Source organism: Pleurodeles waltl, chromosome 1_2 (assembly GCF_031143425.1).
Source record: "Pleurodeles waltl isolate 20211129_DDA chromosome 1_2, aPleWal1.hap1.20221129, whole genome shotgun sequence".
Classification (NCBI taxonomy): domain Eukaryota; kingdom Metazoa; phylum Chordata; class Amphibia; order Caudata; family Salamandridae; genus Pleurodeles; species Pleurodeles waltl.
In genome coordinates this window covers 721,736,713-721,808,801 of record NC_090437.1, presented here as the reverse complement: position 1 = coordinate 721,808,801, position 72,089 = coordinate 721,736,713, and positions in this window count along the sequence as shown.

Below are 72,089 nucleotides of genomic sequence, written 5' to 3'. Positions count from 1 at the left end.
TCCTTGCCCACTATCCCTCCCTCACCAGAAGATTCCTCTTTTGAGGAAGAGAAATCCTCTCCCTGTGCAGAACCTACACCAGAGCAGCTGGCAGCAGACACTGCTGAGCTTTTGGGTGCAGGGGGGCCTGCTAGGGAAGAGCTGAGTGTGGCACAGCAGACCTGTCCCACACTAGAAGGTTTGAGACAGCAAGGTCTAAGACAGCAGAATTGGGATGTCAGTGATAGCCATAAGGTGTATTGGGAAGACAACCTCCTGTATACTGAATCAAGGGACCCTAAACCTGGAGCTGCCAGGAGATTGGTCATCCCTTTGCAATATAGGGAGTTTCTTTTAACCTTGGCACATGACATTCCTTTGGCTGGGCATTTGGGCCAGAGTAAAACTTGGGACAGGCTTGTTCCCTTGTTTCACTGGCCTCATATGTCAGAGGACACTAAAGAGTTTTGTCGCTCTTGTGTGACCTGCTGAGCCAGTGGCAAGACTGGTGGCACACCAAAGGCCCCCTTAATTCCACTTCCTGTGGTTGGGGTGCCCTTTAAAAGGGTAGGGGTTGACATAGTTGGCCCCTTGACCCTCCAACAGCTTCAGGCAATAGGTTTATCCTTGTGGTAGTGGACCATGCCACTAGGTATCCTGAAGCAATTCCCTTAAGGACCACTACAGCTCCTGCAGTGGCAAAGGCCCTCCAGGAAATATTTTCCAGAGTGGGCTTTCCTAAGGAAGTGGTGTCAGACAGAGGTAGTAACTTTATGTCTGCATACCTCAAACAATGTGGAAGGAGTGTGGTGTAACATACAAGTTCACTATTCCTTATCATCCACAAACAAATGGTCTGGTTGAGAGGTTTAATAAAACTCTCAAAGGTATGATAATGGGACTCCATGAAAACCTCAGAAGGAGATGGGATGTCCTGTTACCTTGCCTCCTTTTTGCTTACAGGGAGGTACCCCAAAAAGGAGTGGGCTTTAGCCCCTTTGAACTCCTCTTATGTCAGTTATGTCAGGAACTGCATAAAACAAGAGGTAGAGAAAATGTTTGACTTAGGAGTGATTGAGCCTTCAGAAAGCCCATGGGCTAGCATAGTGGTGCTTGTCCCAAAACCTCACAGAAAGGATGGTAAAAGAGAAATGAGGTTTTGTGTTGACTATAGAGTGCTCAACCAAGTAACCAAGACAGATGCTCACCCTATACCCAGGGCAGATGAGCTGATAGATACACTGGCTTCTGCCAAGTATCTAAGCATTTTTGATTTAACTGCAGGGTATTGGCAGATTAAATTATCAGAAGATGCAAAACCTAAAACTGCATTCTCAACCATTGGAGGGCACTATCAATTCACTGTAATGCCCTTTGGTCTGAAGAATGCACCTGCCACTTTTCAAAGGTTGGTCAGCACAATCCTGCAAGGGTTGGAAGCTTTTAGCACACCATATCTAGATGATATAGCTGTCCTTAGCTCCACCTGGGATGATCACCTGGTCCACCTGTGGAAGGTTTTGGAGGCCCTGCAAAAAGCAGGCCTCACTATCAAGGCTTCGAAGTGCCAGATAGGGCAGGGGAAAGTGGTTTATCTGGGCCACCTTGTAGGTGGGGAACAGATTGCACCACTGCATGGGAAGATCCAAACAATTATGGAATGGGCTCCCCCTACAACTCAAACCCAGGTGAGAGCCTTTTTAGGCCTCACAGGGTACTATAGGAGGTGCATTAAGAATTATGGCTCCATAGCAGCTCCTCTTAATGACCTCACTAGTAAGAAGATGCCTAAGAAGGTATTGTGGACAGCTAGCTGTCAAAAAGCTTTTGATGAGCTCAAACAGGCCATGTGCTCTGCACCTGTCCTGAAAATCCCTTGCTACTCCAAAAAGTTCATAGTCCAGACTGATGCTTCTGAATTGGGGGTTGGGACAGTTCTATCACAGCTTAATACTGAGGGCCAGGATCAACCTGTTGCTTTTATCAGCAGAAGGTTGACCCCTAGAGAAAAGCGTTGGTCTGCCATAGAGAGGGAGGTCTTTGCTGTGGTCTGGGCACTGAAAAAGTTGAGACCATACCTGTTTGGTACTCACTTTATTCTTCAGACAGACCACAAACCTCTACTTTGGCTAAAACAAATGAAAGGTGAAAACCCTAAATTGTTGAGGTGGTCCATCTCCCTACAGGGAATGGACTATACAGTGGAACATAGACCTGGGAGTACCAACTTCAATGCAGATGGACTCTCCAGATATTTCCACTTAGACAATGAAGACTCATCTGGGCAAGGTTAGCCTTATCGTTCCTCGTTTGGGGGGGTTGTGTAGGAAAGTACCATCTTGCCTGGCATGTTACCCCCATTTTTACTTGTGTGTCAGTTTGTTTTTGCTTGTGTCACTGGGATCCTGCTAGCCAGGACCCAAGTGCTCATAGTTTGTGGCCTATATGTGTTCCCTGTGTGGTGCCTAACTGTATCACTGAGGCTCTGCTAACCAGAACCTCAGTGTTTATGCTCTCTCTGCTTTTAAAATTGTCACTGCAGGCTAGTGACCATTTTCACTAATTCTGATTGGCACACTGGAACACCCTTATAATTCCCTAGTATATGGTACCTAGGTACCCAGGGTATTGGGATTCCAGGAGATCCCTATGGGCTGCAGCATTTCTTTTGCCACCCATAGGGAGCTCAGACAATTCTTACACAGGACTGCCACTGCAGCCTGAGTAAAACAATGTCCACGTTATTTCACAGCCATTTTACACTGCACTTAAGTAACTTATAAGTCACCTATATGTCTAACCCTCACTTAGTGAAGATTAGGTGCAAAGTTACTAAGTGTGAGGGCACCCTGGCACTAGCCAAGGTGCCCCCACATTGTTTAAGGCATTATCCCCGAACTTAGTGAATGCGAGGACACCATTACAGGTGTGCACTACTTATAGGTCAATACCTATATGTAGCTTCACAATGGTAACTCCGAATATGGCCATGTAACATGTCTAAGATCATGGAATTCCCCCCCCCATGCCAAATATGGTATTGGGGTGCCAATCCCATGCATCCCCGGGGCTCCAGCATGGACCCCGGGTACTGCCAAACTAGCTCTCTTGGGTTTTCTCTGCAGCTACCGCTGCTGCCAACCCTCAGACAGGTTTCTGCCTTCCTGGGGTCTGGGTCCCAGGAAGGCAGAACAAAGGATTTCTTCTCAGAAAGGGTGTTACACCCTCTCCCTTTGGAAATAGGTGTTAAGGGCTGGGGAGGAGTATCCTCCCCCAGCCTCTGGAAATGCTTTGAAGGGCACGGATGGTGCCCTCCTTGCATAAGCCAGTCTACACCGGTTCAGGGATCTCCCAGCCCCTGCTCTGGTGCGTAACTGGACAAAGGAAAGCAGAGTGACCACTTCCCTGTCCATCACCACCCCAGGGGTGGTGCCCAGAGCTCCTCCAGTGTGTTCCAGACCCCTGCCATCTTGAATGCAGAGGTGTGAGGGCACAGTGGAGGCCTCTGAGTGGCCAGTGCCAGCAGGTGACATCAGAGACCCCTCCTGATAGGTACTTACCTGGTTAGGTTGCCAATCCTCCTCTGAGGGCTATTTAGGGTTTCTCCTGTGGGGTTCTCTTCAGAAAATGAATGCAAGAGCTCACCAGAGTTCCTCTGCATCTCTCTCTTCAACTTCTGCTAAGGATCGACCGCTGACTGCTCCAGGACGTCTGGAAAACCACAACAAAATAGCAAGATGACTACCAGCAACATTGTAGCACCTAATCCTGCCGGCTTTCTCGACTGTTTCCTGGTGGTGCATGCTCTGAGGGCTGTCTGCCTTCACCCTGCACTGGAAGCCAAGAAGAAATCTCCTGTGGGTCGATGGAATCTTCCCCCTGCTAACGCAGGCACCAAACTTCTGCATTGCCGGTCCTCTGGGTCTCCTCTCATCTTGATTAGCGTGGTCCCTGGAACACAGAAGCTGGATCCAAGTGACCCCAACATTCCAGTGGTCCTTCTGTCCAAATTTGGTGGAGGTAAGTCCTTGCCTCCCCATGCCAGACAGTACTCCTGTGAACTGCGTGATCTGCAGCTGCTAGGGCTTCTGTGCACTTTCGCAAGGATTCCTTCGTGCACAGCACAGCACAGCCCAGGTCCCCAGCACTCCGTCCTGCATTGCTCAACTCGCTAAGTTGACCACCGGCTTCGTGGGACCCTCTTTTTGTTGTGTTGGGATGACTGCTGTGCTCATATTTCTTGAATGCCTGTTCAAGTGCTTCTGTGGGTGCTGCCTGCTTCTGCGTGGGCTCTTTCTATTGCTGATTGCCCCCTCTGTCTTCTCCTCCAAGGGGTGACCTCCTGGTCCTTCCTGGGCCCGGGCAGCACCCATTACCTTCGACCGCGACTCTTGCAGCTATCAAGGCTTGTTTGCGGTCTTTCTGCGTGGGAACAACTCTACATCCTCCAGCACGCCATGGGACATCTTCTGACCAAAGGAGAAGTTCCTAGCCCCTTCTGTTGTTGCAGAATCTTCGGCTTCTTCCACCCAGAGGCAGCCCTTTTGCACCTTCATCCAGGGGTTTAGTGGGCTCCTGCCCCCCCTGGACACTTGCGTGACTCTTGGACTTGGTCCCCTTCTTTTGCAGATCCTCAGGTCCAGGAATCTGTCTTCAGTGCTTTGCAGTCAGTTGTTGCCTTTGCAGAATACCCTGTCTCGACTTTGCTGTCTTTCTGGGGTAGTAGTGTAACTTTACTCCTACTTTTCAGGGTCTTGGGGTGGGGTATCTTGGACACCCTTAATGTTTTCTTACACTCCCAGTGACCCTCAACACACTACACTAGGCCTGGGGTCCATTCGTGGTTTGCATTCCACTTTTGGAGTATAAGGTTTGTTTTGCCCCTAGGCCTATTGTGTCCTATTGCATCCCAATGTATTCTACAGTGTTTGCACTACTTTTCTAACTGTTTACTTACCTGATTTTGGTTTGTGTGTATATTTTGTGTATTTTACCTACCTCCTAAGGGAGTATCTCCTCTGAGATACTTTTGGCATATTGTCACTAAAATAAAGTACCTTTATTTTTAGTAACTCTGAGTATTGTGTTTCTTATGAAATAGTGCTATATGATATAAGTGGTATAGTAGGAGCTTTGCATGTCTCCTAGTTCAGCCTAAGCTGCTCTGCTATAGCTACCTCTATCAGCCTAAGCTGCTAGAACACTACTAATCTACAAATAAGGGATAACTGAACCTGGCACAAGGTGTAAGTACCATTAGGTACCCACTATAAGCCAGGCCAGCCTCCTACACCCCCTGATTCTAATTAATGTCTCTGTCAATCCAAAAAGAAAAGCGGCTGAAGCCAATAAAGTTCTAAAACATCTGCTTCACATAAAAAACTAATCTAGCCAAGCCTATTGGCTTCTCTCAGGCGATTTCAATCTTAACTTGTTCCATTTGCCAAGGAAGGACCACGTGGAACTAGCAGTCCCGATGCCCACTCAAAACCTGCCACTTCAGAGAAAGAAAGACAAAATTGTAGAGAAGTTAATTAAGAGCTATGAGTTAGCAGGGCTATTTGCTCTGAATGGGTGGTTGCCAGCAGAGACCCCGGCTTGGACAAGAGCCTCGGTAAAAGTGGTCTCATATCTAGACTATACCCTGGTAAATGCACTATTATTTAAATTTGTGAGCGACTTTAGAATTCAAGACTGTCCAGAAAGTGATCATGACCCGCAAATAGTTACAGTACAGAGTAAAGTATGTATTCAGGAAGAAACAAGACTCCTCCAGGGAGAGCTCCGCTTTGAGAACTTAAAGCAACTGAAATGGAGCTCTCACTTGGTCAAAGCCCAAGCAGAAGAAGCGGTCACTGTACTGGAAAGCATGGCCAATGAATCTACAAATGTGGTTTCGGTATGGTAGTCATTCTCCAAAATTCTTATTAATCAAGGTTCTGTGAAAGGAAGGAATAAGGGGGCACACCTGGGGCACAGCAACAAGATACTTATGCCATGAGCAGTACAGACGAGGAAATCGGTGGTGAATAGACTTTTGAGGAAACTGCAGAAACATCCCGAAGATGAAACACTCTTAAAAACCCTTCAGAAGGAAAGGAAACATCTAAAAAGGGACATCTGGTTCTTTAAAAAATCAAAGCAGGAAATGCTATGAGCTAAACTGCACCATGCATTGATATCTGCGGACTCAAGACACTTTTGGAGATTGGTCAACAACATTGAAAAAGGCCCAAGAGCTGCCAACAATGCAAATGTAAATGAGGAGTCATGGATGGGTTACCTGAAATCCCACTTTAAAGAAACACCCCTGGCAGATGCAGGCCTGGCTCAATGAGAGAGGGGCACCTGCAGGCCCAAGGTCCAGAAGTCTATTATGTTTACTTCTCTCGAAATAACAAAGATAATTGAAAAATCACGGCCCAACAGCACACTTGGTCCTAATGGGTTACCTCAGGCCCTGTTCAAACAACTAACAACAAGATGGGCATCCTTCTTTGCTACAATGTTCAATTATATCTTGGCAACAGGTATGGTTCCAGACAGTTGGAAGGGCTCAATAATTCATCTTATTTACAAGGGGGTGGAAGGCCTCCCTACCATCTAACTATTGTCTAATTTTCCTTTTGGATGTGGACCTCAAATACTTTTCTATCGGAATTTTGCAACACTTAGAATTGTGGGCCGCAGATAATGGCAGGCTCCCCATTAACCAGACCGGCTTTTTCAAGAAGCAGGGTACTTTTCCTCATGGTAAACTATGGGCAGAATTGCAGCAATGGGGTCTGCCGCCAAACCTATTGAATGCCATTATTATGTTAAACTCTAACACATGGGTAAAAATTAAGCTTGGGGATGGATCCTATTTATCCAGGCCCGTTAAGACTACAACTGGTCTGAAGCAGGGCTGTGAACTGGCTCCACTTCTTTTCAACCTATATATAGCACACCTTTCACCAGCATTAGATAATCAGCCAGACCATCCCTCAACCCTTGGTGGTCACCATCTGTCTAACCTACTTTATGCAGATGATCTGTTGATGTTTAGCAACTCTAGAGAAGGTTTACAGAGACCTCTGAATAGTTTAGGAGGGTATGAGCAGGATACTGATCTGGACATAAAACATTTTAAAACTAAAATAATTGCCTTTAATCGCAAACCCACCTCACATCGTAAATGGCATTTGAACGGACAGTGTATTGAGGAAGTGGCAACCTACATATTAGTGGGGGTCAGGATTGACTCAAGAGGCACATTTCAGGGCATAGGGAGGTGATAAGGGAGAAGGCACAAGCTCTAAATCGTATATTTGGAAACCTAGTAAAGTCAATCCGTGGGCACTCTCTTAAGCCAATGACCATGGTAATGAGAGCCAAATTACTCCCAATACTGTCCTGTGGTATAGAAATAATGAGGTGGGCAGAGAGGGTCTTGTTAGACAAACGAATAGTCAAATCATAGAAACAAGTTTTTCGGCTACCCAGATTTACCTCTCCGGCCCAAGTCAGACTAGAATTTTCATTAGTAAAGCAATCACTGGCCAGGCCAGCACCATTTATAAAGGGATGTTATCAATTATGACTTTCCACAAAAAGGATACTAGCTAATTTAGTATGGCAGGAAATCAATCTTGATAGGGGTAATAATAGTTTCAAGGAGTATCTGGAAAAAAGCATAGCACAGCTGAATCTGGGCAACCTATGGGGGAATACATTGCCTGGCTCAGTCTTCACGGAAGCAGTAAACAAATCAGTTAAATTCTTAAGCTGGTTAGAAGATATGGAAGAGTTATCTAAATGGTCTCATGGGTGGTTGGTTTGAAATTCATATAAACTAGGTAAGGAATCACCCAATATGTCCGCTCCTCCCTCCTTGAAAACCAAACAGAGCCTCTTAAGGCTAAGACTGGGAGACATCCCAACCTTTGATTTACTACCCAAATGGGAAAATTATGCTGTGAGAGAGACCCAGGAATGCAGGCTATGGAGACGTTGACCCATGTGGTCTGTATCTGTCCAGTCCTGGCGAGCCAGAGAAGGGAACTATTGAGAAGGGAATTCAATGCTATAGGGGTCGGATCCTTCAGATCAGCCATCATCGCAGCATTTGACCCAAGCAATGAAATACTAAACATCAGGCTAGTTCAGTTTCTGAGAATTTTTGCCTCCTTAGTCGCCCCATCCCTCTCCCACTAAGGAAGGAGAAGAGGTTGTTTAAACAGATAGTTTTAACCCAATTTTTAAGGTAATGGAATAGGAGATGTTTCCCAGCCCGACTAACACTTTACTCGTTAAGGAAAGTGAGGGCAATATGATGCATTTTAAGACAAAATTAGGTAAAGTTGAGAAAGTATCCTATCTAATATCTGTCCCTAGCCGATCGGCACATTGAAGCAATAAAGCAGTGTCTACGACACATTTTATCGAAGTATTGTCCCCAGCATCGGGCATTTAAATTGTGACCGTTTTTTATTGTTTTAATATACTGGTGTTTGCTTTAAATTTTTGTACTGCACTTCATTAATCCAAGCATAATAGTCTATATATATGCAAGATATACTCTGTACAACATCAAGTTATGAGGCTGTAATGTAAAGTAAAAGGGAAAAAGACTTGTAGATCATACTTAGGTGACAAAGTGAAACGTCTTGTTCTCCTGCCTGACTTGTATATCAACTGTGTGGATTTGAAGAGGGCCATGGGTGGGCTAATGGGCGAGAATACTTTTGGTATTGTTAAATAGGTCTGTCTCCTGTTGGGCTTAGAATGCTGCATGCAGAGTTTCTGATTGTTTGTTTTGAATGATGTTCGGTGATCAGATGATTTTATGGTTTTGATTAACTATTAAAAAAAATGCTTGTACAAAGGTGCTGTGGCAGAGCTGGAGAGTGCCAGTCAGCCAGGGTAAGATGACTGCCCACAGAAAGTTACATTTTTAGCTGAACACAGTAGTTTTAAATGCAGCCAGGCAACCTTAACTAGCTCCCTGGGTGTAGGACGGAGAACAGGTGGTGAAAGCAGCTGGTGGGAAAAAGATGGATCACAAGAAATAATAGTGACCATTACATTTCAAAATGATAGAGCCCAATCCAGGGGCAACAAAGAACTACCCCACCACCCAGATGTGAATAGGCACCCCCGAAATTCATTGAGATTTGAGGGCACTAGCTGTCAGTGGTATGACTCTTGGGGAGAGGGTAGACACTTTCCCAAAGCCATATAGGCTTGTTATATTTTAGCCCGGAGTGGTAGAGGAGCTGATGAAATCGAATGGTTGAAGGAAGGACATCTACACCCAGGATGTGTACTGGTAGGGAACATTCATGGGTTCGATTATTTAATAGAAATGGGTAATTATAGTGATGTTTTGAGTAACTACCCTACATTGTTCCTCCCGGAAATCTGGCTGCTAGAGTGCCCAGGGGTTGAGGGATTTGTCCCGATAGCTCAAAATGCCAAGGCCTCAACCAGAGGAAGAGCTGCGGGCTGATTGTTAATCCTGGCATCTATTCATTGTGGGAGGAAAGTGACAAAGTTGCAAACTTATTGTGCATGGGTACTTGCTTGCTTAATTGACTTGTTTACTGTGGGGTCGAACATATAAATTCCACCTGCCTGATCATTACCTTAGTGTGAACTGTTGAACTTAGCTAATGATGTGCATAAATTGTTATTGGGCTATCCTGATGCTCTCTTTATAGCACAGAGGACTTTAATCAGAAATCAGTGTTTAAAGAATATGATGACTCCTTGAAGGAACAGTTGTTGGCATAAAATATTCCTGATAGTATTTTCCCGACAAATTTTAGTGCCCAAAGAGGCGGTGAAGGTTTTTCTTTGCTTAGTCCAGCAGAACTTGATTAATATTAAGAGATAATGTATTGATGATATTCCTACTTCCACATCTTTTAAACATGGCAACATTTGCATGCCCATTGATTATGTGGTTGTCCCAATTCACCAGTATCACTGTTTAAAAATATTTTAGAGTCCTTAATTTAGGGCCCTGTAACTACTATACACTCAGGATGAAGTTTAAAGTTTGAAGGCCAGCTGGTGTCTTGAGTAAACTTATTTGAGCCCCATGAGGTAGTTTATCATGGAAGAATCCGGGTATTGATCACAGAAGATTCACTTCAGACTTTATCCTCAATTGAATTTGACTTCCTTTGTCATGACCCCATCTTGTGCGCTACGTGCTGTGGGCTTTATTCGTCGGGCTCCTGTCACCCCCCCCCCCCCCCCAGTCCGGAGCACTCCAAGTCATCCTTCCCTTTGTGGCACCTTCCTGTCCCCTCCCAGGAACCCTGAATCATTGACCATCCTATTCTGTTGCTAAGCAAGTTTAGTCTGTTTTCACCTGCAGATTATCACATGTCTTTTAGGGTAAGTTACGTTTCCACTGTTAAGCACTGAACTGTACCGTCATGCGCTTGGGGTTTCATTATATTTGTTAATTGTTTCCAATAACCATTTGCCCATATCCGTTGTATGTAGCATGATTTTCCCCCAGTTCCTTGAAAGATTCCACGCTTCCATGTGGAACACATTCATTCTGCAACACTCTTTTCTTCTAGCATAAATATCCCCTTCTACACCTGTAGCGGTGCTTGGCCTTGTTCTAGTCCTGCACAAGCATCGCTCCTGCACTCACCTTCTGAGTTGCCTCGAACCTCTTGTGCTCTAGTCTTACTGATGATCCTGTGATCCATGGCTTCTGCAACTCTTCTTTTGTCTTCTTTCATGAACTACATTTCCACCTCCTATTCAGCTTCTTGCACCGAGTCTCCTGTCATCTTCAGATTCCGGTTAAAGTACTAAACAAGGCCAAGTACTTTGGGAAAGTAAAAGGTTAGTGTGCACTAATCCTCTTATATTAGTAAACAGGTTTGAGTATCAGCATCGTCAAGACCACAGACTTGTATCCAGTCTCTTCTTTGTAATTTTTCTCAAATGCTTCTTGCTTGTTTTTACTCCAAACCCTCCCTCCAACCTTGGTGCTTGAGCTGCTACTAAACAAGGACTAGAGACTTAATTTTGTGTTTCTCTGATGAACAGAAGTGGCAAGAAGAATGTTCTTTTAGAACGATTGACAGTGATATGAACCTTGTAAACTCCAATCTGTGTTTCTAGTGTACCTTTGAAATCTCCCTGACTCCAACCTAAGTAACAAGTGTAACCTTGGGAATTTCTCAAACTCCAACCTGTGTAGTGAGTGTAATCTTGGGAGTTCCAGTAACTCCAACCTATCTGCTGAGTATAACCTTGGGAGTGTTACTAACTCAAACCTATGTACCAAGTGTAACCTTAGGAGTGCCAGTTACTCCAACCTATTTACTGAGTGTAACCTTGGCAGTGGCAGTAACTCCAACCTAAGTTCAGAGTGGTACTTTAATAGTGCCTTTAACTCCAACCCATTTTCTGAGTGCAACCTTTGGAGTGTCCCTAACTCCAACTTATGTTCTGAGTGTAACCTTCGGAGTGCCAGTAACTCCAAACCATGTTGAGAGTGCATCCTTGTGAGTTTCCCTAACTCTAACCTATGTTCCGAGCATAATCTTGGGAGTGCCAGTAACTCCAAACTATGTTCCGAGTTTACCCTGGGAATGCCGGAGGCTCCATCAGTATTTACAGTTTGTCCTCGAGAGTATCAGAGATTCTTAACCAAGATTCTGGTGATAGTGCTTTCATTCCGTGATTTTGAAGAAATCTGTAAGTGCTTTTTTACTGAAGTTAATGCATTGTTAATATATGTAGAGGCTTACTAGTGTACTGATGGTAATTGCCTCTTCTTGAGATTGTTGTGGGATCTTCTTAGTACCTAGGCTTGACATCCTTATATTAGCTTTAGGTCCGCAGCCTGTATCTTTAAATACACACCTGTTTTATTCATTATATTCCTTTTAATATTTTTTGCCACAGTTAGCTTTTCAGCTGGTTGTTTTTACATTTTAATCTGCTGCCTTTTCTGAGAAGGCATAGTTGTTTGTGTTGTACATTTTATCAGCACTTCTCCACTCATTTCACTCTGTGCCCTGCTCAAGGCTGTCATGCTCGGTACATGATAATCTAATGATGATTGTCACTCCAGAAGACAACCCTTAAACACAGACATATTATCACGTCATGCCTGTTTGTAGAACACTGTTCTATTTGTTATATAAACGTCATGTAGGCCTAAGGATTGCAGAGGGCATTTCAGTCATGGCCGTCCAGGAACATACACCATTCCATTTATAGCTTCACTGATGCTGGCTCTGACACTACAGCTAACTGGGAGGATTGCCAGCAGATAACAGGCAGACCCTTGCCAATCTTTCAGGTATGGTTTCAGGGCTCCTTCCATAGACTGAGATAGGCAGAAGGGCTAACACCACTATGCTCTCAAGTTTTAGACATGAGGTCTTGCAGTGAGAATCATTAGTTTTGTAATCATAATAGGATGGTGGGATTGTTCTTCTTGCTCACATTATTGATAACCATAATCACTGTATTATTCTTCATTTGCCTGATTATTACAGCCTACATTTGTTATGACCAAATGCAAATGCTTCAATAAATATATTGAAATCTATCTTGCATCTTTTCTTTGCTTTGGCATGGGTTAGACTTTATGTAACTGAGAGGAAGGGTATGATTTGTTCACCACAACCTCCCTGAGGAGTCAGAGTGTTTTGTGTTTAAGCTGCCATAAATCACTTTTACTTTCTAGGTTTTGGTGAGGTGGTTCTAACTAACTGACAAAGTCTTTCCAACAGCTTCCAGATGGTGTGGGACCTACTCAGTCACCCACACTCATTGGTGCTGCCGCCCTAAACTACGCAGGGTAAGAGTCCTATGTCATGACACCACCGTTTGGTCAGAGACAAATTTAACGGATCTCCTGAGTATCCCTCTCCCTCATGCCAAATGTACCTTAATTACCTATATATGGAGATGGTATTAGGAAAGATTCTTCTCAGCTAAATAGGTAGTACCTATTTTAGTCTGTAGGTGGTTCAAGCTTGAACCTTTTAAGGAGTCCCCAAGTTGGTGTTTCTATCTCTGAATTTTACCCTTTTCAAATATGGGGGACCCACAATGGGTGGTAATTTTAGTAAATATGAGACTTCTTCTCACATAACATTTATTAACACATTAGCTTACTGATGAGGGTAGAGAAGAGAAATATTTTATTCATGGGTCACCTTTCTTGCAGCAGATGCAGACTCACACCACTTTCATAATTACACTATAGCAAATGTACCTGCACAATACAGAGCATATGCATACTTAGAAGACCCCTCTCTTATCAAGAACACCAAAATTGGTTTCAAGGCGCCCTTCTACATGATGTTCAAAACTTTGGATTAGGTCCCCTAAATAATGACTGACCTACATGGCCAGAACTGGCCACAAACACACCACATCTCAATGTACAAAATATGGCAGTATCAGATGCACTGCAGTGTTCTCTCCGTCCTGTAATAATCTAGTAGATATATATATAGATGCTTTTTACAATTCGTAATGCAAACCTTAAGTACCACCCTAGTGAGGGCTGCTCCAGTAGTACCACAATTGGCTTCACCTGGGATAAACCCGGGGACTGTGCACTCAATAATAGGTAAGGTTCCCTCCAACCATGATGAAATTCTGTTCTGGATAGCACAGAAAACAAATGCACTGGAAGCAGGATTTCTCCATACGGGGCACCAAGATAAACATAGTATTGTGAAAATGTGCTTGCCATTTGGGATAGTTCCATCGATAGATGACTGTGTCACTTGGGGCACAGTATTTGCTACAGTTTACACTACCACACATGGTATTTTATCGGAAGTGCTAAAACAAATTCAAGATGAACAAGGGGCCGCCCCTCCCCTGGATTTGGTGATGAAATGAATCGTCAAATTCACCACAGTCTCCTTAATCATATTAAGTGATCACAAATGCAAGCTGCCAAAGATTATCACAGAGACAATACTAGTATACGTCTAGATAGGTTGGGAGCCAGACCAGGTAACCACAATTTTAAGGTACATCAGAATAATACCAAGAACGCACAAGAGGGTTCTAACAAATGCCTGCGATAAACAGAAAAAAACAATAAAAATAAAGTAAAACAGAGAAGAATCTGCAGGTTCGGAGACCTCTGAAAAGAGACATTATCTTAGAAGTTGTGACACTTTAAAAACTCCTGACAAATATCAGTATACTAATACACACCCTTCGCGTTCCTTTCAGGACTTATCCAAAATGAAGTGAGAGAAAAGGGCAGTCAGAAGACCGAAATGAGTACATAAAACTGAAAAGGACTCAGAAATCACGATTAAAAAAGAAGAAAAACTTCCATAACAAAATCCCCAGTTCAAAAAGAAAAATGTTGTAGCAATTTTGGTTAAATATGCCGCACATACTGAGAACATTACTTAAGAACAGTATGTGGGCAGTGATTCTGCTAAACAGAGTGATAGAGGTCAAGATAGTTTGCCAGAATCTTTAAGAGCTTTTGGATGTGACAGCAACTAACAACTTACTTAAAATTGAAACAGCAGACAGGCGCATCTCCCCACGCGACATTGTTTACAAACTAAAAATTCAAATTGATGGAGACATTGGTGGTCATTACAGCCCTGGCCGACGGTGTTAAATCGGCGGTAAGACCGCCAACAGGCCGGCAGAAAAAAAATTGGAATTACGACCGTGGCGGAAACCGCCAACAAAGACAGCCACTTGAATACTCGGACCGCCACGGCGGCACAAACAAACAGCATGGCGGTCACCGCCAAACAGCCAGGCGGAGGACAATGTACCACCCACAGTATCACAACCTACCAATCCGCCACCTTTTCCGGGGTGGATTCACCGCGAACAAAAACACGGCGGAAACAGGACTTCGAAGGGAAAACGCTCACCTCTACACACCCCACGAGGAACCAGGACGCCTTGGAACCCGAGCTTCAGATTTTCCCTGCCCTTATCTTCTTGCTCCTCTACCAGGAGCACAAACGCTGGCGGCGAAGACCACGGTGCATACATTACAGTTACACCCCCAAACCCCCCGGAAGAATGCAAAGACAAAAGGAAATGAGTGTAACCATTGTAATATATTAAAATCCACTACGCAAACATATATATACACTATAAACAAATATATACACCAAGAATAGTAGTCCAGGTATTGCTCCATTGAAGTCCGTGGAACACTGGGCCCACACGGCTTGGGCGAGACCCACACCCAATACCCGAACAGGACGGAGAGAACACTGCAGGGGCATCAGATAGCAATAAAACAGGCACCTCAAGGGGAAGGGAAAGGGGGGGCACCTCAGCCGGTTGAATGCTCAACGCCAAATCCACGAGGGGGCCCCATGCCCACTGTTCAGTCCTGGGGAGTGCAAAGCCATAGTCTCTCAAGTCTCTACAGTGGGTGGGTTGCCCACTGCTGCATCCTGGTGAGTGCAAAGCCACAGTCTCTCAAGTCTCTACAGTGGGTGGTTTGCCCACTGTTCAATCCTGGGGAGTGCAAAGCCACAGTCTCTCAAGTCTCTACAGTGGGTGGGTTGCCCACTGTTCAATCCTGGGGAGTGCAAAGCCACAGTCTCTCAAGTCTCTACAGTGGGTGGGTTGCCCACTGCTGCATCCTGGGGAGTGCAAAGCCACAGTCTCTCAAGTCTCTACAGTGGGTGGTTTGCCCACTGTTCAATCCTGGGGAGTGCAAAGCCACAGTCTCTCAAGTCTCTACAGTGGGTGGGTTGCCCACTGTTCAATCCTGGGGAGTGCAAAGCCACAGTCTCTCAAGTGGATAACAGTCTCCACTGGTTCTGGAGGGGGCTTTGTGCCCAGAGTGCTTCATCCTGCCAAGGACTGAGGTAGTGGATGCCTTTCTCCACTGGTTCTGGAGGGGGCTTTGTGCCCAGAGCGCTTCATCCTGCCAAGGACAGAGGTAGTGGATGCCTTTCTACACTGGTTCTAGATGGGGCTTTGTGCCCAGAGTCCTTCATCGTGCCAAGGACTGAGGTAGTGGATGCCTTTCTCCACTGGTTCTGGAGGGGGTTTTGTGCCCAGAGTGCTTCATCCTGCTCGTGGCGGACACGGTAGCGTCAGTGCCCTTGGCGCTCATTGGCCAGCGGTGCTTGTGGCGGTGGTGTCCTGTTCAGCGGTGCTTGTGGCGGTGGTGCCCTGTTCAGCAGTGCTTGTGGCGGCGGTGTTCTGTTCAGCGGTGCTTGTGGTGGCGGTGCCCTTTTCAGCGGTGCTTGTGGCAGCAGTGTCCTGTTCAGTGGTGCATGTGGCGGCGGGGTCCTTGGCAGCGACTCAGCTGCTGGCGGTCCTTTCTGGCCCAGCGACTCAGCTGCTGGCGGTCCTTTCTGGCCCAGCGACTCAGCTGCTGGCGGTCCTTTCTGGCCCAGCGGGGCTGGTGCTGGTGGTCCTTTCTGGCCCAGCGGGGCTGGTGCTGGTAGTCCTCGCTGGCCCAGTGGGGCTGGTGCTGGCGGTCCTTTCTGGCCCAGCAGGGCTGGTGCTGACTGTCCCTTCTGGCCCAGCGGGGCTGGTGCTGGCAGTCTTTTCTGGCCCAGCGGGGCTGATGGCGGTGGCCTCCTGGGCAGCGGGGCTGATGGCGGTGGCCTCCTGGGCAGCGGGGCTGATGGCGGTGCCCTCCTGGGCAGCGGGGCTGATGGCGGTCTTCTCCGCTGTGCTGCTCTTCCCAGACTTGTTGGGTTTCTTGTGCCTCTTCCCCACCTTGGAAGGTGTCGCAGCTGACTCCACACTCCCACCTGTACCCCTGGGAGCAGCTTTGGTGGCTGGAGTCTTCACCCTATCCCGCCGGGCACTGGCCAACTTTTGATGCTTGACAGGTGGGGGACTGTCCGTGCTGTGGCTCCTTGCCACACTGGCTGCCCTCCTGCCTGGTGCACTCCAGAATCCGGTGACTACTGGCACCACTGGTCCCGGAGATGTTGTGGCTGAGGTGCTAGGTTGGGACCTGGAGAGTCAGGCCCTAGGAGACTGACGGGGTGGGGGAGGTGAGGGAAAGAGGTCAAGGGTGGACAGGAAAAGTTTTTTGGGAACACTGGGACGGGTAGCTGGAGGGGGTTTGGGAATGGAGGAAGAGGTTGAGGTTGTAGGAGGTGTTTGTTTGGTGACTTTGGGTGAAGGTGCGTGCGCTGGAGGCTGTCATGAGGTGGATGGCTGTTGGGTGGGTGTGTGCCTGCGTTTGTGTATCTTGGGAGGAGGCGTCACAGACACTCTGGGAGAGGACACAGGGGACGTGTGAATGGTAGTAGGGGTGGTGACTGCACGTGTGCAGGGTGTGGTGGTGTGTGTGCTGGTGATGGAAGTAGTGGCTGTAGTTGTACTGCATGCAGGTGTGAGTGGAGACTAGACTGGGAGGGAGGAGGGAGATGAGGAGGAGGGGGACACAGTGGAGGCAGTGGAAGTTGGTGTGTCTGCATGTGTGTGATGATTGCGTGAGTGCCTGTGGGATGTGTGGTGCTTATGTTTGCCAGAGCTTCCCTTGTGTGTTGACGTGTGTGCATGCTGGTCTGATGGTGTGCTTGGGGTAGGCTGAGGTACAAGGGTGTGGGTCTGGGTGGAGGCAGTTGGAGGGGGGAGGCTAGAGACAGGGACAATAGCTGCCATCAGTGCTGTGTCCAGAGTCTGAAAAGTTTGCTGAAGGGCTGCCTGACCAGAATGAATGCCCTCCAGGAATGCATTTGTTTGTTGCAACTGCCTCTCTACACCCTGGATGGCATTCAAAATGGTAGACTGCCCAACAGTGAGGGACTTGAGGAGGTCAATGGCCTCCTCACTGAGGGCAGCAGGGATGACTGGGGCAGGGCCTGAGGTGCCTGGGGCGAAGGTGATGCCCACCCTCCTGGGTGAGCGGGCACGGGCAAAGGTTGAGGGGCTGCTGGGAGGGCGGTGCTGGTAGGGGGGGTGGCGGCTGTACGTGTAGATGCAGGGGGCACAGATGTGGCCGTCACCACAAGGGAGCTCCCATCAGAGGACGAGTCCGTATCACTGGTCTCAGCTCCTGTCCCCGCCGTGGAGCTCCCCTCGCCCTCCGTCCCACTGGTGTATTCAGACTCCGTAGTGTCACCCTCCAGGGCCATGTGGGATGCAGCTCCCTCCTGCTCCGGTCCCACTGCTCCTCCGCCTGATGATGCTAATGCACACAAGAACAGGGAGACCACAAAAAGGGGGGGGGACGACAGAAGAAAGACATGTTGAGTGCATGCATTACCGCTACCGTTGGCAGACACGACAGACACAGAAGCCCCCTGCACTACGCCACGCACTTGGGGTCCACTGTTCAATCCCTGGGACATGGCCTACAAGGCTATGGCCGACATCTGCACACATGGATGTCACAGGAGCCTGACTGGGTGTAGTTGGCACTGTACACAGGTGAGGTGGTGTGGCATAGGGTCTGCCAGAAGAAGGTGACCTAACTAGCACACTCGCCCTGGCCTAGCGAAACCCACAGCCCACCTCCCCCACCCAGACATCTCCACTGCGCGCAAAATCAGCAAAATGAGAGTGTACTCACTCCCTTGTGGCTGCTGTGATGCCCTCAAGCGCCCATCCAACTCTGGGTATGCCACCGCCAGGATCCTGAACATCAGAACGTTGGGAGGCCATCCCCAGCTGGGCCTCTGCCATATTCTTGCTCCAGCGGCGAATGTCCTTCCATCTCTTATGGCAGTGGGTGCTCCGTCCGGACGTCCTTGGCGATGGCACGCCAAACATCCTTCTTCCGGTGGGCGCTGACCTACAGGAATTGTACAGGGGAAAAAGAGAAGTTATTACCAACTGCACCGTCACACTCATTGGCCCCCATCCCTACCCTTGCCATGTGGCACATGCACTCACCGTCGTTTCATGCACGCCTCATTCTCCCCCCCCATCTTTCATCCACCCCACTCCAGGCATAGCCCATACAGCATGCTCCCAGTGTACTTACCTGTTTGTCTGGAGGACCGTAGAGTAGGGTGTACTGGGGGAGTACCCCATCCACGAGTTTCTCCAACTCCTCCGATGTGAAGGCAGGGGCCCTTTCCCCAGATGCACGAGCCAGACTGAGGTCACAGCAGCACTTGCAGTGTAGGTCCTCTCCTATCGAAGATCAGGTATCGAGTGATTGAACAGATAGAAAATGGCAGTCACGTCTGCGGCGGTGCGTACCGTCACCGCCGGCGTACATCGTCATTGGCTCCTGGGACCCATAGGGTCCAATGTTAACCAATGCAGAATTGCGCTGTGGTCTTCGACCGCCTACCACGACGTTGTACAACGCCAGGGCAGTTACCTCACATCCCATTGTCCCACTTTACAGGTCAGGCAGCTGCCATTTCAGGGGCCCACATGGCTTAATTTTTAACTGCGTCACACATACCTAGGCCTTGCCTCAACACTCCTACATGCAAATTTCGGATTATGAATCGTGTTCTGCGTAAGCTGTGGGTACGTACCTCTGAGTTGGTTGACTCTGTGCTCGCTGTTGTCCTTCATAGGCACCGTCCGCTGGGACATGTGAGGAGATGGCCGCATCCTCCGGTGTACAGACCGCTGGTGGACCTGTCGACAATGGAGGAAAGACATGTGATCATCACCTACAGGCTTGATCGTGCCACAATCCTGGAACTGTGTGCCCAGTTGGAGCCAGACCTGATGTCAGCTATCCACCATCCCACAGGAATCCCCCCTCTAATGCAGGGTGCTGTCAGTACTCCATTTCCTTGCAACTGGGTCATTTCAAACAACAGTGGCCATAGCATCAGGTATGTCCCAGCCTATGTTTTCCAACGTGTTGTCCAGAGTGTTGTCTGCCCTGCGGAAACACATGCAGAGCTACATCGTTTTCCCTCAGGTGGAGGATTTGCCTACAGTCAAAGGTGATTTCTATGCCCTGGGACATATCCCCAACATCATAGGTGCCATTGATGGGACACATGTGGCTTTGGTACCCCCCGCAGGAGTGAACACGTGTATAGAAACCGGAAGAGTTATCATTCAATGAATGTGCAGATGGTGTGTTTGGCCGACCAGTACATCTCCCATGTTAATGTCAAATTCCCTGGCTCAGTGCATGACGCTTACATCCTGCGGAATAGCAGCATCCCTAATGTGATGGGGCAACTCCAGAGGCACCGTGTGTGGCTATTAGGTGAGCACCTGGAAGCTAGTCAGTGGGAATGGCTGTCTGGCTCTGGGGATATCCCTACAGGTTAGTGTGTGTCTAACAGTTGTCCCTCGCCATTTGCAGGTGACTCTTGTTACCCCAACCTGTCATGGCTACTGACCCCAGTGAGGAATCCCAGGACAAGGGCAGAGGAACGGTACAATGAGGCCCATGGGCGAACTCGGAGGATTATAGAGCGGACCTTCGGCCTCCTGAAGGCCAGGTTCAGGTGCCTCCATATGACATGTGGATCCCTATTCTACTCACCAAAGAAGGTGTGCCAGATCATCGTGGCCTGCTGTATGCTTCACAACTTAGCTTTGCGACGACAGGTGCCTTTTCTGCAGGAGGATGGTCCAGATGGAGGTGTTGTGGCAGCTGTGGAGCATGTGGACAGTGAAGACGAGGAAGCAGAAGAAGAGGACATCGACAACAGGAACTCGGTGATCCTGCAATACTTCCAGTGAGACACAGGTAAGAATACAAACCTGCCTACTACATGTACTTTAACACTCCTACCTCTCTACTGTCTGTCGTTTTCACCCAGTGTATGGTCACTGAGTTGTCACTTTCCCTAACGATTTTACAGATGTGGGTCCCACTGTATGACATCTGCTTTGTTTCCTCATGGACTAGAGCTGTATGACATAGGTATGCTGACATTACAATTGTAAGAGCATTTTGACACTGTAATTGCTAATACACTATTTGGAAATCACAGACAGACTCCAGATTATTTTGTGCTTTAAGGGTGTTTATTTAAGTGCTCAATATTGGAGGGTGCTGTAAAATGGTGAGGGGTGATGGTGAAGGAATGTCCATAGCAGAGTCCAGTCTATTAGTCTCACAGGTGCATTGCCCAAATGGGCATAGGAAGTGGAGCTGGGGCAGTTTGAGGATGGACAGGGTGACAAGGTGGGACAGAAGGATGTCAATCAGGGTGGTCTCATTTCTTGGCGGGGGTCTTGGCATCATTCTCTGTCTTTGTCCTGGATCTCAGGGATCGTTAACGGGGTGGTTCTCCCTCTACAGGGGGTGGGCTGCTGGTGTGGTGGTCCTGTGGCAGTGCCTCCTGTCCACTAGCGCCGGCAGAGGTGGTAGGCAGTTCATCGTCCAGGCTAGTGTCAGGGGCCCCGTGTTGTGCCACAGTGTCCCTTCTGGTGTTGAGGACTTCCTTCAGCACCCCTACGATGGTGCCCAGGGTGGAATTGATGGATCTGAGTTTCTCCCTGAAGCCCAAATACTGTTCCTCCTGCATCCTCTGGGTCTCCTGAAACTTGGCCAGTACCGTTGCCATCGTCTCCTGGGAATGGTGGTAGGCTCCCATGATGTTGGAGAGGGCCTCGTAGAGAGTGGGTTCCTTGGGCCTGTCCTCCCCCTGTCGCACAGCAGCCCTCCCAGTTCCCCTGTGTTCCTGGGCCTCTGTCCCCTGGACTGTGTGCCACTGCCCCCAGGTCCCTGTTGTTGTTGGGGTGGTGGGTTAGCCTGGGATCCCTGTAGTGGTGGACACACTGCTGATTGACGTGTCCTGGGACAGAGGTATGGACCTGCTGGGTGGGTGCTGTGCTGGTGTTTCCAGAGGGGGGAAGCTCTGTGGTGGCCTGTGACTGTGTCAGGGGAACCGACTGTCCTGAGGTCCCAGATGGGCCAGGCTGGTCATCTAGATCCAGTTGGACAGAGCTGCTGTCATCACTGTGGTCCTCTTCTGTTGGTGGTGTGGACATGTGTGGACCCTCCTGTCCGGTGACGTTGGGTAGGGGTCCTGCAGGGGTATAAAAGGATGTTTATTGCATCTGTGTGTGCCATGGTGTGCAATGGGTGGGTGACCGTGTACCCCAGTGCTTGCATTCCTGTGTGGGACCTTGTGTGATGGTGGTTTAGGGGGGGTGTATGGGTATGTGCAGTGGCCATGCTTTGGTGATAGGTGTCCATGCTTTGTTGTTGCATGCAGGGCTTGGTGTTGGGATGTGTGGTTTGTGATATTGGGACATTTGTGAGGAGTTGGAGTAAGGGCGAGGGTGGGGGTATGTGATGGCATGCAGGTAGGGTGGGGGATGTAATAGTTAAGATTTGACTTACCAGCGTCCATTCCTCCATCTACTCCTGCGAGGCCCTCAGGATGCAGAATCACCAAGACCTGCTCCTCCCATGTTGTTAGTTGTGGGGGAGGAGGTGGGGGTCCACCGCCAGTCCGCTGACCCGCAAGGTGGTGTCTTGAGACCACGGAACGCACCTTCCCCCGTAGGTCGTTCCACCTCTTCCTGATGTCATCCCTATTTCTTGGGTGCTGTCCCACTACGTTAACCCTGTCCACTATTCTTTGCCATAGCTCCATCTTCCTAGCTATGGAGGTGTGCTGCACCTGTGATCCGAATAGCTGTGGCTCTACCCAGACGATTTCCTCCACCATGACCCTGAGCTCCTCCTCAGAGAACCTGGGGTGTCTTTGCCGTGCCATGGGGTGGTGTGGGTGATGTGTGGGGTGGTGTGTGTAGTGATAAGTGGGGTGATATTTAGTGGTGTGTTGTGTGAGGTGCCTGGAAGTTATGTGGGTGATGGTATTGTGTGCCTGTGGATGCCTGGTAGTAGTTTGTAGTGTCTCTCTCTGGCCTTCTTTCGGTATTTTGGTCGTAGGGGTTTGTGGGTCATGTGGGTGTTTGTTTTATATTGTAATGGGTGTGTGGGATTGGTGTGTGTATGTGTATCAGGTGTGTGTATTTGGATTTGTCCAATGTGGCAGTGTTTTGTAAATGTGTGTGTATTTTGAGTGCAGCGGTGTGTACCGCCAATGGAATACCGCGGTTGAAAGACTGCCGCTTGTATTCGTGGGTCGTGATAGTGTGGACGTATTTCTGTTGGCGTGACGGTGGAGGTTTTGTTTTTGCCAGTTTATCACTGACCTTTGGTGTGGCGGACTTGTGTGGGTGTCTGAATTTTGGCGGATTCCGAGCTGTGGGTCGTAATAGCTGTGGCGGAATTCCGCGGCCGCGGGGGTGTGTTGGCGGTCTTCTGCACGGCGGTAAGCGGCTTTTACCGCCAATGTTGTAATGAGGGCCATTGTGTGCACCACTAAAGTAATCCTCTGGGTAACATTAACACTCAGTTATGGTATTCTATTGGCTGAAAAAGATTATCATCCGAAATTTGTCTGCATGATCCCACAAGTGGAAGATGTAATTTTGCCTTCTTTCTCAGTCCTTGTTCCTGATACAGTAAAAGAAGGATAAGACACAGACTGGGCCTAGGCACAGGCACCAGCGCTGTACAGCAACCATCAGGGTTGGGATAGGGATTCCCCTTACCATGTCATATCTATATGGTCCAACCCTCAAATACAACCTCAATATTATATTAAACATGAAGCTAAAACCGCAGAGAGGGAAATTCTCTCACAACCTGAGTACTGAGGTAAATGAACCCTGTTCATCTCCTATATATAACCCTTTGTTTCCCTTAGCTAGGCTGGCCCATTCATATAGAAAAGTTTTAGATTACAGACACTTAAAGAGTCACACATGCACATTTGCCACCCAAAACTCACACAGTACAGCATTAATAACCGGCATAGTGTGCAAAAAATACAAAACAACCTTGGACATTTCCAACATTTCTTTCTGCCAAAATCTTTCACCTGGAAGCCAGGATCTTAGCATATTTTCCACTTTGGATTTTCAACCCAGATTTTGTCGACTCCTTTAAGTGTATAAGATCAGTCCACGACTGTTCTCTGCCCGTGTGACATCAATATTACATGATATTGATCCTGAGGCATTGTCCTATGTAGATGAAATCTATCTGACAGATGACAACGTCAACACACATTTAGCCAGGGTGGATCGCATTGTTTTGAGATTCGCCACACAAGACAACAAATTCAACTTCATGGAAACAAAAATTGCCTTTTTCAGTGGCCTATTCCTAAGATCCAAACTATCAAATTAAGGAAGAAGCCTGGCACCACAATTTCTAGAAAAATATGTGCAATTACAACCACCAAATACCATCAATAAACTGCAATCATTGATTGGTTTCTTTAACTAAGCAATATAACATGTATTCCAGACTATGCACAACGCATCAAACCACTTTATGATTTAAGTTGTCCTAATTTTTCAAGTTAACACTGGCTACCACAACACACACAGATTCTCAGATCATTACAGACTGACATGCTAGAAGTAAAATATTTGTACACACGTGAAAGCAAAGCAAAGCAAATTTAGTAATCGGGGTCATCAGATTCACATATGACAAATTCAATGAAAGTGACATTGCACCCATAGCGTACAAACCACATCTGCACTCTAATGCAGAACAGTATTTTGATCCAACAGAAAAAATAATGACTGCTGTCCAGACAGCAGCCATAAGGGAGAGACCACTAGCCCAAGGGAAACACATAATTGTTACTACCCCAATACAAGCCCTTGAGGCGGTTACAAAAGCATGCATCACGAACACATAAGTATTACATACAATTCAGATACAATGGGCTTCCTTCTTGCCTGCCACTGATGTTGATTGTGTTTTTAATCCAAAATTACAGACCCATGAATTTCCCCGCTATAAACTATACCCATTGACTACCAACATTCTGCCTCTTGACCAGTACACATGATAATCATTTACACCAATGGTTCAGCTCAACAAGCTGTAAGTATCAAACATCAGCACTCTGAGACCTGCGCAGCCGCTTGTGGGGTAATGAAGAATGGTAAATTCCTCCCTCAGCAAACCTACATGCAGACCCTAGGAGGCTGCACAGCAAAACTTGCAAAGCTCAAAGCTTTGATTTTGGCACTGGAACACACAGATTCAGAACTTTCTACACTGATCGTGTGTGATGTGTACTTTTGTGTCCAGTCCTTCAGTGAATACTTACACTACTGGTGCATTAGCAGGTTCAGAGATTCTCAAGGAAACACCATAAAACACAGGTTTCTATGTGGGAACGTGGCAGATCTTCAGACAAACTTCCACGGGCTCATATAGTACAACATCGGGTCATCAACCTTGTGAAATTCACATTTTAGGAAACTCTTTGGCTGACGAGGCTTCTGTTGCTGCAATAACTCGTTCTCGTAAGAGGGTGGATGATGAAATTGTGGCTGCCGTGAAAGCTTTGTCTGATGGCAAGCCTTTACCAAAAGCACATCCTGCAAAATATTCCTATCATTTAAGTGCTCAAAACATCACTGTCCCTACAATACCAGGGGTGGGTGATCATGTGATCTCCAACAAATACCGCAGACTAGATCTAATTAAAGCTGCACATGGGATGTTGCTTCTGCCCATACTGGTGTAACAGCTATCCCCTCCCTTTTGCAAAAACACTACTTGTGGGCAGGTCTGTATAAATAGACCAAGCAATATGTTCTTAGTTGTGACATTTGTGAACAAATTAAAGGGTACACCAATAAACACCCACCACAGACACTCCTCCTAATTTCCAACAAGCCTTTGCAGTGTGTGTACCTAGATCATTTTGGTCCCTTACAACCAGATGGGGCATACAAATATATTCTACCGAGTGTATATTTATGCTCCAGATTCCTATGGGTGTGGCCATAAAGGTTGGCTGACACTTAAACTGATATTAAAGATTTGCAAGTCTTTATCGGGCCATGAGCAGTTGCAGCATTCTACTCGGACCAGGGTCCTGCTTTTGCCACCAGGGCATTCAGAGATACTGTGGCAACAATAGGTACTGGGGTGCATTATTTTTCCCTGTAGCATCCAGAGGGAAATTTGGTAGTGGAGCAGAAGAACCAAGACTTAAAGTAATCCTTAACAGCTAGAGTAATAGGTTCAAGTCATAGTTGGTTCCTTAACCTGTATAGAATCCAGAGAGCATTAAACAATCTGCCTAGAAGGTCTTATGGAGAACGAGCCCTTTATGAAGTCCTGTTTGGGAGCTCCTTACTCCTTTCACTACCATTCAGGATATACCTCTTCAAGCACTAAATAATGCTGAAATTATTTCCCCGAGTTTGGATAGGGCGGATAATGAACTTTTGTTGATTCCTGTCACCACTACATTGACAACAAATGTCCCAAAAATACATTTGCAATTTTCCAATGCAAAACAAACATCTGGAATCAGTTATGATGAACCACCCATGTATACATCTACCAGTTCCCTTTTGTCTGCATCAGCTCCAGTTTTTGCACAGACTCCTTCCAGTTATTTTGCAGACATTGATGACTTTTTTCAAATTCTTCAGCATCAGCTTCTGCATAACATATGTAAGCTTTTTGATTGCCTTAAAAATACCTATTTAGTTTTTCCATGGTACTATCTGTGGATACTTTTGACACTGCTTGCCTTTCTTCTATGGATCGGATTTGTTATTGTTTTCTTTTTTATCCTTATCTGTTTGAAGGCTCTGCTGTTCAACTGTTGACAAGATTTAAAAACCTTAATTATCCTCACACAAAGTGTGAATAGACTTGTCTCTTGTTAACATTATGCCGGTTCCAGTTCCTTATGGGATTGTTTGGGATTTAGTACCCTTCAATATATTTGACCCTAAAGAAATTATTCAAATTGCATATATGTTTAAAGTGTCAATGAGTGATATTATTATTCCTGGGGTTGTTTCTGAGGACTGAGATGTCACAGTTGATTCCATGCTTTCTGAGCTTGAATAGTATTCTGTATTTGAAAGTGAAGACGTTTATATGAATACAGCAAATTATGGGGAAATGTTCTGTTATCATCAACATGAACACCATTCTTTACATCAAACTAATACTCCAAGGTCAATTTTTAATTATACACAATGGGAACATTATTCATCTCCACCAGTGTGGAGTTCTAAAACATGTAGAAAGGTTTACTAATTTTACTGGGCATGATGTTAAGAATTCTGAGTCCTATTATTTGAAATTACCACATCTTAAGGCAAGAAAAACATTGCTAATGGACACTAAATGAATTTATTTGGATTCCTTTGCTTCCCAGTTGGCCTTAGATGAGTATGAATACTGAAAGAGATCAACTGATTCGAAGAGTGTTTGGGGAATGAAAAATTGGCAAATACAAGGAAGGGAAGCTTTATTTAGAGCATGTTTAATTCTGTTGCAAATTACACTTTTAAACGACACCACACAGCAAACTACTTGTCTAAGGTTATCAAAAACAAAATAATTAAGCAGACCCAGTATTCCCCCACCAGCTAAATTTGAAAAATGACAGAATATTCTGAAAGTTACAGAAGAACAGCTCAATGGTTGGGTTCAGAATGGTACCTTTAATTCATTAATTCATCACTTTCAGGTCCCAATGGGTGGTTATTGTGGCCAGTGGACAGAAATGGTGGTTATGCATGTTTTATCAACTCTACACAGGGTTTTAGAGCATGGAGACTGTACCCTCATTACATCATCACACAGCACTCAGATATCGTCATCCCATACAGCGTAGGTAAACTTGCAATGGTTACAAACATCCACATTAACAGCTGTAAAAGAACACCTTTCTCTCCTTTGTTGACTTACAAGATTTCTTGTTGGGTCCCAATTTAGAGAAAGCTTTAGCCATTGTCAATAGTTGTATGAACACATTGTCTAACCACGTTTACCCATTAAACAAAATTGTGTCTTCTTTTATTTTTCAAAATGATATGTCATTTTTACACCATGGACAGAATCATCTTAGATCCATCATGCAATTGAACTGGACATTACAAGGTCTAACAATGTCTGCAAGCCTTAGAAGCACGTTAGCTCTAAAGAGTTCTTTACTGCATTTAGGCCCATATTTAAGGAAAATTAGCGTCACCTAGAGTCATTTATTTTGATGCTAATGCGGTGCTAACTTAACTCCATATTTATATTTTGACGCTAGACCTGTTTAGCGTCAAAATATAGGAGTTAGTACCATTTTTAAGAAGCGCCAACCCACCTTGCATCAATGAGATACAAGGAATGCATTCCCTTCCTAAAAATGATGCTAGCCACCCGAGCGCCACATTTAACACCTGATGCAGAAACGACGCACAACTAGGAGGCGAGCCTAAATAATGGCGCTAAGTCCAATTAGCGTAATTATTTAATGCCTGGTCAGACCAGGTAAAAACACCATGGAATTGGCACATAGATGCCCACCCCAGCCTCCAGCATCACCACCACCCACACCACAGGAACACTACAGGAGGAGGGAGCCCATCCCAGGTAGGTTACAGGTAAATGTATGTGGGTAAGTGTGGTGTGCCACTGGGGGGCCCTTACATGAGGCCCCCAGCCTGGCACTGGGTATGTTGCGCTTGCCCTGGGGTCACTGATCCCCTGTTGTGGGCATTGGGTTAGTGGTATTGACTCCTGTCTCTACATAGACAGGAGTCATTTATTGGCTGCTTGTGCATCAAAAAATGACGCTAGGCTGACTGGTGGCAGATATTTTGCCGCTAATCAGCCTACCATAATTTTTTACCCACTGGCGCTATTTCCCCTAACGCCATCCATCACCGGCTAGCATCTTTTTTTGAGGCGCTAGCCATCCTTTAGCGCCATTGTGCATCATTTTTTAAATATGGTGCATGGACAGCATTTTTCATAAATATGGGCCTTAGTCATGTACAAAGAAATCAGATAATGGCTAAGAAAGAAGTTAGTTACATCGTGCTCAATAGTGAGAAGTTAGAAAAGCTGCCTTTTACTGTAGCAGAAATATTATTGTCAGTGTGGTTAATACATAGATTGATCTCTCTGCCAATATCAACATTTCATTTCACTTCTTGTTTGAAACATTTTACTGTTGGCAGATTTGAGCAGTTAAGAGATAGCTATGTCCCTTAGGTGTGGGAGTTGCCCTTTGATTGCAATTTTCTGAACAGCAACAAAGAGGTTTTTCGTAGCAGAAGTAAATGTGAAACTTCTTTAAGCCATTCTGTGATTTGAAAGCAGATGGTTTTATATGGCACACGTAACCCATCTGTTGTAAATTTAGCTTGCTGATTGAAGGGTATTCCCGTCCGTTTGATTTGCCCAGTATTTCAGCTACTTTCGAATGGAAGTTATTTGAAGCTGAGTGATCAAGTTTGCTGTGGGATGAGAGCAGGTGTCGCTTATGTGATTTCTGCTTCTCAAGTAGTGACTTGCTGTAAAAAGTTTTGTTTCTCACTACACATGAGAAAAAATTTGCATATTTGTGGCCACAAATTGCTACTGATAATTTCAATTTCAATTTGAGCAGACTAAAATCACTGCTGTTTCAAAAACATGTGGTGCTCACATCAGTCCATGAAACCTAAGACCTACAAGTGGCAAGGTCGGCTGCAGCGATACAGTCCCTTTTAAATGTAAATTTTCTAAAACATTTTGGTGAATTGGTCAGTTGTATTTTCAATGTTTCCAACACCACTGGGATTGTACACGTTTATAAGGCTATGGGCTCCGGATTTGTTAGCATTTCCAGACTGTTTGTAGTTATACCTTCAGCCAGTCACTCATTTTTCTTGAATGTTCTTGAGGGATTCCTGAGTGTTCTGGCATTGATTGGCGGTATCCTGCTGTTTCTATTTTTGATTCACAATGGCTGCCGCATCTCAACTGAGAGAAATGATAGAGCTCCCACCAGCCCAACTTTGTCCTGAATGCTTGATGCAGTATTTTGGAGCATTGCTATTGGACAAACCTGACAGGAATTGGTCACTATCATTCAGAGCAGTTCTCAGCTGTGTGCAGCTCTTTTCTGCTGCTTATTGTGCTATTTACAATGCGCACTTGAAGTGTGTCTTGTGTTGCAACATGTACTTTCTACGAACATAAATCTGATGATGTTTAGGATGGGGGTTCATTGCCAGAGGTTTCACGTGAGATTGTGGTTGTTATGCAACACCTTCTATGAGCCACCGTTGGTAGAGCTAGTTGCTCCTGGTGCCTCAACATTTGCTTCAACATCTGGCACTGCATGGAATGCTGTCCCCTTGTTTGGGACTATGGCTGAGGCAACATATCATGTATGCTCCTTCTATCTTTTAACTGATGAGCTGGTGGTTCTATCACTTTCTAAAGTGGGGTCTATCTTGGATTCTTTCATTACTGATGTGCTTGGTGACTTCCTATGTGATTCTGATGACTTTTAAATTGCCATTCTTTCAAATTGACCTGTTTTAATTTAGCCTTGTGCTTGAGCCTGATTTGCTTGTCGACTGAGGCATTTTATAACTTTTATGTATATTTTAGAATGCTTTTAGGTTAGTTAGCCTTTGCTTGTGCTTTAGGTTGTGGGCCCTGCACTCCTGTACTGACAATGGGGAGGGTGCTGTGTGTTCTCCTTAGTACCTAGACTTGACATCCTTATTTTAGCTTTAGGCCCGTAACCTGTGTCTTTAAGTACACATACACGCTTTATTAGTTTTATTCTTTTCAATATTTTTTAGTACAGCTAGCTTTTCAGCTTGTTGTTTTTATATTTTATTCAGCTGCCTTTTTTGAGAAAGCATAGTTGTTCGTGTTGAACATTTTATCAGTACCTCTGCATGCATTTCACTCTGTGTGCTGCTCAAGACTGTCATGCTTGGCACATGATATTCTAATGCCAATTGCCACTCTAGGAGTTAGGAGACAACCCTCAAACACAGATATATTAACACGTCAGACCTGTTCACAGAACACTGTTCTATTTGTTATATAAAGAACATGTAGGTCTAAGGAGGGCACAGGGCATTCCAGTCATGGCTATCCAGGAACATACACCATTCCATGGACAGCTTTGCTGATCCTGACTCTACAGTCAACCAGGAGGATTGCCAGAAGATAACAGGCAGACCCTTGCCTGTCTTTCAGGTATGGGGTCGGGGCTCCTTCCATAGACTGGGATAGGCAGAAGGGCTAACAACACTATTCTCTCAAGTTTTAGACAATAGGGTTTTAGGTTGGAATCATTAGGTTTTGTAATCATACAGGATGGTGGGATTGTTCATCTTCTTCACTTTATTGTAACCATAATCTCTATGTTATACTTCATTTTCCTGATTATCACAGCCCATGTTTTTATAATCAAATGCAAATGCTCCAATAAATATATTGAAACCGATTTTGAGTCTCTTAATTTGCCGTCGCATTGGTGAGACTTTGGGTAACTGGGAGAAAAGGTTCAATCTGTTCACAATGACTTCCCTGAAGAGTCAGAGTGTCATGTTTTTAAGCTGCCACAAATCACATTTACTTTCTAGGTTTGTGTGAGGTGCTTCAAGCTAGCCGACAAAGTCAGGCCAACAGCTTCCAGACATTTGGAACTGACTCAGTCAGCCAGACTCAGTGGTGATGCCGCCATAAACTACACAGTTTTATCCCCAAGGTAAGAGTCCTACGACAATGTTCCCAGTGTATTGCGTCTTCACGAAACCTGAAGTTCTGGTCCTATAAACATCCACCTTCCCAAACACATAGGGTCTCAGTCGCAAGACATCCTGTTAAGCAGTTACTCAGCAGATCCAGTATCACAAGCTCCTCTTCTCTTATTTTGTCCCAGCCTCCCTTCACTTCTGGCATAGTGTGGATCTAGGAGTTGTGTCCCAGGATCTCTGTCCCTGGAACTTGCATCATCCTGAGAGGGATAGGAGGTCCAGCATTGGCTCTGGTGCCCTCTCCGTGGTTCGGACCAGGTGAGTGTGTGACATCTGTGATATGGAAGTAGGTGATAATGGTATTGGCTGGTACAGAAGATTGATGTAGTAATTATTAACCCACTTCAAATTGGTAAAGGCTGGTTTAAAGCCAGCTAGCAGTAGTAGAGTGAAGAGGAATGTTTGGTTTGATAATGATTGCCAGGAGGGAAGAAGAACGGTGAACAAGTGATGTTGACAACTTAATTCAAATCCAAACAATGCAAGTTTAGGAGAAGCCATGAAGGTTTCGAAAATTGCATATTGTAATTAATGTACCCCAAAATAAGGGAACATTATAAATCAAATTGGGGCTTAATGTTAGCAATTATTGAATGGAAGAATAGTAAGTATTTCTGGTGCCTGGTGAAGCCTGCTATGATTACTTCTTCATCCTCCTTTGAGTCTTAGATAAGTGAGGATGATTGGTTTTCTTTCATCTATTCTCTCTACAGTGGTGGGACATTTCGCTGGTGTCTCCGGCTATATCCCAACCCGATTTAGAGGTTATAGCAAACTCCCGGTCAGCAGTGGTACTGTTCGAAATCATTGGTAATATGAAGTCTTCTAGGACTTGTGGGCTAGATGGTTTCCCATCTCTTGTCTTTAAGAAGGACCGTAGGGAGTGGGACCTAATTTTGAGTGGGTTCTTTAAGTAGGTGAAATTTACCGGAATCCTTCCGAAGTCATCGGAGGAAGACATAATGAGTCATACACAAAAAAGTAAAACTAGCCAACTACTATTTGATATCCTTCCTAGATATTACTTTTAAGTTATTTGCCTAAACCTTACTGAAGAATTTAGCTGTCTGGGCTTTTGACATCGATGAATCCTTGTGGAGCAGGGAAGATTCAGGCCAGAATATTCTACAACGGGCCACAGTTTCACCCTGTGGGGTGTCACACAGCAGTCAATGGAGTTGGTAGGTGTCCTGTGCTGCTGCTTTGTTGACTTTCTGGCAGCATCCAACAGGGTTGATGGGGCACTTTAAGGCGTAGGTTCAGCCAGAGAAACATATATGAGGCCCTGTTGGATCTTCTGGTAAAATTACATAGTAATAACTGGGTACAGGTCAATCGTGAAAGAGCAGGTAGCCACTTGAGGAAAATCCTGATATGAAATGGCTTACACCAGAGTTGCCTCTTAGCTCCCTTGTTGTTCAGTTTATTTATAGCTGACCTCCTCCAGTGTTAAAAATAGCTTTTCTGGTTGGCAGAGGTATGCACTCTGTCCAAGCAGGAACCACAATCCAATTCAGGGTAAGTCAGATACACACCATAAATTAACCAGTGCTTGGCACAGAGAAATCAGGCTTAGCTTAAGATGCAGTGTGTAAAGTATTTGTGCAACACTTCAAACAGTAACACAGTGAAAACACCATAAAATACACCATAAAAAGACCCCACACCAGATTAGAATAATAGATTAGGGCCCATATTTATAGGAAAATTACAGAGCATGAAACTGCTCCAAAATTGGCAGCGCCGCGCTCCTTCATTTTCACAATGCAGGGATGCGCTGTATTTAATTGAATATGGCACACCTCCACGTTGTATCTTGCGCTGGTGCTACATTTCGCTGCCAGCACCAACGCAGGCATCCTTGCACCATTGTGCAGAATGCAGCACACACAAAAATGCCAAAGCGTCATTTTCAAATGATTGTTTATATGCAGGAAGGGACACCTTCTCGCACATAAGAAATCATGTCTGGCATTTTGTTCTTTCTATGCATGCTGCAGAATGCAGCACACATAGAAAAAGCAAAAAACAAGGAGGAATACAAGTATTCCTCCTCGTTGCAGCTTGCTTGTGCCACCCCTGTGGTGGCGTGAGATTTTGGTGCTGCCTCAAGTTTACAAACACTCGTAATTCTGAAGCAGCGTCAAAATGCAATGGGTGTTGCTGTGGGATGCCTACAGCAACACCCACTGCATGCCCCTTCGACGCAAAGGGCTGAGTGTGAAGGGGTCATATTTACAAGGTGGTGTTAACACTACCTTGTAAATAGGGCACAGGGCATAGCACCACCGGAGCATCACAAAAAGTGATGCTCCGTTGGTGCTAGGGACTCATAAATATTCCCCTAGGTTTTTATAAATCAAACAAGGCCATAACAACAAAAATCCATTTCAAGTAGTGGTTGAAAAATGATTTTTTAAATAATATAACTGAAAATTGCACTAGACACATGTTGAGATGTCTGGTTGCACTGCACTTGGACAAAATCAAAAGTTCAGGCGACCTGTGATGGAGCGTAAGCCGGCTACAGGACCCACGCAGAGCCCGCTGAGCTCAACTACCATAATATTTGTTGCAACTCTAGATGCATCGATGGTCCCCATGCAGTTGGGTTGTTGCACTGGATTTCTACAAACAACAGTAGCAATACATCGCTTCCATCGAGTGAAATGCTGATTCTGAGTGCAGTGGTTCCGAGTGTGATCCACGATGGAGGGGATGATGCGTTGATCTTCTCTTCGCAGTGGCAGCAATGCATTGGTCCCAAGGATGTGGTGCTGGAGGTGATACTGTGGTTCTGAGTGCGATGCTGTAGGAAAATGCCTCTCATGGCATGGTTACCCACAAGCTTTTTGCCTTTTTTTGATGCTCGTTGTGATTGAAAGTGTGCTGGGACCCTGCTAACCAGGCCCCAGCACCAGTGTGCTTTCCCTAAACTGTACCTTTGTCTCCACAATTGGCACAGCCCTGGCACACAGATAAGTCCCTTGTAAGTGGTACCCATGGTACCAAGGGCCCTGTAGCCAGGGAAGGTCTCTAAGGGCTGCAGCATGTATTATGCCACTCTGGGGACCCCTCACTCAGGACATGCACACTGCCTTACAGCTTGTGTGTGCTGGTGGGGAGAAAATGACTAAGTCGACATGGCACTCCCCTCAGAGTGCCATGCCCACAAGCCACTGCCTGTGGTATAGGTAAGTCACCCCTCTAGCAGGCCTTACAGCCCTAAGGCAGGGTGCACTATACCACATGTGAGGGCATAGCTGCATGAGCACTATGCCCCTATAGTGTCTAAGCCAAATCTTAGACATTGTAAGTGCAGGGTGGCCATGAAGAGTATATGGTCTGGCAGTATGTCAAACACAAACTCCACAGTTCCATAATGGCTACACTGAATACTGGGAAGTTTGGTATGAAACTTCTCAGCACAATAAATCCACACTGATGCCAGTGTGGGATGTATTGAAAAATGCACACAGAGGGCATCTTAGAGATGTCCCCTGTTTACCAGTCCAACTACTAGTGTTAGGCTGACCAGTTTCTACCAGCCTGCCACATCCAGACGGGTTTCTGGCCACATGGGGTGAGTGCCTTTGTCACTCTGTGGCCTGAAATAAAGCCTGTACTGGGTGGAGGTGCTTCTCACCTCCCCCCTGCAGGAACTGTAATACCTCAAAGGTTCAAGCCTGGTGTTACAGTGCCCCAGGGCACTCCAGCTAGTGGAGATGCCCGCCCCTCTGGACACAACCCCCACTTTTGGCAGCAAGTCCGGAGGAGATTATGAGAAAAACAAAGAGGAGTCACCCTCCAGTCAGGACAGCCCCTAAGGTGTCCTGAGCTGAGGTGACCCCTGCCTTAGGAAGTCCTCATCTTGTTTTGGAGGATTAAGGATGTGCCCTCCTCCCCAAAGGGAGGAGGCACAAAGAGGGTGTAGCCCCCCTCCAGGACAGTAGCCATTGGCTACTGCCCCCAGACCTAAACACCCCCCTAAATTTAGTATTGTGGGGTGACCCTAAACCCAGGAAATCAGATTCCTGCAACCTGAAACAAGAAGAAGGACTGCTGACCTGAAGGCCCCACAGAGACAATGGAGATGACAACTCACTTGGCCCCAGCCCTACCAGCCTGTCTCCAGACTCAGAGAACCTGCACAGCGACGCATCCACGTGACCAGCAACCTCTGAGGACTCGGAGGACTGACCTGCACCTAAAGGACCAAGAAACTCCCATGGACAGCAGCTCCGTCCAAAACTGCAACAAAGAAACAATCTTTAAAGAGACTCCAGCCTCACTCCGGAAGCGTGAGTCTCCACACTCCGCACCCGACGCCCCCGGCTCGTGTCCAGAAGAACCAAAACCTCAGAAAGGACCCCCAGGTGACTCCCACGATGTGGAAACCCTGAGACGACCTCCCTACATCCCCACAGCGATGCCTTTAAAGAGGATCCAGAGGCACATCCAGACCGCGACTGCCCGGTAACAAAGGAACCCGAAGCCTGGAAGAAGCACTACACCCGCAGCCCCCAGGACTGAGAGGAACCAACTACCAGTGCAGGAGTGACCAACAGGCAGCCCTCATCCTAGCGCATTCAGTGGCTGGCCCGAGAAGCCCCCCTGTGCCCTGCTTCCATCGTCAGAGTGACCCCAGGGTCTCTCCATTGATTCCTATCTACAACCCGACACCTACTTTGCACACTGCACCCGGCCGCCCCTGTGCCGCTGAGGGTGTATTTTGTGTGCCTGTTTGGGATCCCGCCAGTGCTCTACAAAACCCCCCTAGTCTGCTGCCCGAGGACGCAGGTACTTACCTGCTAGCAGACTGGAACCAGAGCACCCCTGTTCTCCATAGGCACCTATGCTTTTTGGGCCCTACTGCACCTTACCGGCCCTGTGTTGCTGGTGCTGGGTGTTTAGGGTTGACTTGAACCCCCAACAGTGGGCTGCCTATGCCCAGGAGACTGAACTTGTAAGTGCTTTACTTACCAGAGAAACTAACCAATACTTACCTCCCCCAGGAACTGTTGATTTTTGCAGTGTCCACTTTTAAAATAGCTTATTGCCATTTTTGCCAAAACTATGTACAATACTGTTTTAATTCAAAGTTCCATACTTACCTGTGTGAAGTACCTTACGATTTATGTACTTACCTAAATTCTGAATCTTGTGGTTCTATAATAAATTAAGAAAATATTATTTTTCTATATAAAACCCTATTGGCCTGGAGTTAAGTCTTTGTATGTGTGTTCTCATTTATTGCCTGTGTGTGTACAACAAATGCTTAACACTACCCTCTGATAAGCCTATTGCTCAACCACACTACCACAAAATAGAGCATTAGTATTATCTAATTTTGCCACTATCAACCTGTAAGGGGAACCCTTGGACTCTGTGCACACTATCTCTCACTTTGAGATAGTATATACAGAGCCAACTTCCTACATTGGTGGATCAGCGGTGGGTTCTAAGACTTTGCATTTGCTGGACTACTCAGCCAATACCTGATCACACAACAGTATGCTAGTATATGCTGAGCCAACTTCCTACAGGTGCACTTACGTCTTCCATCCAACGGCTAAGATATGCCGGTTCCAATGAAGATGCATGGGTTCTGGTAGCTGCATCACTTTATTTTCACTTATGAGGGCCCTGGACTGGGTTGGCACCATTTGGCAGAGCAAGATCTGCAGCAAGCAAAGTTCAGGTGCAGTTTGTAGACTAAAGAGAAGTCTTTGATGTCCCTGAGTCTTCAGAACAGGAGGCAAGTCAGCAAGCCATTGGAGTCACTCTGGGTTCAAGTGGGATGAATCCAGTCCTTCCACAGCAGGGAGCAGGGCACCAGGCACCAGGGCAGTACAGCACAAAAGCAATTCTTCCAGAGCAGCAGTCCGTGGTGGCTGTCCTTATAGCATCACAGCAGTCCTCCTTCCTGGCAGAGGTGTTCACAGGTCAGAGGACCAGCACTTATACCCAGTTGTGCCTTTGAACTGTGTGTGACTTCAAAGAAGGATCTTTGAAGTGCAAAAATGTCCTTTCTACCTGCCCTGGCTCCAGATTTACTACAGGGGACTATGCAGTACACAGCCTATTCAGGTGTAAGAGTTAGCTTCTCCCACCCATCCTGCACAGGATGAGCCATCAGGATGTTGATGGCCCACCAGTCACACCTGAGCTCCTTTTGTGTGTGGCTGATGGAGGAAATGCACAAAGTACAGTTGTTAGTCAGCCCAGAAGTATGCTGTAGACAGGCTGCAGGCACACAGGGCTAAGAGCAGGAAAATGCCAACTTTCAATCATTCAATCAATCAAGGATTTCTAAAGCGTGGATAATCACCCGTAGGGTCACAAGGAGCTGAATATAGGTGTGCTGCTCAGTCGAAGAGCCAGGTCTTGAGGTCCTTCCTGAATGAGTTCTGCCTGAGCTTGAGGGGAAGTGTGTTCCATTTCCGGGCTGCTAGCTAGGAGACGGATCTTCCTCCTGCTGTACTTTTCTGGATCTTGGGGACGGCTGCAAGGGTGAGCTGGGAGGAACAGAGGCATCTGTTGGGTACGTGGAAGGTGAGACGGTGGTTGAGGTATGCTGGTCCTATGTTGTGCAGTGCCTTGAAGGAGTGGATCAGGAGTTTGTAGGAGATGGCTTGTAGACTGGGAGCCAGTGTAGGTCTCTGAGGTGGGAGGAGATTCAGGCGTGTCAGGGGGTGTCCAGGATGAGTCTGGCTGCTGCATTCTGGACTCGTTATAGTCTTGATTGAAGTTTCTTGGTAATGCCGGCATAAAGTGCACTGTCGTAGTCCAGTTTACTGGTGATGAGTGCGTGGGTGTCTGTCTTCCTCTTGTGGGGGGAATCCATTTGAAAATCTTCACCAGGAGACGGAGGGTGTGAAAGCTTGATGAGGCTAACTTGACAGGTCATTTATAGAGTGGAGTCCAGGATGATGCCCAGGTTGCGTGCATGGTCATTGGGGGCAGGGGCATTACCCAGAGTGGTGGGCCTCCAGGAGCTGTTCCAGGCAGAAGGGGTGGAGCCAATTATGGGATCTCTGTCTTGTCCAAGTTGAGCTTGAGGCAGCTGGTTCCATCCAGGCGGCAACTGCTCTCATCCCGTTGTGGAAAATCCTCATGGCTTGCTCAGAGTCCTCGGACAGAGAGAGGATCAGTTGGGTGTCTTCGGCATAGGAGACTATGTTTAGCTCATATTGTTTGGTGATCTTAGCGATTGAGCTATATAGACATTGAAAAGCGTTGGGGTGAGTGAGGATCCTGGGGGCACTTCACAGCACTTTCTAAAAGTGGCTTTTTCAAATTTGTTACCATAAATATGACTTTTTCCTTTAAAGAGAATTTCTTAATACAATTCCAAAGGTACTAAACATGACATATCTATTCCTTCTCATTTAGGAATCACTAGTTTATTAAATGTAATAATGAATCCCTGATGTTAACCTAGAAGAGGGGTAGGCCTCCTAGTAGTGAAAAATGAATTTGAGAGTTTTTTTACTAAACTTGTTAAACTTAAAATTACATGCCCTGCCCTTTAAATACATTGCACCCTGCCCTACTGGCTACCTAGAGCCCACCTTAAGGGTGACTTATATGTAATGAAAGGAGAGTTTAAGGCTTGGTAAGAGGTTTTAAATGCCAAGTCAACATAGCAGTGTAAACTGCACTTACAGGCTCTAAAATGGCAGGCCTGAGACATGTTTCAGGGCTACTTGAGTGGCTTGCACAAGCAGTGTTCTAGCCCCATTAGTAGTAATTAATTTACAGGCCCTGGGCACAAGTACTGCACTTTACCAGAGATGTATAAGTAAATTAAATATGCCTATTGTGGATGTACCAATCAATGTTTAGGGGAGAGAGCGCATGGACTTTAGCACAGGTCAGCAGTGGTAACGTGCCCAGAGTCCTAAGGCCAACAAAAATAAATCAGCAAAAATGTGAGACAAACAGACAAAACGTTTGGAAGAAGATCACCCACTGGCTGTCAGGTCTAACACACAGGTATTACATGCTACTCATAGTTTTTCTTCTAAGACTGGGGGTAGGAACACCAGTTGCCTCATGTACACAATGATGTGGTGGTGATGGACCTTACACTCATTGGGCTCCAAAGCAAATTAGAGGCATTCAGTTATTATTTTCTGTAAAATAAACTCCCGATCAATATTGAGAAGACAAAAACCCTGTTTTTCAACACACAGAAAAAGTGTTTCTCTTGGTTCCCTGGCATTTCCATTAGAGCAGATCTGAGAGTAAAAATATCCTACGATGATCTTCTCAGACAACTTAAGAAGGGATTAACGTCTGGCCAGAAAGAGGCTTACACTGATGACCGAAGTGAGTAGCTTGAAATGTTTCGAACGTACATACGGAAAGTACACCTTTGAGCCACTACGTAAAGTCATACAGAGTAACATAATTCCCCAGGCTACTTATGGAGCATAGGTGCTGGCACCGGATAGACGAGTTACATGGGAGCAGATAGAAGGTAGTATCCTCAAATCAGTGATTGATCTACCAAATGCAATGATTCAAGCTAAAAGGAGAGAGATAAAACTGTAGGTTGGAGTTGGGCAGACGCAGGGGCCTTCAATTTTATTTCATGATTAGTAATGGCTTTCCCTGTGATAAACTATCTGTAATTTCCAGAAGTAATCTTGACCTTCTCTGGTAAGAACCCAGGTAAGGTCATTATCGAGTGTCCACTTGTCCCATATATGTATTTTGAGGTGGTTGATGGGGTTGAAACAAAACAAATGAGCAAAAAAAAGAGGGAGCTTAGGCGCTGTGCAGAGGAAACAAGCTGGAGTGAGGATCTACAGTACCAAAGGAATAAGAGATCAATTGTTCAACGAAATTACTGTACCTAAGGAATAAGAGATCAGTTGCTAACAAAATTCTGTGCCGAAGGTTGAGAAGTGACCTGGGGTGGAAGATGCCAGGGTTGAAAGCCCAGATTGCCAGGAATTTTGGTCAGTGTCCATGTAAGTGGGGTAAAAGGTACTCAGTGAGCCAACTATAAGTATACTGTATATTTTTTAGAGGAAAGGAAGAAGATGAGATGATACTAGACAGCTGAAGTTCAAATACATAACTGAAATATGTGTTTAGAACCAATGTTACAAGAGGGAAAAGCTGTATATTCTTTTTAAATTTAGCTATGAAATTAACATTAAATTGTGCAAAAGCCTGTAAGATAAACCAAGTTATAAAATGCAAACAAATTACACTGGGTAACTACTGACTGCCTGTCTTTAAGGGTGATCCAACAACATGAGAGAGCTCAGGATAGAAGACTTCTAGGCAATGTAACAACTCTGCAAAGAGGTGTTAATTAGACATTCAAAACTCTAAAACCTAGCACTATTTATTGTATGTTTTGTCTCCAACAGCAGTGATGGGTTCCATTGTAAACAGGGTGGCCCATCAAATGGAGTTATGGTAGTGGCCCTGTGATGGTCTGACAAGCCCAGTATTGTGCACCTTGAATTACCTCTGAATTCGCAAAATAAATAAATGTAGTAGTCAATATGGAGGTGTACACCCCATGTGTTCCTATGCGCTCAGCCACCTTAGATTAGCTAGGTAAATATTTTCATAGTCAGTATTTATGGCAACATTATATTGAATGGTTCATAAACAGGATGCCCAATCTAGCAATGGTAAAAAACAAAGTATTTGAGTGTACCTAGTTGATGTTCATCCCTAACTTACACTCTCCCTAAGTGTAAAGCTTGTGAGAGCCGAACATATTGGCCTTTACATGCATTACAAATGTGCAGAAGTTAAGTGTAATAAACATTATTTCTGCACCTCCAACACATGGTTAAAAATCATGAAAAGACCTCCAATTTGGAAACCCTATTGCATTATAAAATATCAACTTGTTCATGCGCATCATTTTATGCAAAATATGGTTTAGCACAATCATCATGAACAGGCCATTCTAGTGTTAAGCACTTTGTCGACCCGTTAACCAATAAAATTGAGTAATATATTCCATTTGAGATTATTTGCATATTTTTTGTTCATTTAAAAAAAAAAAAATGTATTTTAAAATGTCCAGTACTAATTAGAATACTGAATAAAATATGCCCACTTCGCAAAGTTATAAATATGCATCCTCTGGTTTACTAGTATGCAACAGTGCAGATTTATAACTTTCTGAATTCCATAAACCTTTGCCTGAAAGCTGTAATAGCTGCAAGGTTTCAGGTGTAACCCTTGAAAACTATTGGGAATTCCTGTTTTTACCATGAATGAGGTATTTTTACATGTGTGATATTACATTATAAAATGTAATCATGATTGTGCAAAGGATTTTTTTGTGAATTCCTTCTACTACCTCCCTGCCAGTTTTGGAGCTGCTTCCTTCCTACGTACGAAAGGGTTTATTCCTGGCCACAGCAGAAGTAAATTCCAAACCCTTACCAAGATGATAAGTGGTCAGAGAGCAGTTTGAGAATACCAACAGACTCTTCAGTTTGTGAGTGTTTCTCAGTTTTCCCAGTAACTCTGCTGCAAAACACCTAAACCCCGCCACTTGAGTCATTTACTCCAGCACAACAGAATGCCCTGTGGGGTAATAGTATACTTGAATATGAGTATTTATGAGTGTGATATCATGTATAATGAATTTCTTATGTTTGGATATTGAAAGGTTTGAAAGTGTGAGTCAAATTTAAAAGAACACATTGCTCTGTTAATTGAGCCCAATAAGATGGTTTTCTAAAAGAGGATGGAGATGAAATGTAGTAACCTTGGTAACTGTCAAAGAGTCTATACTCAGATACAATTAGACACATGAAACCATAATCTACAATTGTGCAACCAGTTAATCTGGTGAATGAATAGATTTCTGATATTGTTAATATATTGTTAATGTTCTATTTTTCCATTTAGAAATTGAAAAGGCATTGCAAACTCAGTTACATAGGACTTAACATACTTCACATATGTGGGCAGACATACAACATTATATTGTCCAAAGCCTTTGCCAGTAAAGCCTTTTGATTTCTTATGAAGTTGGGGGTGTGGCATATAAATGTACAGAAAATAACATATTCGAAACACATTTCTGAGAATCCAAATAATCAAACACCCATATATTGTAAAACAAATTATTATACATACAGATTGGTCCTAAATAATAGTAACACCCCAAAACAGTTACAGATAACTAATATTAACTAGCTAAAATGTAAACAAATCATAAATCCTAAAGCAAATCCTGATGAGGGAAAATACTTTTGCTATTTGAGTGGAAAAAATGAAAGAAAGGTAGAGGAAGGCAGGATAGGGAAAGGGGTAAGAGGAGAAATTAGTTATTGAAGGGTTACTCCAATACAACGTGCCAAAAAAGAGGCATTTGAACGACAGGTAAAATAAATTAAAATTAAAAATGGGTGAAGGAAGGGCGTTAATAAGAGCTCACCCGTCCACAAAAAAAAAAAACAGTGGGCAAAAAGGGAGTATTGGGATAGAACAAAAAAGAAACTGGGGGAAGAACAGATGCATCGGGAAGGTGTTGGTAATTCATAAGGGTAGCAATTTTTAAAAAAATTGTGAAACATCACTCACTGACTAGATTTAGTAAGAAGGGTGAAGGTAAAAGGCCATCTATGCAAACCTTCTATACAAATTGCAGTTGCGCCTTGAAGAATGCAAGTAAAAGACTAGTCTTTAAAAAAGCCAGTCAAATATTTTGTTCTTTTTTAATAAAAGATTAATGTCCTTCATTGAAATTCCAAATGAAAAGTTTAGGTGTATTGTTTTCTCTGAGCTGGACTTCTATGAAATTACTTTTCTGTGAAATCTCATACAATTCTGTTGAGCACGTGAGCACTATATGGTGGTGCCTATGTGTGTTATGTAAGAGGGAGGCATGAGTATGGTGTCCTTTGTTAATTTGACAAAAGGGGACTTCAGTTTACACCTCCACCAATGTCGGGTCCCTGCATACAAACTGTCATTGTCCAACCATGGTTTCTTGCTTTAATACCCCCTAATAATGAGTGGGTTGGAGCATTGCAAGAAAATGGCTGCTTTGATGGTGGTGCACATCACCATGGTTCCATAAAAAAAGTATAAACAAACTCTTTTAGAGCAGCATTGGATTAAATAGCTGTGGGCCTGATTCACAAAGACAAACTTACACTTTTGTGTAGGTTTATGATTTTTTGCATTCACAAAGGAATTTTACAAGTAATATCTTTATGACTGTGAGTCTCCATACATATGGCAGAGACTCTGAACATAAAATGATAGGCAGCTAAAACATACTACTCGTAAAATTGCTTCATGATTTGCAAAAAATCGTAAATTGACACAAAAGTGTAAGATACGTTTATCTTTGTGAATCATAGCCTGGGCCTTCACACCCTACTTTTAATCTTGTGTATCGTCACTGTGTCAGAATTATGTATCTGTACATGAAACCATTTATTTCTTTTTTCTACATCAACCTTTTCTAGTAGAGAAATCCTTTTCTCCCCATGCAACTTTTTCTAGTAAAGAAACCTCTTTCTTCCTACGGGATATGGTTAGCATTTAGGGAATATACATCATTTATGGAGATGATCCTGCCCTGATCTACTGCTGTAGAAAATCCACTGCTCTGGTGGATTGCCTTGGCAGTCAGAACTATCAGCAGGAGTAAATATCACCACGTTCTGTTTCTATCACACAGGTCCAGAGGTGGTATTTTTCATAATATATTTTTTATTCTTCCTATTTTGTTACTCTGGCTTTCCTCCTGCTTTTCAAAACTTAGTTTTTTTTTACTGCCTAGCCCTTAGGTTTCCACATCTTGACATATTAGTAATATATAAATAATATATGCACCTTGTTTATCAGATTAGTAAATCAAAGGCAGTATCATTAGAATTATGCAATTTTGCGGCAACAGTATTTTCTGCACAGTTGTAGATGTACGTCACTTGCTACATAAGCTGCCATTTCTTGCAAGAAGTACAGATTTCAGTAAAAATGTTCGTAGCTCAAATGTTTTCTTAAAAGGCACCACACCTGAGTGGCACAGGGTACACCCATTGAAACGGTTAATTAACTGTTGGCGATTATAGTACTACGGTGTTAAAAGCTGGTACTAAAGAGGTGAAGCTTGTTCTCAAACAGTTTTAGTACAACTATACACATGCTCTATTGGGTTCTAAAGGCCAGGTGTATGACTTTTTGTTTTGCGACTTGCAATTTACGATCCGTTTGGGAATCGCAAATTGTGAGTCGCAAAACAAAATATATAACAGTGTTAAGTATGCTGTTTGCAATTCCCAAAGGGGTCGCAAATGATCTACCTCATCAATATTCATGAGGTAGGTCGCAATTTGCGACCCCATTATGAATGGCCGCACTCACAGGGATGGTAGCCTGCTGGAGACAGCAGACCACCATGTCTGTGACTGCTTTTTAAATAACAACAACCTAACTAAATAGAAGAAGCAGGCAAACTATCTACAAAAATGTTTTCCGAAACAAAAACGATAAAATTAGATTGTGAGATGCAACAATCAATTTGCGTAAAAATAGAGAATAATTAATCTCCTATTTGAGTCATATACATTACAAAATTCAGCAATCGTGTACTTTGTATTCAATTTTGCATTTTAAGTTACTATCATATTATTTCAAAAACAGGTACAATTATTCAACACTTCTTTTTTCATAAAACACAGTTTTTGTTCATCGTCCTTTATCATATATAACTTTCAGTCTTTCGTTGTTGTGACATAACTTAACCTATCAAACCCACTTTTTTGTGACTAAAACACAGATAACAATGAGCTGTTGGCTTCTGGGGTTTATTGATTTAATGTTATATCTAGTGTTAAATGAAGAGCACTTTTTGATACTAACTTCATATGACTTCTGAGACTGCGTCAATTTTTTGTCTTCTTCCTTTCGCTGCATGGTTGTGTTTTGCCACTATGGATGGAAATTTGTTTTTCCTTTAGTGAGGTGCATCCTGACTTATTATTGGTGTTTCAGCTTGAATTTAAATGTATGTAGTCTTACACTCGAGAGTGGTGTTTTACAGCATGAGGATATACACCAGGTTTTTGTGCTTGATTAGGGTGATGTAAGGTCACAGGTTGTGTGTGAATGATTTAAACTCTATTTATTAAGTATTGTAATTCACGTGTTTTTAGGTTGTAGAATTACCTATCAGCCATAAATCCTGATGAGGCCAAAAAGTCAAGCAGGCCGAAATGTGTTGATACCAGTATTGTCTAGGAGCCCGATTCTAAAATGGACATTGTTCGAAGCTGAAGCTCTAGCAGTCAAATAATTTGAGGCACTTAAAGAAATACATATGTCTTTGTGGCGACCTGAGGAGTGGATTATAAATTGAAAATTCTAGTATATAACCTCCAGGGGGCATGTTAGTCCGAAAATTAAATGTTTGATAGGGTAAGTTATGTAATAATGAAAGACTGAAAGTTATATATGATAATGTATGATCAACAAAACTGTGCTTTATGAAAAAGGAAGAGTGTCGAATATTTGTACCTGTTTTGACAGAATATGATAGTAAAATAAATGCAAAATTGAATACAAAGTACATGATCGCTGAAATTTGTAATGTATATGACTCACATAGGTGATTAAGGCCCTCATTACAACCCTGGCGGTCAAAGACCACCAGGTCTGTTTCGGGACCGGCGGTTTTCTGCCACGTTGGTCCCGGCGGATTTAATCCTCCTGGGCAGCGCTGCTTTCAGCGCTGCCGAGGGGACTACGAGTCCCCCTCCCACCAGCCTTTTCATGGTGGTAGGAACTGGCATGAAAAGGCTGGCAGAAAGGGGAGTCGCGGGGCCCCCTGGCACAGCCCCATGAAGCTATGCAGACAGTAAAAAGCGTGACGGGTGCAACTGCACCCGTCGCACCGCCGCAACACCGCCGGCTCCATTTGGAGCTGGCTCCCATGTTGGGACCGTCATCCCCGCTGGGCCGGCGGGAGGAAACTCAGTTTACGCCCGCTGGCCCAGCGGGAATGTCGAATTGGCCACCGCGCGGCGGTTACAACTTGGCGGGCGGCGGTTGCCGCAGTTTTTGTTAGAGAAAACATTTTTGTAGATAACTTACCTGCTTCTCCCTTTTAGTTAGGTTGCAGTTTCTGCCCCAGAGAAGCGGCGGATAAAGGGGCACCCCCTATTTCTTTGTTCCTAAGTACTTTTGAAATAAAGCAGATTTTTTTTGTTTAAATGAGCCTGTTTTAAGTTTTTCAGAGTAGGTAGTGGTCCGTGGGACCACTACCTACTCTGAAAAAATATTTGCGCTTCCATTCACAAAAATGAATGGGTTTCTTGGGGATCCCTTCCCATGAAACCCACATTCATGGTTGGAAAACAATCACAAATAACATTCAGATTAGGTATTAGGAAGGGAGCCTGTGACCATGCCCCCTCCTAATATTGAATCACAAAATCCAAATTGAAACAATTTACCCAACCGCAATTTGGGCTTTCTGCATCCCAAGAAACATTTTTCTAGTCACAAACGGGCTGATTCTACCTATCGGCCCATTTGCAACTAGTAAAATGCTTGATGCATGTGTCCCTCAGTGCCCTATACTTGTGGATTTCACTCTGTGTTTTCATGTGGGCACCTTTCTAACACACCGCATGCTATAGTAAATAAATGCAATTGTGAAAATCTGTAATGTATATCAGAACATTGGCTGCAGTACAAAATCATCTATCTTATTGTCGTCCTTCATGTTTTCTGTTTTGTTTGGTTCAGTGTGCCTTCTTGCAAATTTATACTCCGCTCTCTTACCTTTTTTTGTTTAATTTTTATACACAGAAGTCTGTTTTCAAGAAGGTATGTCACAATTATCTGAATGCTCTGAATGCTCTGCACTTAGCACAAATGTGGCAAATCTTTGGAGTAAAGGAAATAATTAAACATTTATCCCACAATTGATTTTTTACCAAAATGCCATCAAAGCCCTTGAGAAACATAGCCGCCTACTATCTCTAAAACAGATGTGATTTTACAGTGAAGGGGACAAAAAAACCAATCCTGAAAATCCAGGCTGAAAGGCTTGTTGTTTTTATTAACAGTGTTGACATACATTGTTAGAACACAAAAAACATTAATGAGAAATGAAAACATTTCTCCTTTTTATGACTGATTTCACATGGCATTAACTTTTGTATATACAGTTTTGCGTGAAAAGGCATAGATGGTTGCATGGGAACGCCCATGTACCAGACATGTGACACCCCGTGGTGCTAAGTAACACAAAGCAGTGCTTTGCACTACTTTGTGTTACTTTTAGGGTAGTTTCCAGTGCAAAATAAGTTTTGTGCTGGAAAGTAAATAGGTAAAAAAAGATTTTGCCACAATTTGGGTCATTTTTGTGACCCCCCGCCCCCAGTGTCCAATTGTTACTGACACTAACAAGCTAAGAAGCTCTGAAGGTGGACATTGCATAGGAATGCTCTAATCAAATGGTGGCAGTGAGAAATTAATGTATTTCTTGATCAAAGACTGTAAATATAGAACATATGTGCAGCGTGGCTTATTAGGGATTAGAATTGTCAAGAAGCTTAAATTGTGGAATCCAATCACAATAGTGTTTCATTATGAACCATTAAATGGCAGCAATTGATGTCTCTGTCTCCAATGCCTCATTAATAACCAAGGTGCCATGATATCTTGGCCTCCGCATATTATAAAGAAAAGGTATAATAGGCACTGTGAAATGAAGATCAAGGAATTGTAAGGGCCCTATTACGATTTTGACAGTCCAACTGATGGACTGCCAAAATGGCAGTGGGGAGGCGGCCGCCATGCCAAAGGCCTGCCCATCACCTTATTTTGATATTTCCACCTAGCTGGCCTGCGAAAAACAGTGCAACGGCATTGGCCAATGTCGTCGCACAGACGCTGCCCCTATCACCCTCGGAATACACACTGTCTGCCATGGCAGGCAGTGCGCACTTCGAAGGTGCTGACAGGGTGGCCCCTTCACTGCCCTATGCATGGGCAGTGCACGGTCACCCCTGTGGCCCATCCCTGCCTTCCCGCCAGCCTGTCCATGACAGGGTACCCGCCACACAAGGCACTGCCCCATGGCTGACCACAACTTGCACTGCCGCCAACCCATTGGGATCTCTGATTGTGGCAGTGGCCACAGTGTACTGGCAGTCCAACCACCAGTATCGTAATGTGGAGGTCTGACCACCAAGGATGCAGCTGTCCTACCGCCACTGTACGTACAGCGGTCTATTCACCACCATACTAGTAATGAGGCCCTAAGTGCTAACTAAAATGTCCAGAGTGAGGTGACAATGACCAAAGATTTTATGAAAAAAGAAAATGATCTTACACAGAGCCAAAACTAATTACCTATAATCCAACAATATAAAATAAAAACAGAATTAGGAATATAAAAGATGAGTTCGAGGAAATGAGTCATATAAAAGTGATTGGTAACTTTGAGACAGTCTACCAAACCAAGATTAAAGAAAAAATTAATGTTGTTAAATGTCTGGGCTAAAAAATGAAAATCAGAATGAATAATAACATAATTCAAGTTATAAGATACCCTATAACAGAGAGGGTAGTGGAAGATTATGTCTATATTTTAAAGTTTTTTTTTAATTTTCTCAGGACCTACAAAGAGACGACTAAATTCTTCAAGCTATGAAAGAACAAACTCATTAAATAAGTTGAACTGGATATGTTTTCATCAGAAGCGTAAGCAGAGCTAGGACAGTCTTTAACAGAAGAGTGAATCAACCTGGATATAATTATTTCAACAGATGTGAAGGCTTAGGGTAAAGACAAACAATGGAGGAAATAAAAGCATGTACAAAGCAATTCGTACTATGCACCTAAAAGCAATAACTGATACAATAATCAACAGGAAAACTGATGACTTTTCTAAAGCAAGGGAAAGACTCTATGAGCTGTGGATAGTCATCTGATAAATCTCCTAAATGGTGCTTAAAGGATTCTTATGAAAATTCTAGGAACACAATTCTAGAAACGTTATTAACTAATGTCAGATATTGGCTTATTGGTTGAAAGGGGGTGAAAGCCCCACTCAGGCAACAACCAAAATCCTTGCTGGGGTGAACCATAAAGTCATTAAATTAACATGTGCTTAACCCTCTTGCAGCTTAGCACAAACACAGTCAGGCCTAAGTCACAGGCCATGATTAAGGTATTTTTGGAGCACATAAACAGTAGTAAAATAAAAATACAACACAAGAAAAATACCCCCAAAAATTAGAAAATAGAATGGAATTTACCAAATAAATTGAGATCAGAACAACACAAATCTAATCAGTAGAATGAGAAATATTTATTTCATATTTAATTTTAAAGTTTTAAGTAAATAAAGCACCTAAATTACAAAATGCCACTCGTGGTTGTTAGATCTGTCAGTCTTAGGGTGGTCTTCCACTAAACTTTTTGTCTACTTACCTCCTATTCTTGCTGGATTTTTGCTTTTGTTGGCCTTATGTCTCTGTGCACTTTATCACTGCTAGAGTGCTTGTGTTTGCTCCTATAAACATAGTTTGATTGGCATATACCTGATAGGCATATTTAATTTACTTTTAAGTCAATTCTAGGGTGGTATACCATATACCCAGAGCCTGTAAATTAAATGCTACCAGTGGACCCGGTGCACTTATTGTGCCAACCACCTAAGTACCCCTCTAACACATGCCTCAGGCCTGCCATTGGAGCCTGAATGCAGTGTCCTACTGAAATATAGACTTGGCCTTGAAACCCATTGCCAAGCCTTAAACTCCCCTTTTATTATGTATATGTCACCACCAAGGTAGGCCCTAGGTAGCCCATAGAGCAGGGTGCTGTGTAATTGAAATGCAAGGTTTAAGTTTTATGTGTCCTGGTAGTGAAAAATTACCAAATTTGTTTTTCACTACTGTGAGGCTTAGCACCCCGCTAGGATAACATTGAGGATTCCTTTTATAGTTAATAAGCTGTAATTCCTACATGAGAGGAGGTAGATATCTCATGTATGGTACCTATATGTTGGAAATAGCCCTTTTTGCAGGGTCATCCCCAGTACTTTTGCCTCCTGCCTCCTATTTTTTCTGACCTGTTGCTGTTGGCTTTTGAACTCTGAGCACTTTACCACTGCTAACCAGTGCTAAAGTGCATACGCTCTCTATGTAAATTGTATATAATTGGTTTATCCATGATTGGCATATTTGATTTATTAGTAAGTCCCTAGTACAGTGCACTAGAGGTGTCCAGGGCCTGTAAATCAAATTCTACTAGTGGGCCTGCAGCATTGGTTGTGCCACCCACATAAGTAGCTCTGTAATCATGTCTCAGACCTGCCACTGTGGTGTCTGTGTGTGCAGTTTTAACTGTAAATTCGAATTGGCAAGTGTACCCACTTGCCAGGCCTAAACCTTCCCTTTTCTTACATGTCAGACACCCCTAAGGTAGGCCCTAGGTAGCCCCAAGGGCAGGGTGCAGTGTATGGTTAAGGTAGGACATATAGTAATGTGGCTTATATGTCCTGACAGTGAAATATTGCTAAATTTGTTTTTCACTGTTGCAAGGCCTGTCCCCCTCATAGGTTAACATGGGGGCTACCTGTAAATCTAATTAAAGTGTAGATTCCCTGTGGGAGCGGATGGACATGTGGAGTTTGGGGTCTCTGAGCTCCCAATTTAAAAATACATCTTTTAGTAAAGTTGATTTTAAGATTGTGTGTTTGAAAATGCTACTTTTAGAAAGTGGGCATTTTCTTGCTTATACCATTTCTGTGACTCTGCCTGTTTGTAGATTCCCTGTCTGGATCAGTTTGACAGTTGGGTTGGTTGCACCTCACACTAGACAGTGACACAAAGGGAGCTGGGGTGTAGCCTGCATATCCTGATTAGCCATCTGTGCTAGGAGGGAGGGAAGGAGTGGTCACTTACACCTGAAAGGGCTGTGCCTGCCCTCACACAATGCAGTCTCCAACTCCTTGATGAGTGTCTGGGGCCTGGCCTGGGCAAGGCAGGATTTCACATTCAAAGGAGACTTTACTTTGAAGTAGGCCTACTTCAAAGGAGAAATTGGGTAAAAGAAGGGCACCCAAAACCACAGACTTGAATAACACTCCTGGAGCCAAGAGGAACCTCTGCCTGGAGAAGAGCTGAATAGCTGAGGAAGAAGAGCTGCTCTGCCTGTGACTGTGCTTTGTGGAGCTATCCTGCAGTTGCTGCTTCTGCCAGAGTGAGAGGGCAAAGACTGGACTTAGTGTGCCTTCCATCTTGAGAAGAGATCTCCAAGGGCTTGATCTAGAGCTTGCCTCCTGTTGTTTGAAGTCTCAGGGACAGCAAAGACTTCTCTCTGCCAGCACCTGGAGTCTCTGGAGAGACTCCTACTCTGCCCTGTGGTGCCCATCCAGTTCCTGGGACCCTGAAAGGAGAAGCTGGCAGCCTAAAGACAAGGAAATCCACGAACAGAGCACCGTGCGGGGAAAAGATTGACGCGACTTCGATCTGCGGCTGAAAAAAATGACGCGCCACCGGCTCTGCAGCTGAGAAAACGACGCTCGCAGGAAACGCGACAGAAGAATCGACGCATTGAGCAGAAGAAATGACACGCAGCTCCGCTGACAGAGGCGGGGATATCACAACCTGCGCTGCGGGGATTTCGGACTCACGTACTGCCGTGCAGAGTTATTTTTGACGCACACCCGCCTGTGCAGGGTTATTTGTGACGCGCACCAGGTACATTTTCACGCTAGCAGCCCTAGTGTGTGTTTAAAACTACTTAAAGACTTTTTGCATTTTTATTGATAACTTGACTTGTGCATTGTGGAGTTTTGTCGTTTTGGTCTTGTTTTGGTTAGATAAATATTTGGTGTTGTGTCATTTTGTAGTGTTTTCATTAAGTTACTGTGTGTGTTGGTACAAATATTTTACACCTAGCACTCTGAAGTTAAGCCTACTGCTCTGCCAAGCTACCAAGGGGGTAAGCAGGCATTAGCTGAGGGTGATTCTCTTTTACCCTGACTAGAGTGATGGTCTTTGCTTGAACAGGGGGTAACCTGACTGTCAACCAAAGACCCCATTTCTAACATTGGTGATCAGTGGTTCGGATTTGGACTTGTATTTCTACTTGACATACAGTGTTTAAGTGTACACTACTGTTTTGATCTCAGACCACTACGTGACCACATACTACTTGTTTGGTGATCTTTCATTTTTCTCTTAAGGAGTCCTTTTTGTTCTACTTCCATGATTTTGCTGATCCCTTGACTGATTCTTTTCACTTCATTGGGAACTTGTTTTCTGCCGTTGGAACTTTGCACTTGTTGCCATCATGTCTCAATCTGGAGATGCAACAGCTGGAGCTGTGTTTGAATTAGGGAAACTGAAGAGATACTCAGTTGCTCAATTGAAGCAGTTCTGTGGAGATTTTACCTTTTCCATTGAGAGCTCTGCCAGGAAGGGGGAGCTGCAAGAGGCATTGAGGGCCTTGGTGACAGCCAAGGAAGCTGGGGGGCACACAGAAGATATGGATGGGAAAGTGCAGAGTCTACACAGTGGTGTAGTTGAGGTACCTGTTACACCTGGGGGGAAGGTCTCCAGGAGTGGTAGCAGTAGGTCCTCTAAGGGTCTGACTCCTAAAGATGTGTAGGACAGACAGGCAGAAAGGGCTCGCCGGTTGGAGGCAGAAAAGTTGAGGATGCAAAGGGAGTTCGACAAGTGGAAAAGGGACTTCGAGATAGAAACTATGATTTTGGTTTATGAGCTAAAACTGGAAGAGCTGGAAGTCAGGAGAGCTGAGTCCAGCTGGAATGGTGGCAGCAACAATTTTATATCTAGTGCTGCTGAAGAAGTGCACATGCCCAGAGATGTGGCGCCCTACTTGAAGGAGGGAGTTAACACACGCCAGGAGGTTCAGGGGTATGAGGTAGCTCCAGTGATGTACAGTGTCCCTGAGGTGGATTGGGGAACTGGCATGGGGAGTCATATTCCTACTGGTGGGAGGGGCACTCTATTGACTCTAGGTGAGAGTGACAGGGAAAGGGGTTCCCCCTAGGTAGAAGTCCTGGTTATGGGGTGTGAAGACATCCCAGAAGAGTGTGGGTTGAGGGTCAGGGACAGTAAGGTATTGTCTCACCAGTTTCTGGAGGGTGATGTGGGGTGTTTTTTCAAGGCTGAGTCACTGGATGGTTGGGTGAAGGGTAATTTGGTTAATTCATGTAAGGGGCTGTGTGATGTAATTGCTGGAGAGCATATGTCTAGTCCTTATTTTCCAGAGCTACGCCAACATCAGGTGGAGTGTGAGTTCTCTGACCCCTGGGAGCTTACAATGGAGGCAGACTTCTGGGTGAGTACCAGAGGGTCTGAAGAGGCATTTGGGGGTGCTCCTGAGATGAGTGGTCTAGGTATTTCCCAACCAGGTGAGGTAGGGAAGGATTGTAGTGTCCCAGGTAGGTCTCAGTGTAGTGGGATGGGTGAGGGACCCCACGTCCAGTCTCAGAGGAGAGGGAATGGGGATGGGGTGACGCCCAAGGTGCCCAAGATCCTGTCCCACGTCCTGAAGGGTTCCATGCGGGAACACCAGGAGGGGAGCCTAGCCTGTACCATAGGGCCATCTGTTGAGGAAGACCCCACAGGGTCAGGAGAACTTGGGGGGTGGCTGTAGCCAGCGTCCCACCAGTTGTTCTGGTGTCTGGCAGTACCACTCCTAGTGAGAGGGTGCAGAAGTCCAGACAGAGGGTTGAGAGGGGGTTGCGGACCCCAGTGGAGAACCTGGAGGGTCAGGGGTCAGCTCAGAGAGCAGAGCCCCCCAGAAATGACCTTGGTGAGACGATTTCTGGGTTGGTAGAATCCAGACTCTGTCAGATGGGCAGAGGTCAGGAGACCTGCACCAGCCAGACTCTTGTGTGGCCCTTGGGGACGGTGTGTCCCTTGAGGGGGGTAAGTGTGGCCCCCTGGAAGTCCTGGTGTGCCAGGCAATGGTTCAACCGCAGGGTGGTGACTCTGGGTTGAATGATCAGGTTCAGTGGGGTAAACTCTGACCTGATGGGGGTAAGTGTGCTCCCAAGGAAGTCCTGGTTCGCCCGGCAGTGGTTCAACCGCAGGGTGGTGACTCTGGGTTGGATGACCAGGTTCAGAGGGTAAACTCTGACCTGGTGGGGGGTAGGTATGCCCCCCAGGAAGTCCTGGGTTGCCAGGCAGTGGTCCAGTCTGTGGGTACAGACCCTGGACTGGAGCGCAGGGGGTAGACCCTGACCTGAAGGGGTGGGCGGTTTACCCAATCACCCCCCCTGGTGTGATTTCAAGGGGTACTCTCCCTTGGGGGGGGGTGCAGAACCCTGAGAGTAGGGGCAGGGGAGAAAGAGCCTCACCCCTGGCCCCTGTGCAATCTAAGGGTACAGACCCTGGATTGGAAGGCTAGGTTCAGGGTGTCCCCCCTGACCTGGAGGAAGGGGCTACTGCTAACAGTGCCCCTACCATGTTGTATTCTGGGGGGGCACTCCTTGTTGGGGGGTGCAGGACCCCAGAAGGAAGGGCAGGGAGAGGGAAGCCTCACCCCTGGCCCAACCTGAAGGTACAGACCCCAGGTTGGAGGACCAGTTGCAGGTTTACATCCCTGTACTGGTGGAAGAATTGTGCAGGACTGCTTCTACAAGCACCCTGACAATTTTGGACTCTGGGGGTGCCGCTCCTGCAGGGAGGGTACAGAGCCCTAGAGGGGAGGACCAGGGTCAGGTTGTCATCCCTGACCTGGTGGAAGAGAGAGTGGTCCAAGGGTGCCAGGCACCTGGTGCTACCGCCCCCCACTCTCCGCAGTCACAGTGGTTGGAGAGGCCTGAGGTCAGGCTCTCATCCCTGACAGTTGTCTGGGGCCACTGTTGCTTGCTGTCCCTGTGGACAGAGTTGCCCCTGGGGGGGGACGACAGTCACACCCCGGGGGTGGAGTGGGCAACACCACTGTGTTGGCCCTGGTGGTGCTATCTGCCCATTGGGATACATCTGTGAGCAAAGTAAAGTTAGGTGCTGCACAGATGGTATCTGCAGATGTGGAGAAGGGTTTCCCATGGGTTAGCTTAGTGGGTGCTGAGGGTATGGACAGAGGGATCCCACTGGAGTCAGGAAGGCGTAGAACTGGAACATGCCCCATCTGTTGTGGGACTGGGTCCCTGTTCTATCGCCCCAATTAGGGAATTACATCAAGGTATTGATTGTTCTCCCCTGGCTTTAGGCTGGTGGGGGTTGTGTGGGAAATGGCCCTTTTTGCAGGGTCATCCCCAGTCTTTTTGCATCCTGCCTCCTATTTTTTCTGACCTGTTGCTGTTGGCTTTTGAACTCTGAGCACTTTACCACTGCTAACCAGTGCTAAAGTGCATATGCTATCTATGTAAATTGTATGTAATTGGTTTATCCATGATTGGCATTTTTGATTTATTAGTAAGTCCCTAGTACAGTGCACTAGAGGTGCCCAGGGCCTGTAAATCAAATGCTACTAGTGGGCCTGCAGCACTGGTTGTGCCACCCACATAAGTAGCTCTGTAATCATGTCTCAGATCTGCCACTGCAGTGTCTGCGTGTGCAGTTTTAACTGTAAATTCGATTTGGCAAGTGCACCCACTTGCCAGGCCTAAACCTTCCCTTTTCTTACATGTCAGACACCCCTAAGTTAGGCCCTAGGTAGCCCCAAGGGCAGGGTGCAGTGTATGGTTAAAGTCGGACATATAGTGATGTGGTTTATATGTCCTGACAGTGAAATGTTGCTAAATTCGTTTTTCACCATTGCAAGGCCTGTCCCTCTCATAGGTTAACATGGGGGCTACCTTTAAATCTGATTAAAGTGTAGATTCCCTTTGGGAGCAGATGGACATGTGGAGTTTGGGGTCTCTGAGCTCCCAATTTAAAAATACATCTTTTAGTAAAGTTGATTTTAAGATTGTGTGTTTGAAAATGCCACTTTTAGAAAGTGGGCATTTTCTTGCTTACACCATTTCTGTGACTCTGCCTGTTTGTGGATTCCCTGTCTGGATCAGTTTGACAGTTGGGCTGGTTGCACCTCACACTAGACAGTGACACAAAGGGAGCTGGGGTGTAGCCTGCATATCCTGATTAGCCATCTGTGCTAGGAGGGAGGGAAGGAGTGGTCACTTAAACCTGAAAGGGCTGTGCCTGCCCTCACACAATGCAGTCTCCAACTCCTTGGTGAGTGTCTGGGGCCTGGCCTGGGCAAGGCAGGATTTCACATTCAAGGGAGACTTTACTTTGAAGTAGGCCTACTTCAAAGGAGAAATTCGGTATAAGAAGGGCACCCAAAACCACAGACTTGAGAAACACTTCTGGAACCAAGAGGAACCTCTGCCGGGAGAAGAGCTGAATAGCTGAGGAAGAAGAGCTGCCCTGCCTGTGACTGTGCTTTGTGGAGCTATCCTGCCGTTGCTACTTTGGCCAGAGTGAGAGGGCAAAGACTGGACTTTGTGTGCCTTCCATCTTGCGAAGAAATCTCCAAGTGCTTGATCTAGAGCTTGCCTTCTGTTGTTTGAAGTCTCAGGGACAGCAAATACTTCTCTCTTCCAGCACCTGGAGTCTCTGGAGAGACTCCTACTCTGCCCTGTGGTTCCCATCCAGTTCCTGGGACCCTGAAAGGAGAAGCTGGCAGCCTAAAGATAAGGAAATCCATGCACAGAGCGTCATGCGGGGAAAAGATTGACGCAACTCCGATCTGCCGGCTAAAAAAAATGACGCGCAGCCGGCTCTGCAGCTGAGAAAATGATGCTTGCAGGAAACGCGACCGAAGAATCGACGCATGGAGCAGGAGAAACGACACGCAGCTTCGCTGACGGAGGCAGGGAGATCACAACCTGCGCTCGGCGATTTTGGATCATCGTGCGGCTGGATTTCTGACTCACGTACCGCTGTGCGGAGTTATTTGTGACGCACACCCGCCTGTGTGGGGTTATTTTTGACACGCACCAGGTACATTTTGTAGTGTTTTCATTAAGTTACTGTGTGTGTTGGTACAAATACTTTACACCTAGCACTCTGAAGTTAAGCCTACTGCTCTGCCAAGCTACCAAGGGGGTAAGCAGGGGTTAGCTGAGGGTGATTCTCTTTTACCCAGACTAGAGTGAGGGTCCTTGCTTGAACAGGGGGTAACCTGACTGTCAACCAAAGACCCCATTTCTAACACTATAGAATTGTAATGATAAATTATTTTTAATGGTAAAGTCAGATTTATCATCACAGGTTTGAAAATGCCCCTTAAAGAAAGATGGCGTTCTCTTGCCCTCAGCCATTTATGACTGCAGTCTGCCTTGGTTTCCATGACTGGGTGTAGCTGACAGTTAGACTTTGTGAATTCCTCCCAGACATAATAGGATTATGGGACATCTCCTGGTAAATTGGGGAAAGGGCAGAGATAAGCAAACCCCCACTTGCAAATAGGCTGTGTCCTGTCTCCTGCCAAAAGGCTTAATAGCCTTGTAGTGTCACTGCAGGCAGCTTGGAGCCAGGGCATGGGAGGCAGGGAGATCCATGCACTTCAAATAACCTTTCCAGAAGCTTCTCTCACCTTCCAGGGGAAGGGCACAAGGGTATAAAAATAGGACCTGCAGACTCACTCTTCAGTTCACTACTGGACCTGTGGAAGGACCCTCAGAGTACTGCATGCTGCTGTGACCTGCTGGACACTCTGCCAGACTGTTGTTGCACCTCGAAGGACTGTCCTGATGCTTGGAGCTGCCTTGAAGCCTCAGAGACCAGCCCTGCTGTTGAGCCCTGCATCTACACATGCACCCACAAATACCAGAAGAGACTACAAGGGCTAGTTTGTTGGTCTCCTATTTAGCACCACAAGACATAACATGCTCTGACCATCTTTAACCTTCCTGAGTGAGTCCTGAACCCCTGAGATGTCGCCATCCACCCTTGGGCCCTTGGTTGTGGTGATAAAGGTGCCCAGATAGCCATTTCCCAAAACTGAGGACTTAGACAAAATTTGGCCTAAAAGTGCTATAAGAATCAGGAGGAGACCGGGACCAACGTGCTCACGTATGTGTCTGAGGTGCATTGCCAGTCGGATTGACTTTCGGTTTTGCCAACTGTGGTCAAATCAGTTTCAGCGGCCCTTCGCGAAATATCTTCGGCTACAGCCTTCTGCTTCGACCGGTTTGAGATTTTCAGCTTCCGCTTTGAACTAACTGTGAAGGTTAAAATCTTTACTGTGGTTTCTCGACATGGCCATCTGATGATGACATTTCCTCCTCTTACACTCCTGCAGTCTTGCCCCTCTGAACTTCTATCTTCTCACACATTACTTCTCTCCCCAAAAAAATTACGTCGGAAGGTAAGCGCTGACCGGGTCCAATCCACTCGTGCTCCATCACGATCAGCCTTAAGTTTTGACTTTGACCATGTCTAGCATGACCAGATGTCTGAGGTTAGTCCTTTTATCTTTTAGACACAATTGTGAACCTTAAACTTTTTAAAGTCATAACTCTGCCTTTAATGATTGAATTTCTGTGATTTTGGCGTCAAATAATGTATAAAAATGTACATTATTTTTCTAAATTAGTTTGGGGTTTTTCTTTTGTTGTTTTTTCACTTTTTTACTGTTTGTGTGTTCCATAGATATTTTATATGTTGCCTCTAAGTTAAGCCTGACTACTTTTTGGTGTCTAATTAACCAGGGTTGAGCACAGGTAAGTTTTTTGACTTTTTGTGGTTTACCCTGCACGGGACTGTGGCTGTTGTCTGATCAGGGTTCACACCTCAGTCAAGTGTATATGCAGCAACATCACACCAAGCCCAGCATTAATATCTTTTAAGATAAGCAGGTTATTTAGAATGACCTCAGTCATCCTGTACAATTGATGGGTTTCTCTAACAGTTCTAATAGTTAGTGATGTAGACTCTGGCGCATTCAAATGGGACAGCACTAACAAATGGTCTCACCATGTTAATGAATAGGATGTTGTATAGACCAGGCTGGGCAAATTAGAGAGAATTACATCAAGAGTATTCCCTTTTATGTGTATATGCTCACTGACTCTTAGTGAAAGATTCAGATCATTCATGCTTCTCCTAGCAATGTAGCCCCTTCAATATTGACCTTGTCTATGTTGACATTAAAATCTTTATAAAATGTAAAATTAACATATTGTGTAATGAGTGGAGCTATCGCTTTAGCCAATACTTTTCCAAAATTGGTGAAATAATCTGGAGGACAATAAATTAGTACTCCAGAAAATGAAACATTTTCAGACAATTCAGGGAGGACAGCCCTTCTGCTTTTCCCTGGGTTTCCAACATTTTTGTAGAACAAATACATTTTAAGCAATAAATCACTGCAACACCTCCTTCAACCTGATGTTCCAATCTAGATGTGCGATGGAGTACCCTGCGGTTATAGCAAGCTTCTTTTGTAATATCTACAGGACCAGTAGTGTACTGAAGAGCAACTCTGGAGGTCCAATATTTACAGCTGGTGACAGCCTCTGTAGTGAGGGAATTCTCAATGCTATCCCCACATTTGGTTCTGAAATGTTCTTCCCTTCCTCTGCCAAGGCTCCAAGAATACACAAAAGCCAACAGCAGAGGCATTCATAGTCATGTGACCCAGAACACTGGCAGAAAGCACAAACGGTTAGGAAAAGAAAAGGGCAGTACAAAGTCATTGTTTCCAAAGTAAGTTTTATTCAAGTAAACAGGACGATACAGGTAACAGCCCTTCCACGCCGGCATCTCCTCCAACCGTCCCCTCCGCATTCCATACATTTCAATCCCCGACATTCTGTTGAGTCTCGTGCTTGCTCATATGACAACAAGCACAGGACTCGACAGCACATGGCCGGGGGCCTAAGACCCTACACATCTTCCCCCTTTAACATAACAATGAATACAATGTGAGGATAATAAGAATCAATAATGACATAATTATAAAATGAACATTAAAAACAACATAAGAAAACACATATGAGTGGAAACAGATTCTTCTTGAAAAAGAAACATTGAATAGAAACTCCAATGCCGCACTATGAAACAAGTTAAGTAAATAACTCATAATCTCAATATTTGTTAGGCAACTTCCTATCCCTTGAAGATGCTCTTGGTTTTAAATCTTCCACCTTGTCTCCCACAATCTTGACCTTGCTAGTACATACACATTTTTGTTGTTCTTAAGTTCCACATCACGAGTTATCAACAGCTTTTCCTTATTCCACCAATTTCCATCACTCAATCTAACTGCATTTTTTGCAAACTTTCTCAACTACTTTGTGTGCAGAAAATCTTGACTCTGCTTTCTGAATGATACGTGCACTCTTAACCTTTACATAATCTCACACCTTCACACAAATTGTCCTTCTCGGTTCCTCTTTATACTTGAGCTTGCTCTCTCCTTTCACTTACCCTCTCAATCATGCATCCATCAATGGCAAACTCACCCATCCACTGGCTTGATAATTTGGTTGCTGAAACCCTACATCTCAATAATACAAAAGGAGATACCCCTGTGTCTGTGTTGGGAGTAGTACACACTGCCCACAACAATTTCTTTAGTTCTACCTTGCAATTTAAACCACTGGCCTTAGCTAACTGCACATTCTCGTTAATGACTCTATTGAATCGTTCCACAGGACCATTACTTCTAAGATGATACAGCAACGTTTTGACATGCTAATGCCCATGTGTACCAGAAAACTGGCAAATTCAGTTGAAGTAAACTGACAGCCATTATCCGTCAATATTTCATCAGGGATTCCCTCCCTATCAAAAAAAGATCCTAGGAATTTGATGATTTGTTTTTAGAATTTGGCACCTTTACAAATTTAAGCTCTGGCCAACCTCTGTAAAAATCAATTAATACCACACCATATTCGACCACTCCACTGGACAGCCCTACAGGACCAATAATATCTATACCTATTTTGCTCCACGGTTTATTTTATTGCTTCAACAGGAGTAGGTAAAGTGACTTGAGACTTGTCACTTACTGCACACATTAAACAATCTCTCACAAAGTATTCTACACTTTTATCCATCCCTGGCCACCAAAAGTTCTCGCGAATTCTTCTCTCCATAGCCCGCATTCCTGTATGTCCTTCATGGGACAGAGTTAGAACCTTGTTCCTCATGCTCTCCGGCACAACTAGAACATCAGATCGTGTCAGAGCATCCAATTCCCCGGAGTCTACGCATTGCTGAACAAGAGACCCACCTCCCGGCAACACCAACTCAGAATGCCTTTATAGCGCTGAGTTTTGGAGGTGCCCGAAGAGGGGAAGGGAAGTAGGAAGGGAACAGCCAGGAAGGAGATCTGAAAAACAAAAGGTTTTCAACACAATAAAAACTGTAATTACAATTGTCACTCTTTAAAAATGTAACATCTTGTGTTGTTGCTAAAATAGTGATCACTGGGTATCACAGGAAAGTCTAAATACGATTTAGTCCAACAATCAGTTGCTGGAAGCATCACAAAACAGAAACCACTAAGATTTACTAGAAATTATCATTAGGCAAAATGCAGTAGGCTTCTTAGAACAAAGATTATTTTAGAATAAGTCTCACCAATAAACGTCTCACTGCAAAACCACACTGTGATCCTTAGGCGTAAACAATGAATAACATTTCTTCATAAAAGATGAAACACGGTGAATCAAAGTATCCTATTGAACTCAAGTTTTCCACCACAATTCTCTTATGGGGGACATTGCCAGCAATACTTTGGTAATTTGTTTGAGTTTATATGCACAGAAATCAAAGATCGTTTATATAACGATCCGCGCTAAAATTAAACACAACGAAAACTTACAAATTAGTGTCAAACAGACTCTCTGTATTGCGATTGTATTCCCTGAACTCTTGTTGAACTCGGGAATGTGCAACAAAGTATCTCAAATGCGAGCGTATTTAGAAAGCGATCAAAGAAGGGAAAAAAAAACACTGTAAACAAACTCACCGTTACGAGTACGGCCTACTCGTCACTCTCTTCCAACTCTTTACCTTTAAATGAATCCGCTGTAGGAATCTCACGCTCTCTGTCTCTCGCTCAATCTAGGTCCCCAGAATAGTGAGCGTCTTTGCCAGGGTGTGGCTGGCATTTATAGCCCAAAGCACCACTCCTAGGACAGACATCAGAATGATGGTTGCAGCACAACCACCAACGCCCACACCCAGTAGATAGATGAGCTTTTCCACATGGGAATGGTGGAGAGTGTGATTTGGCACAGGATGGAACAAATAGGGTTCTGCAAATGCGCGCAGCGATGGGTAAAACCCTGGATAGAGCAGGACTGAGACCGTGCAGTGTCTTATACTTGACAGATCGCATTAAAATTTGATTGACAACTGACAATTCACCAAAAACTTGTTTGTAAGCCTCACTTACTTTTCCATTGGGTTTCCACTCGGACCACCCTTGAAGAATACCTTGTTTAACTTCACTTATCTGTTCATCATTTTCACACACTTCTCTTCACTCAGCTTCATTCACAGCACCTTACAGGTGGCAATCTATGGTGCACACAAATTCATAATCCTCATCAATCCCTTCTTCATCCTCCTTATTTTTACACACACTAGGAAGACGAGAAAAACAATCTGCAAGTAAATTACTAGCTCCAGGCACATATTCAATGTGATAATCATACGTTTGTTATCTGTACTGCCATTTTGCTATTTTGGGAGTAGCATGCTGTTCACCTCTAGTAAAAAACAACAGCACCAGACGTTTATGATCCACCATGACCGTAATATGCACGTCCCACAAATAAGTTTTGAAATGCATAATTCCCCAACAACACGCAAGGTCTTCTCTTTCTATGGTCGAATAAGTAGATTCAGCACCTCTCAAACTTTGCGATGCAAAAGCAATCACCTCATCCTTACCAATTTTAAGTTGCAACAAAACAGCACCCAACCCTTTCTGGCTGGCATCAGTCATAATCACTATTTCATCCCTCGTGTCAAAAGGTTTTAACGGAACGGCATGTGAAACTTCTTTTTTTATGATTAACAACACAACTCGAATTTGACATTTTTCTTCTAAAGATTCCTTATGTTATAAGTTTTTTCTGCCCAATTAGGAATAAATCTGGCATAGAATTCAATCAATCCCATAAAAGACCTGACTTGATCCTTATTGCCAGGGAATTGGAAATCCTCAATTGCTTTAACTAAACTTGCCTTTGGTTCTACTCCTTGTTCAGATATTTTGTAACCTAGGTAGTCAATACAGGTTGTGTTAAATTTGCATGTGTTTGCCTTGAGAGTGATTCCCTTGTCTTTTAAAATTGACAGGGTTTGTCTCATCCTCTCATCATGTTGGCTTTGATTCTTCCCAAAAATTAGGATATCATCCTGGAATGCAATGATTCCCTCCAGATCTTTAAACAAATTATCCACAACCCTCTGAAATACGGCAGAAGCTGACGCCAAACCAAATGGCATGAGTTTAAATTGAAACAAACCTTCAGGTGTAATAAACGCAGTTAAATGTCTTGACTCAGGGTGTAAATTGATCGGGTGGTACGCAAACCTAAACTAAACCTACTACCATTCTTAAGGCTGGACAACATCTCGGTGATGTTAGGTAAGGGATGACGATCTATCCAAATTTGTGCATTAAGATCTCACACGTCCACACACATACACATAGACCCGTTAACTTTGTGAGCAATTACAATTGGGGCAACCCAATCAGAAGCTTTGATTCTTTCAATAACATTCTGTTCACACAACTTGTCAAGCGCTTTCCATAACTCCGCTCGTAAAGCTAAAGGTACTCTCCGAACTTTATGCACCTTAGGAATTGCATTTTCTGCTGCCTTAATTTTGTGTGTGAAACCCTTGAACATCCTAAGGGCCTCCCGGAATGCACCAGGAAACTCATCTTCCCATGCGTTACCTTTGACAGAAAGTACATGTTTGTTATTCCTGCTCAAGATTACCTGGGCAGGATTATTTGGATCAAGTAAAATTCCCAATTTCCTTTGATAGTTCCACCCCAACAAAAACGTATCATTTTTTGCAACATGCACAGTTCCTTTTGACGTACTTCCTTGAAAATTGAATTCGGCTTCATACTCACCCAACACCTCTATAGGGTTCCCTCCATAACCCACAGGTCTTATGTTAGACTCCTTAAGTTTTATATGATCAAAACACTCCTTCCATTTCCTTTCACTCAAAAGAGTATATGGCAAACCTGAATCAGCCATTACCCTTACTTCATTTCCATTTATAAACAAGTTGCCAAAAGTTCTCCTAGACCTATTAGAAGTTACACCACATATATTTTCCTCACTCAAATCAGATATTTTAGTAATAGTTAGTATTTCATCTTCCTCACTGGGGATTGCCTCAATACCACTAACATTATCATTAAGTACCTTGAGAACTTTGCCACTTTTGTTAGATGCAGATTTGTGTTTTTGCCTTGCATACTCTAGCAAAATTACCCTTTTTAAAGCACTTGGGGCCAGATGTAGCAAAAATAAAAATTGCGACTCGCATTTTGCGAGTTGATGCGACTCGCAAAATGCGAGTCGCAAATTGGAATGCCAGAAAAAAAAGCGATCCGATTTTGCGACTCGCAGCCGGACTCGCAACGCTGTGTGCGAGTCCGCAGTTTGCGAGGTCGCTGTTTGCGAGTGTTCAAAAAACGAACTCGCAATTAGCGAGTGGGTGTCGCAAATTGCGAATACCTTCAAAATTGCTTGCAGATGCAGCAGAACACTCCAGAAAGCATACCAGAACACCCTGGAAACACTTCCTGGCACATGATGATGACATCACAGCCAGGAAGTTAACAAATACACCTGGGAGGAGGGCTCAACAGTGAGCAGTGTCTCTGCCACTCACAGTAGGGTGCTGAGGAGTGGTAGGCACAGCACCATGGACGCAGCAGGGACCAGCCAGGCTGGCAGGAGGGGCAGGACAGATTAATGTGGCACATGGCGTTAATGTGCCACATGACTGGTTGGCATTTTCGTGCCCATGGACAATTTCAACTTGTATATAGTTTCTTCATGACATTAATAAAACAGTTATTTTTGTTCCACTTAACAAATGGTTAATAGGTGAGTATGGTGGGAGTTGACACGTACCGTCCAAAATATTGCGTTGCAATGTGGTCCCGTCTCAGTCTGCCTTGATTAGCTAGACTCCTATGCCCATGATGGCGATGTGGTTGTTCTTGCTCTTCATCATCAGGATCTGGGTCTGCAGGGGTGAGAGGTAGCCCACGTCGGGTGGCTATGTTGTGGAGGATGGCGCATGCGACCACAATTTTGAAAGCAGTAATGGGGGTGTATTGGAGGCATCTGAATCTTGCCTTCAGCAGTCCGAAGGTGCGCTCGATCAGGTTCCTGGTCCTCTTATGCGCACTGTTGTATTGCCTCTCTGATTCAGTTCTGGGTGTTAAAAACGGAGTCATGATCCAAGGCCTGAGAGCATATGCACTGTCACCTGTTGGGCACAAAAGTACACGGTTAGGAAGTCCAGATTGTCGTGCACAGTGACCTGTGTGTATGTCTGCAAGTGTCTGTGGCTCTACCTAGGAGGTAACCGTCTCCAAATTCCCCACGTTCCAGGCGTTGATGTATCCCACTATGCCTAAAAATGTATGAGTCATGGGTACTGCCAGGAAACTTAGCTACGATGTCCGTGATGACATAATGGGCATCACAAACAACCTGTATGTTGAGTGAGTGGGTACACTTCCTGTTGCGGAAAATGTGTTCCAGATTAGCAGGGGGGCATATTTGAATGTGTGTCCCATCTACACACCCTATGACATGAGGAAAGTGGGCAATGCGGTAAAAGTCCAGCTTGGTGCTGTTAATTTCTGCCTCATTCCTTGGTAAGTATATGAAGTGAGACATGTGCGTGACTAAGGCATCTAGGAATGCCCTGAGGAACCTTGACACTGCACTTTGGGATACCCCACCTGCCACAGCAATGACCCCCTGATAGCTCCCTGAGGCCAAGAGGTGCAGTGCGCATAGCACTTGCACATGCGTAGGGATGGCGCAGCCACGCAGAGTCTTGTGTTCTAGCTGTGGTTTCAGTAAATCTATTAATTCTAGAATGGCTGCGCTGCTAAGGCGATATTTGTCATAGATCTCCTCTTCAGTTTGCTGAAAAAGAGTCTGCCTGGTTCTATATATCTTCTCCTGTCTGTGGCCCCTCCTCCTCCTCTGCTGGCCTGCGTAGACTCTCCTCCTCACTGCTATCAGGTATATCTCCGCCATCTTGAGTAACCCAGATGCCTTCTGGGTCCCCTTTTATACTTTGGTAATGGTTACCACCTGCTCTGAGTTAGTGGTAAATGGGACATGCAAACTGGGCTTTTTGCGACTAGTCGCAATTTGCGAGTTGCTATTGCATATGGGTTGCGACTCGCAAATTGCGACTTGCAATTTGCGGGTCGCAAAATGGGGTCGCAACGGATGCGACTCGCAAACGGGTCCCATCGCCTTTTGCGAGTCGGAAATGGGCTTTTTGCATCCCATTTCCGATTTTGCACTGTCGCAAATTGCGAATCGGCCCGTTTGCGAGTCGCAAACGTTTGCTACATCTGGCCCCAGGAACATGTTTTATCCAATGCTAGACACACACTCACATTTCCTAAATGGATCATGCTACCACACCTATAGCATTCAGATTTTCTAAAATTTTCTTTTTTTGCAAAATCTCTGGCTTGTCTCTGGTGTGACTTTCCTTAGCCTTCTGTTTAACCAAGGATACACACTGTTGTGACCCTTTTTCATCTGACATTTTCATTTGTTCCATATAAGATGTTGTGTTTTCTATTCTAGTAGCAATATCCACTGCTTTTTCTAACATTAAATTCAGTGTTGATAAAAGAGTTTCTTGCACCTTCCTATTGTTCGTTTTTTCAACAAGTTGATCTTATATCATTTCATCCTCACATGCTTTATAATCGCATGATACAGCAAAAATTCTGAAGGCACCTACAAACCTTGCAACAGGTTCACCTTAAATTTGAACTCTTTTTTAAAACTTTAGTCGCTCCATAATGATGTTCTTACATGCTTTGAATCTAGAATCAAGAGACTTTATGGCTGAAGAATATTCATCAATTCCTCCATCTCCCTCTCCTTCTGCTAAAGGTACAATGTCTTGGGGAATGTGTTTCAAAATCTTACAGCCTTCTTATCCTAAACAATGTTGAAGAATGGCAATTTTTTTTATGAGTAAAAGAATCGCCGTCCAGCACATCACGATATGCTTCGAAACCCTCTCTCCATAATTCCCAGTCTGATTCTGAAGAAGCAGGGTCCGGTGTAAAAACAGGAGGTGGTATAATGGAGTGTTGCATAACGTGAAAATACTAAGTGACACCAATAATTCCAATATGACACGCCTAATATTATAGGGTGGGCGTGTCACCGTTTATATGATGGTAAAATGTCCGAGTGTCAAAATAGTACAATGTAAAACTCAACTTAAAATGATGTAGATGTAAATGGAAACTAGATACCCCTAGGAGCGTGTGTAAATGATACTCAGAGTATAACCAGTGCTAAAGTGCATATGCTATCTATGTAAATTGTATGTAATTGGTTTATCCATGATTGGCATTTTTGATTTATTAGTAAGTCCCTAGTACAGTGCACTAGAGGTGCCCAGGGCCTGTAAATCAAATGCTACTAGTGGGCCTGCAGCACTGGTTGTGCAACCCACATAAGTAGCTCTGTAATCATGTCTCAGATCTACCACTGCAGTGTCTGCGTGTGCAGTTTTATCTGTAAATTCGATTTGGCAAGTGCACCCACTTGCCAGGCCTAAACCTTCCCTTTTCTTACATGTCAGACACCCCTAAGTTAGGCCCTAGGTAGCCCCAAGGGCAGGGTGCAGTGTATGGTTAAGGTAGGACATATAGTAATGTGGCTTATATGTCCTGACAGTGAAATATTGCTAAATTCGTTTTTCACTGTTGCAAGGCCTGTCCCCCTCATAGGTTAACATGGGGGCTACCTTTAAATCTAATTAAAGTGTAGATTCCCTGTGGGAGCGGATGGACATTTGGAGTTTGGGGTCTCTGAGCTCCCAATTTAAAAATACATCTTTTAGTAAAGTTGATTTTAAGATTGTGTGTTTGAAAATGCCACTTTTAGAAAGTGGGCATTTTCTTGCTTACACCATTTCTGTGACTCTGCCTGTTTGTGGATTCCCTGTCTGGATCAGTTTGACAGTTGGGCTGGTTGCACCTCACACTAGACAGTGACACAAAGGGAGCTGGCGTGTAGCCTGCATATCCTGATTAGCCATCTGTGCTAGGAGGGAGGGAAGGAGTGGTCACTTACACCTGAAAGGGCTGTGCCTGCCCTCACACAATGCAGTCTCCAACTCCTTGGTGAGTGTCTGGGGCCTGGCCTGGGCAAGGCAGGATTTCACATTCAAGGGAGACTTTACTTTGAAGTAGGCCTACTTCAAAGGAGAAATTCGGTATAAGAAGGGCACCCAAAACCACAGACTTGAGAAACACTTCTGGAACCAAGAGGAACCTCTGCCTGGAGAAGAGCTGAATAGCTGAGGAAGAAGAGCTGCCCTGCCTGTGACTGTGCTTTGTGGAGCTATCCTGCCGTTGCTGCTTTGGCCAGAGTGAGAGGGCAAAGACTGGACTTTGTGTGCCTTCCATCTTGCGAAGAAATCTCCAAGTGCTTGATCTAGAGCTTGCCTTCTGTTGTTTGAAGTCTCAGGGACAGCAAAGACTTCTCTCTTCCAGCACCTGGAGTCTCTGGAGAGACTCCTACTCTGCCCTGTGGTTCCCATCCAGTTCCTGGGACCCTGAAAGGAGAAGCTGGCAGCCTAAAGACAAGGAAATCCATGCACAGAGCGTCGTGCGGGGAAAAGATTGACGCAACTCCGATCTGCCGGCTAAAAAAAATGACGCGCAGCCGGCTCTGCAGCTGAGAAAATGATGCTTGCAGGAAACACGACCGAAGAATCGACGCATGGAGCAGGAGAAACGACGCGCAGCTTCGCTGACGGAGGCAGGGAGATCACAACCTGCGCTGCGGTGATTTTGGATCATCGTGCGGCTGGATTTCTGACTCACGTACCGCCGTGCGGAGTTATTTGTGACGCACACCCGCCTGTGTGGGGTTATTTTTGACATGCACCAGGTACATTTTGTAGTGTTTTCATTAAGTTACTGTGTGTGTTGGTACAAATACTTTACACCTAGCACTCTGAAGTTAAGCCTACTGCTCTGCCAAGCTACCAAGGGGGTAAGCAGGGGTTAGCTGAGGGTGATTCTCTTTTACCCAGACTAGAGTGAGGGTCCTTGCTTGAACAGGGGGTAACCTGACTGTCAACCAAAGACCCCATTTCTAACACTATAGAATTATAATGATAAATTATTTTTAATGGTAAAGTCAGATTTATCATCACAGGTTTGAAAATGCCCCTTAAAGAAAGATGGCGTTCTCGTGCCCTCAGCCATTTATGCCTGCAGTCTGCTTTGGTTTCCATGACTGGGTGTAGCTGACAGTTTGACTTTGTGAATTCCTCCCAGACATAATAGGATTATGGGACATCTCCTGGTAAGTTGGGGAAAGGGCAGAGATAAGCAAACCCCCACTTGCAAATAGGCTGTGTCCTGTCTCCTGCCAAAAGACTTAATAGCCTTGTAGTGTCACTGCAGGCAGCTTGGAGCCAGGGCATGGGAGGCAGGGAGATCCATGCACTTCAAATAACCTTTCCAGAAGCTTCTCTCACCTTCCAGGGGAAGGGCACAAGGGTATAAAAATAGGACCTGCAGACTCACTCTTCAGTTCACTACTGGACCTGTGGAAGGACCCTCAGAGTACTGCATGCTGCTGTGACCTGCTGGACACTCTGCCAGACTGTTGTTGCACCTCGAAGGACTGTCCTGATGCTTGGAGCTGCCTTGAAGCCTCAGAGACCAGCCCTGCTGTTGAGCCCTGCATCTACACATGCACCCACAAATACCAAAAGAGACTACAAGGGCTAGTTTGTTGGTCTCCTATTTAGCACCACAAGACATAACATGCTCTGACAATCTTTAACCTTCCTGAGTGAGTCCTGAACCCCTGAGATGTCGCCATCCACCCTTGGGCCCTTGGTTGTGGTGATAAAGGTGCCCAGATAGCCATTTCCCAAAACTGAGGACTTAGACAAAATTTGGCCTAAAAGTGCTCTGAGAATCAGGAGGAGACCGGGACCAACGTGCTCACGTATGTGTCTGAGGTGCATTGCCAGTCGGATTGACTTTCGGTTTTGCCAACTGTGGTCAAATCAGTTTCAGCGGCCCTTCGCGAAATATCTTCGGCTACAGCCTTCTGCTTCGTCCGGCTTGAGATTTTCAGCTTCCGCTTTGAACTAACTGTGAAGGTTAAAATCTTTACTGTGGTTTCTCGACATGGCCATCTGATGATGACATTTCCTCCTCTTACACTCCTGCAGTCTTGCCCCTCTGAACTTCTATCTTCTCACACATTACTTCTCTCCCCAAAAAAATTACGTCAGAAGGTAAGCGCTGACCGGGTCCAATCCACTCGTGCTCCATCACGATCAGCCTTAAGTTTTGACTTTGACCCTGTCTAGCATGACCAGATGTCTGAGGTTAGTCCTTTTATCTTTTAGACACAATTGTGAACCTTAAACTTTTTTAATTCATAACTCTGCCTTTAATGATTGAATTTCTGTGATTTTGGCGTCAAATAATGTATAAAAATGTACATTATTTTTCTAAATTAGTTTGGGGTTTTTCTTTAGTTGTTTCTTCACTTTTTTACTGTTTGTGTGTTCCATAGATATTTTATATGTTGCCTCTAAGTTAAGCCTGACTACTTTTTGGTGTCTAATTAACCAGGGTTGAGCACAGGTAAGTTTTTTTACTTTTTGTGGTTTACCCTGCACGGGACTATGGCTGTTGTCTGATCAGGGTTCACACCTCAGTCAAGTGTATATACAGCAACATCACGCCAAGCCCAGCATTAATATCTTTTAAGATAAGCAGGTTATTTAGAATGACCTCAGTCATCCTGTACAATTGATGGGTTTCTCTAACAGTTCTAATAGTTAGTGATGTAGACTCTGGCGCATTCAAATGGGACAGCACTAACAAATGGTCTCACCATGTTAATGAATAGGGTGTTGTATAGACCAGGCTGGGCAAATTAGAGAGAATTACATCAAGAGTATTCCCTTTTATGTGTATATGCTCACTGACTCTTAGTGAAAGATTCAGATCATTCATGCTTCTCCTAGCAATGTAGCCCCTTCAATATTGACCTTGTCTATGTTGACATTAAAATCTTTATAAAATGTAAAATTAACATATTGTGTAATGAGTGGAGCTATCGCTTTAGCCAATACTTTTCCAAAATTGGTGAAATAATCTGGAGGACAATAAATTAGTACTCCAGAAAATGAAACATTTTCAGACAATTCAGGGAGGACAGCCCTTCTGCTTTTCCCTGGGTTTCCAACATTTTTGTAGAACAAATACATTTTAAGCAATAAATCACTGCAACACCTCCTTCAACCTGATGTTCCAATCTAGATGTGCGATGGAGTACCCTGCGGTTATAGCAAGCTTCTTTTGTAATATCTACAGGA